The sequence below is a fragment of the Ambystoma mexicanum genome, chromosome 9 (genome assembly GCF_040938575.1).
Source record: "Ambystoma mexicanum isolate Mex_15411 chromosome 9, UKY_AmexF1_1, whole genome shotgun sequence".
In the NCBI taxonomy this organism is placed as follows: domain Eukaryota; kingdom Metazoa; phylum Chordata; class Amphibia; order Caudata; family Ambystomatidae; genus Ambystoma; species Ambystoma mexicanum.
The window spans coordinates 132,751,926-132,822,651 of record NC_090931.1 but is presented as its reverse complement, the minus strand read 5'-3'; positions in this window follow the sequence as shown (position 1 = coordinate 132,822,651).

The window sequence follows — 70,726 nt, the reverse complement described above, 5'->3', positions numbered from 1 at the left end:
ATGAGTAGGTTGGGGAAGAGAGATGCAGGGTCATAGAGATGGGTCTCAGGTTGAGTGATGATGAGAAGGTTGGGGAAGAGACATGCAGGGTCATAGAGATGGGGCTCAGGTTGAGTGATGATGAGTAGGTTGGGGAAGAGAGATGCAGGGTCATAGAGATGGTGCTCAGATGGAGTGATGATGAGAAGGTTGGGGAAGAGAGATGCACGGTCATAGAGATGGGGCACAGGTTGAGTGATGATGAGTAGGTTGTGGAAGAGAGATGCAGGGTCATAGAGATGGGGCTCAGGTTGAGTGATGATGAGAAGGTTGGGGAAGAGAGATGCATGGTCATAGAGATGGGGCTCAGGTTGTGTGATGATGAGTAGGTTGGGGAACAGAGATGCAGGGTTGTAGAGATGGGGCTCAGGTTGAGTGATGATGAGTAGGTTGGGGAGAGAGATGTAGGGTCGTAGAGATGGGGCTCAGGTTGAGTGATGATGAGAAGGTTGGGGGAGAGAGATACAGGGTCATAGAGATGGGGCTCAGGTTGAGTGATGATGAGTCGGTTGGGGAAGAGAGATGCAGGTTCGTAGAGATGGGGTGCTAGGTTGAGTGATGATGAGAAGGTTGTGCAAGAGAGATGCAGGGTCATAGAGATGGGGGTCAAGTTGAGTGATGATGAGTAGGTTGGGGATGAGAGATGCAGGGTCATAGAGATGGGGCTCAGGTTGAGTGATGATGAGTAGGTTGTGGAAGAGAGATGCAGGGTCATAGAGATGGGGCTCAGGTTGAGTGATGATGAGTAGGTTTGGGAAGAGAGATGCAGGGTCATAGAGATGGGGCTCAGGTTGAGTGATGATGAGAAGGTTGGGGGAGAGAGATACAGGGTCATAGAGATGGGGCTCGGGTTGAGTGATGATGAGTCGGTTGGGGAAGAGAGATGCCGGGCCGTAGAGATGGGGTGCTAGGTTGAGTGATGATGAGAAGGTTGGGCAAGAGAGATGCAGGATCATAGAGATGGGGCTCAGGTTGAGCGATGATGAGTAGGTTGGGGAAGAGAGATGCAGGGTCATAGAGATGGGGAACAGGTTGAGTGATGATGAGGAGGTTGGGGAAGAGAGATGCAGGGTCATAGAGATTGGGCTCAGGTTGAGTGGTGATGAGTAGGTTGGGGAAGAGAGATGGAGGGTCATAGAATGGGGCTCAGGTCGAGTGATGATGAGAAGGTTGGGGAAGAGAGATGCAGGGTCATAGAGATGGGGCTCAGGTTGAGTGATGATGAGTAGGTTGAGGAAGAGAGATGCAGGGTCATAGAGATGGGGCTCAGGTTGAGTGATGATAAGAAGGTTGGGGAAGAGAGATGCAGGATCATAGAGATGGGGCTCAGGTTGAGTGATGATGTAGGCTGGGGAAGAGAGATGCAGGGTCATAGAGATGGGGCTCAGGTTGAGTGATGATGAGAAAGTTGGGGCAGAGAGATGCAGGGTCATAGAGATGCGGCACATGTTGAGTGATGGTGAGTAGGTTGGGGAAGAGAGATGCAGGGTCATAGAGATGGGGCTCAGGTTGGGTGATTATGAGAAGGTTGGGGAAGAGAGATGCATGGTCATAAAGATGGGGCTCAGGTTGAGTGATGATGAGTAGGTTGGGGAAGAGAGATGCAGGGTCATAGATATGGGGCTCAGGTTGAGTGATGATGAGACATTTGGGGAAGAGAGATGCAGGGTCATAGAGATGGAGCTCAGGTTGAGTGATGATGAGAAGGTTGGGGAAGAGAGATGCAGGGTCATAGAGATGGGGCTCAGGTTGAGTGATGATGAGTAGGTTGGGGAAAGGAGGTGCAGGGTCATAGAGATGGGGCTCAGGTTGCGGGATGATGAGAAGGTTGGGGAAGAGAGTTGCAGGGTCATAGAGATGGGGATCAGGTTGAGTAATGATAAGTAGGTTGTGGAAGAGAGATGCAGGGTCACAGAGATGGGGCTCAGGTTGAGTGATGATGAGTAGGTTGTGGAAGAGAGATGCAGGGTCATAGAGATGGGGCTCAGGTTGAGTGATGATGGGAAGGTTGGGGAAGAGAGTTGCAGGGTCATAGAGATGGGGATCAGGTTGAGTGATGATAAGTAGGTTGGGGAAGAGAGATGCAGGGTCATAGAGATGGGGCTCAGGTTGAGTGATGATGAGAAAGTTGGGGCAGAGAGATGCAGGGTCATAGAGATGCGGCACATGTTGAGTGATGGTGAATAGGTTGGGGAAGAGAGATGCAGGGTCATAGAGATGGGGCTCAGGTTGAGTGATTATGAGAAGGTTGGGGAAGAGAGATGCATGGTCATAAAGATGGGGGTCAGTTTGAGTGATGATGAGTAGGTTGGGGAAGAGAGATGCAGGGTCATAGAGATGGGGCTCAGGTTGAGTGATGACGAGAAGGTTGGGGGAGAGAGATACAGGATGATAGAGATGGGGCTCGGGTTGAGTGAGGATGAGTCGGTTGGGGAAGAGAGATGCAGGGTCATAGAGATGGGGCTCAGGTTGAGTGATGATGAGTAGGTTGTGGAAGAGAGATGCAGGGTCATAGAGATGGGGCTCAGGTTGAGTGATGATGAGTAGGTTTGGGAAGAGAGATGCAAGGTCATAGAGATGGGGCTCAGGTTGAGTGATGATGAGAAGGTTGGGGGAGAGAGATACAGGGTCATAGAGATGGGGCTCGGGTTGAGTGATGATGAGTCGGTTGGGGAAGAGAGATGCCGGGCCGTAGAGATGGGGTGCTAGGTTGAGTGATGATGAGAAGGTTGGGCAAGAGAGATGCAGGATCATAGAGATGGGGCTCAGGTTGAGCGATGATGAGTAGGTTGGGGAAGAGAGATGCAGGGTCATAGAGATGGGGCTCAGGTTGAGTGATGATGAGAAGGTTGGGGAGAGAGATACAGGATCATAGAGATGGGGCTCGGGTTGAGTGATGATGAGTCGGTTGGGGAAGAGAGATGCAGGGTCATAGAGATGGGGCTCAGGTTGAGTGATGATGAGTAGGTTGGGGAAGAGAGATGCAGGGTCATAGAGATGGGGCTCAGGTTGAGTGATGATGAGAAGGTTAGGGAGGAGAGTTGCAGGGTCATAGAGATGGGGATCAGAATGAGTGATGATGAGTAGGTTGCGGAAGAGAGATGCAGGGTCATAGAGATGGGGCTCAGGTTGAGTGATGATTAGTAGGTTGGGGAAGAGAGATGCAGGGTCATAGAGATGGAGCTCAGGTTGAGTGATGATGAGTAGGTTTGGGAAGAGAGATGCAGGGTCATAGAGATGGGGCTCAGGTTGAGTGATAATGAGAAGGTTGGGAAAGAGAGATGCAGGGTCATAGAGATGGGGCTCAGGTTGAGTGATGATGAGTTGGTTGGGGAAGAGAGATGCAGGGTCATAGAGATGGGGCTCAGGTTGAGTGATGATGATAAAGTTGGGGAAGAGAGATGCAGGGTCATAAAGATGGGGCACAGGTTAAGTGATGATGAGTAGTTTGGGGAAGAGAGATGCAGGGTCATAGAGATGGTGCTCAGGTGGAGTGATGATGAGAAGGTTGGGGAAGAGAGATGCAGGGTCATAGAGATGGGGCTCAGTTTGAGTGATGATGAGAAGGTTGGGGAAGAGAAATGCAGGGTCATAGAGATGGTGCTCAGGTGGAGTGATGATGAGAAATTTGGGGAAGATAGATGAAAGGCTATAGAGATGGGGCTCAGGTTGGGTGATGATGAGTAGGTTGGGGAAGAGAGATGCAGGGTCATAGAGATGGGGTTCAGGTTGAGTTATCATGAGAAGGTTGGGACCGAGAGATGGAGGGTCATAGAGATGGGGCTCAGGCTGAGTGATGATGAGTAGGTTGAGGAAGAGAAATGCAGGGGCATAGAGATTGGGTACAGGTTGAGTGATGATGAGAGGTTTGGGGAAGGCAGATGCAGGGTCATAGAGATGGGGTTCAGGTTGATTGATCATGAGAAGGTTGGAGAAGAGAGATGCAGGGGCATAGAGATGGAGCTCAGATTGAGTGATGATGAGTAGGTTGGGGAAGAGAGATGCAGGGTCATAGAGATGGGGCTCAGGTTGAGTGATGATGAGAAAGTTGGGGAATAGAGATGCAGGGTCATAGAGATGGGGCACAGGTTAAGTGATGATGTGTAGGTAGGGGAAGAGAGATGCAGGGTCATAGAGATGGTGCTCAGGTGGAGTGATGATGAGAAGGTTGGGGAAGAGAGATGCAGGGTCATAGAGATGGGGCTCAGTTTGAGTGATGATGAGTAGGTTGGGGAAGAGAGGTGCAGGGTCATAGAGATGGGGTTCAGGTTGAGTGATCATGAGAAGGTTGGGACCGAGAGATGGAGGGTCATAGAGATGGGGCTCAGGTTGAGTGATGATGAGTAGGTTGAGGAAGAGAAATGCAGGGGCATAGAGATTGGGTACAGGTTGAGTGATGATGAGAGGTTTGGGGAAGGCAGATGCAGGGTCATAGAGATGGGGTTCAGGTTGATTGATCATGAGAAGGTTGGAGAAGAGAGATGCAGGGGCATAGAGATGGAGCTCAGATTGAGTGATGATGAGTAGGTTGGGGAAGAGAGATGCAGGGTCATAGAGATGGGGCTCAGGTTGAGTGATGATGAGAAAGTTGGGGAATAGAGATGCAGGGTCATAGAGATGGGGCACAGGTTAAGTGATGATGTGTAGGTAGGGGAAGAGAGATGCAGGGTCATAGAGATGGTGCTCAGGTGGAGTGATGATGAGAAGGTTGGGGAAGAGAGATGCAGGGTCATAGAGATGGGGCTCAGTTTGAGTGATGATGAGTAGGTTGGGGAAGAGAGGTGCAGGGTCATAGAGATGGGGTTCAGGTTGAGTGATCATGAGAAGGTTGGGACCGAGAGATGGAGGGTCATAGAGATGGGGCTCAGGTTGAGTGATGATGAGTAGGTTGAGGAAGAGAAATGCAGGGGCATAGAGATTGGGTACAGGTTGAGTGATGATGAGAGGTTTGGGGAAGGCAGATGCAGGGTCATAGGGATGGGGTTCAGGTTGATTGATCATGAGAAGGTTGGAGAAGAGAGATGCAGGGGCATAGAGATGGAGCTCAGGTTGAGTGATGATGAGTAGGTTGGGGAAGAGAGATGCAGGGTCATAGAGATGGGGCTCAGGTTGAGTGATGATGAGAAAGTTGGGGAATAGAGATGCAGGGTCATAGAGATGGGGCACAGGTTAAGTGATGATGTGTAGGTAGGGGAAGAGAGATGCAGGGTCATAGAGATGGTGCTCAGGTGGAGTGATGATGAGAAGGTTGGGGAAGAGAGATGCAGGGTCATAGAGATGGGGCTCAGTTTGAGTGATGATGAGTAGGTTGGGGAAGAGAGGTGCAGGGTCATAGAGATGGGGTTCAGGTTGAGTGATCATGAGAAGGTTGGGACCGAGAGATGGAGGGTCATAGAGATGGGGCTCAGGTTGAGTGATGATGAGTAGGTTGAGGAAGAGAAATGCAGGGGCATAGAGATTGGGTACAGGTTGAGTGATGATGAGAGGTTTGGGGAAGGCAGATGCAGGGTCATAGGGATGGGGTTCAGGTTGATTGATCATGAGAAGGTTGGAGAAGAGAGATGCAGGGGCATAGAGATGGAGCTCAGGTTGAGTGATGATGAGTAGGTTGGGGAAGAGAGATGCAGGGTCATAGAGATGGGGTTCAGGTTAAGTGATTACGAGAAGGTTGGGGAAGAGAGATGCAGGGTCATAGAGATGGGGCTCAGGATGAGTGATGATGTGTAGGGTGGGGAAGAGAAATGCAGGGGCATAGAGATGGGGTACAGGTTGAGTGGTGATGAGAGGTTTTGGGAAGGGAGATGAAGGGGCATAGAGATGGGGTACAGGTTGAGTGATGATGAGAAGGTTGGGGACGAAGGATGCAGGGTCATAGAGATGGGGCTCAGGTTGAGTGATTATGAGAAGGTTGAGGAAGAGAGATGCAGGGTCATAGAGATGGGGCTCAAGTTGAGTGATGATGAGTAGGTTGAGGAAGAGAGATGCAGAGTCATAGAGATGGGGCTCAGGTTGAGTGATGATGAGTAGGTTGGGGAAGAGATATGCAGGGTCATAGAGATGGGGCTCAGGTTGCGTGATGATGCGTAGGTTGGGGAGAGAGATGTAGGGTCATAGTGATGAGGGTCAGGTTGAGTGATGATGATTATGTTGGGGACGAGAGATGCAGGGTCATAGAGATGGGGTTCAGGTTGAGTGATTACGAGAAGGTTGGGGAAGAGAGATGCAGGGTCATAGAGATGGGGCTCAGGTTGAGTGATGATGGGAAGGTTGTGGAAGAGAGATACGGGGTCATAGAGATGGGGCTCAGGTTGAGTGATGATGAGTAGGTTGGGGAAGAGAGATGCAGGGTCATAGAGATGGATCTCAGGTTGAGTGATGATGAGTAGGGTGGGGAAGAGAAATGCAGGGGCATAGAGATGGGGTACAGGTTTAGTGGTGATGAGAGGTTTTGGGAAGGGAGATGAAGGGGCATAGAGATGGGGTACAGGTTGAGTGATGATGAGAAGGTTGGGGAAGAGAGATGCAGGGTCATAGAGATGGGGCTCAGGTTGAGTGATTATGAGAAGGTTGGGGAAGAGAGATGCAGGGTCATAGAAATGGGGCTCAGATTGAGTGATGATGAGTAGGTTGAGGAAGAGAGATGCAGGGTCATAGAGATGGGGCTCAGGTTGAGTGATGATGAGTAGGTTGGGGAAGAGAGATGCAGGGTCATAGAGATGGGGCTCAGGTTGAGTGATGATGAGTAGGTTGGGGGAGAGAGATGTAGGGTCATAGAGATGGGGCTCAGGTTGAGTGATGATGAGAAGGTTGGGGGAGAGAGATACAGGGTCATAGAGATGGGGCTCGGGTTGAGTGATGATGAGTCAGTTGGGGAAGAGAGATGCTGGGTCGTAGAGATGGGGTGCTAGGTTGAGTGATGATGAGAAGGTTGGGCAAGAGAGATGCAGGGTAATAGAGATGGTGCTCAGGTTGAGTGATGATGAGTAGGTTGGGGAAGAGAGATGCAGGCTCATAGAGATGGGGCTCAGGTTGAGTGATGATGAGAAGGTTGGGGAAGAGAGATGCAGTGTCATAGAGATGGGGATCAGGTTGAGTGATGATGAGTATGTTGGGGAAGAGAGATGCAGGGTCATAGAGATGGGGCTCAGGTTGTGTGATGATGAGTAGGTTGGGGAAGAGAGATGCAGGGTCATAGAGATTGGGCTCAGGTTGAGTGATGATGAGTAGGTTGGGGAAGAGAGATGCAGGGTCATAGAGATGGGGCTCAGGTTGAGTGATGATGGGAAGGTTGTGGAAGAGAGATACGGGGTCATAGAGATGGGGTTCAGGTTGAGTGATGATGAGTAGGTTGGGGAAGAGAGATGCAGGGTCATAGAGATGGGTCTCAGGTTGAGTGATGATGAGAAGGTTTGGGAAGAGAGATGCAGGGTCATAGAGATGGGGCTCAAGTTGAGTGATGATGAGTAGGTTGGGGAAGAGAGATGCAGGGTCATAGAGATGGTGCTCAGATGGAGTGATGATGAGAAAGTTGGGGAAGAGAGATGCAGGGTCATAGAGATGGGGCTCAGGTTGAGTGATGATGAGTAGGTTGGGGAAGAGAGATGCAGGGTCATAGAGATGGGGCTCAGGTTGAGTGATGATGAGTAGGTTGGGGAAGAGAGATGCAGGGTCATAGAGATGGGGTACAGGTTGAGTGATGATGAGAAGGTTGAGGACGAGGGATGCAGGGTCATAGAGATGGAGCTCAGGTTGCGTGATTATGAGAAGGTTGGGGAAGAGAGATGCAGGGTCATAGAGATGGGGTGCTAGGTTGAGTGATGATGAGAAGGTTGGGCAAGAGAGATGCAGGGTCATAGAGATGGGGTTCAGGTTGAGTGATGATGAGTAGGTTGGGGATGAGAGATGCAGGGTCATAGAGATGGGGCTCAGGTTGAGTGATGATGAGAAGGTTGGGGAAGAGAGTTGCAGGGTCATAGAGATGGGGCTCAGGTTGAGTGATGATGAGTAGGTTGGGGAAGAGAGATGCAGGGTCATAGAGATGGGGCTCAGGTTGAGTGATGATGAGTAGGTAGGGGAGAGGGATGTAGGGTCATAGAGATGGGGCTCAGGTTGAGTGATGATGAGAAGTATGGGGGAGAGAGATACAGGGTCATAGAGATGGGGCTCAGGTTCAGTGATGATGAGTAGGTTGGGGAAGAGAGATGCAGGGTCATAGAGATGGGGCTCAGGTTGAGTGATGATAAGAAGGTTGAGGAAGAGAGATGCAGGGTCATAGAGATGGGAATCAGGTTGAGTGATGACGAGTAGGTTGGGGAAGAGAGATGCAGGGTCATAGAGATGGGGCTCAGGTTGAGTGATGATGAGTAGGTTGGGGAAGAGAGATGCAGGGTCATAGAGATGGGGCTCAGGTTCAGTGATGATGAGTAGGTTGGGGAAGAGAGATGCAGGGTCAAAGATGTGGGGCTCAGGTTGAGTGATGATGAGAAGGTTGGGGAAGAGAGATACGGGGTCATAGAGATGGGGCTCAGGTTGAGTGATGATGAGTAGGTTGGGGAAGAGAGATGCAGGGTCATAGAGATGGGTCTCAGGTTGAGTGATGATGAGAAGGTTGGGGAAGAGACATGCAGGGTCATAGAGATGGGGCTCAGGTTGAGTGATGATGAGTAGGTTGGGGAAAAGAGATGCAGAGTCATAGAGATGGTGCTAGATGGAGTGATGATGAGAAGGTTGGGGAAGAGAGATGCACGGTCATAGAGATGGGGCTCAGGTTGAGTGATGATGAGAACGTTGGGGAAGAGAGATGCAGGGTCATAGAGATGGGGCACAGGTTGTGTGATGATGAGTAGGTTGTGGAGGAGAGATGCAGGGTCATAGAGATGGGGCTCAGGTTGAGTGATGATGAGAAGGTTGGGGAAGAGAGATGCATGGTCATAGAGATGGGGCTCAGGTTGAGTGATGATGAGTAGGTTGGGGAACAGAGATGCAGGGTCGTAGAGATGGGGCTCAGGTTGAGTGATGATGAGTAGGTTGGGGAGAGAGATGTAGGGTCGTAGAGATGGGGCTCAGGTTGAGTGATGATGAGAAGGTTGGGGGAGAGAGATACAGGGTCATAGAGATGGGGCTCAGGTTGAGTGATGATGAGAAGGTTGTGCAAGAGAGATGCAGGGTCATAGAGATGGGGCTCAGGTTGAGTGATGATGAGTAGGTTGGGGATGAGAGATGCAGGGTCATAGAGATGGGGCTCAGGTTGAGTGATGATGAGAAGGTTGGGGAAGAGAGATACGGGGTCATAGAGATGGGGCTCAGGTTGAGTGATGATGAGTAGGTTGGGGAAGAGAGATGCAGGGTCATAGAGATGGGTCTCAGGTTGAGTGATGATGAGAAGGTTGGGGAAGAGACATGCAGGGTCATAGAGATGGGGCTCAGGTTGAGTGATGATGAGTAGGTTGGGGAAGAGAGATGCAGGGTCATAGAGATGGTGCTCAGATGGAGTGATGATGAGAAGGTTGGGGAAGAGAGATGCACGGTCATAGAGATGGGGCACAGGTTGAGTGATGATGAGTAGGTTGTGGAAGAGAGATGCAGGGTCATAGAGATGGGGCTCAGGTTGAGTGATGATGAGAAGGTTGGGGAAGAGAGATGCATGGTCATAGAGATGGGGCTCAGGTTGAGTGATGATGAGTAGGTTGGGGAACAGAGATGCAGGGTTGTAGAGATGGGGCTCAGGTTGAGTGATGATGAGTAGGTTGGGGAGAGAGATGTAGGGTCGTAGAGATGGGGCTCAGGTTGAGTGATGATGAGAAGGTTGGGGGAGAGAGATACAGGGTCATAGAGATGGGGCTCAGGTTGAGTGATGATGAGTCGGTTGGGGAAGAGAGATGCAGGTTCGTAGAGATGGGGTGCTAGGTTGAGTGATGATGAGAAGGTTGTGCAAGAGAGATGCAGGGTCATAGAGATGGGGGTCAAGTTGAGTGATGATGAGTAGGTTGGGGATGAGAGATGCAGGGTCATAGAGATGGGGCTCAGGTTGAGTGATGATGAGTAGGTTGTGGAAGAGAGATGCAGGGTCATAGAGATGGGGCTCAGGTTGAGTGATGATGAGTAGGTTTGGGAAGAGAGATGCAGGGTCATAGAGATGGGGCTCAGGTTGAGTGATGATGAGAAGGTTGGGGGAGAGAGATACAGGGTCATAGAGATGGGGCTCGGGTTGAGTGATGATGAGTCGGTTGGGGAAGAGAGATGCCGGGCCGTAGAGATGGGGTGCTAGGTTGAGTGATGATGAGAAGGTTGGGCAAGAGAGATGCAGGATCATAGAGATGGGGCTCAGGTTGAGCGATGATGAGTAGGTTGGGGAAGAGAGATGCAGGGTCATAGAGATGGGGAACAGGTTGAGTGATGATGAGTAGGTTGGGGAAGAGAGATGCAGGGTCATAGAGATTGGGCTCAGGTTGAGTGGTGATGAGTAGGTTGGGGAAGAGAGATGGAGGGTCATAGAATGGGGCTCAGGTTGAGTGATGATGAGAAGGTTGGGGAAGAGAGATGCAGGGTCATAGAGATGGGGCTCAGGTTGAGTGATGATGAGTAGGTTGAGGAAGAGAGATGCAGGGTCATAGAGATGGGGCTCAGGTTGAGTGATGATAAGAAGGTTGGGGAAGAGAGATGCAGGATCATAGAGATGGGGCTCAGGTTGAGTGATGATGTAGGTTGGGGAAGAGAGATGCAGGGTCATAGAGATGGGGCTCAGGTTGAGTGATGATGAGAAAGTTGGGGCAGAGAGATGCAGGGTCATAGAGATGCGGCACATGTTGAGTGATGGTGAGTAGGTTGGGGAAGAGAGATGCAGGGTTATAGAGATGGGGCTCAGGTTGGGTGATTATGAGAAGGTTGGGGAAGAGAGATGCATGGTCATAAAGATGGGGCTCAGGTTGAGTGATGATGAGTAGGTTGGGGAAGAGAGATGCAGGGTCATAGATATGGGGCTCAGGTTGAGTGATGATGAGACATTTGGGGAAGAGAGATGCAGGGTCATAGAGATGGAGCTCAGGTTGAGTGATGATGAGAAGGTTGGGGAAAGAGATGCAGGGTCATAGAGATGGGGCTCAGGTTGAGTGATGATGAGTAGGTTGGGGAAAGGAGGTGCAGGGTCATAGAGATGGGGCTCAGGTTGCGGGATGATGAGAAGGTTGGGGAAGAGAGTTGCAGGGTCATAGAGATGGGGATCAGGTTGAGTAATGATAAGTAGGTTGCGGAAGAGAGATGCAGGGTCACAGAGATGGGGCTCAGGTTGAGTGATGATGAGTAGGTTGTGGAAGAGAGATGCAGGGTCATAGAGATGGGGCTCAGGTTGAGTGATGATGGGAAGGTTGGGGAAGAGAGTTGCAGGGTCATAGAGATGCGGCACATGTTGAGTGATGGTGAATAGGTTGGGGAAGAGAGATGCAGGGTCATAGAGATGGGGCTCAGGTTGAGTGATTATGAGAAGGTTGGGGAAGAGAGATGCATGGTCATAAAGATGGGGGTCAGGTTGAGTGATGATGAGTAGGTTGGGGAAGAGAGATGCAGGGTCATAGAGATGGGGCTCAGGTTGAGTGATGACGAGAAGGTTGGGGGAGAGAGATACAGGATGATAGAGATGGGGCTCGGGTTGAGTGATGATGAGTCGGTTGGGGAAGAGAGATGCAGGGTCGTAGAGATGGGGTGCTAGGTTGAGTGATGATGAGAAGGTTGGGCAAGAGAGATGCAGGGTCATAGAGATGGGGCTCAGGTTGAGCGATGATGAATAGGATGGGCAAGAGAGATGCAGGGTCATAGAGATGGGGCTCAGGTTGAGCGATGATGAATAGGTTGGGGAAGAGAGATGCAGGGTCATAGAGATGGGGATCAGGTTGAGTGATGATGAGTAGGTTGGGGAAGAGAGATGCAGGGTCATAGAGATGGGGCTCAGGTTGAGTGATGATGAGAAGGTTGGGGAAGAGAGATGCAGGGTCATAGAGATGGGGCTCAGGTTGAGTGATGATGAGTAGGTTGAGGAAGAGAGATGCAGGGTCATAGAGATGGGGCTCAGGTTGAGTGATGATGAGAAGGTTGGGGAAGAGAGATGCAGGGTCATAGAGATGGGGCTCAGGTTGAGTGATGATGAGTAGGTTGAGGAAGAGAGATGCAGGGTCATAGAGATGGGGCTCAGGTTGAGTGATGATAAGAAGGTTGGGGAAGAGAGATGCAGGATCATAGAGATGGGGCTCAGGTTGAGTGATGATGTAGGTTGGGGAAGAGAGATGCAGGGTCATAGAGATGGGGCTCAGGTTGAGTGATGATGAGAAAGTTGGGGCAGAGAGATGCAGGGTCATAGAGATGCGGCACATGTTGAGTGATGGTGAATAGGTTGGGGAAGAGAGATGCAGGGTCATAGAGATGGGGCTCAGGTTGAGTGATGATAAGAAGGTTGGGGAAGAGAGATGCAGGATCATAGAGATGGGGCTCAGGTTGAGTGATGATGTAGGTTGGGGAAGAGAGATGCAGGGTCATAGAGATGCGGCACATGTTGAGTGATGGTGAGTAGGTTGGGGAAGAGAGATGCAGGGTCATAGAGATGGGGCTCAGGTTGAGTGATTATGAGAAGGTTGGGGAAGAGAGATGCATGGTCATAAAGATGGGGGTCAGGTTGAGTGATGATGAGTAGGTTGGGGAAGAGAGATGCAGGGTCATAGATATGGGGCTCAGGTTGAGTGATGATGAGAAATTTGGGGAAGAGAGATGCAGGGTCATAGAGATGGGGCTCAGGTTGAGTGATGATGAGAAGGTTGGGGAAGAGAGATGCAGGGTCATAGAGATGGAGCTCAGGTTGAGTGATGATGAGTAGGTTGGGGAAGAGAGATGCAGGGTCATAGAGATGGGGCTCAGGTTGAGTGATGATGAGTAGGTTGGGGAAGAGAGATGCAGGGTCATAGAGATGGGGCTCAGGTTGTGGGATGATAAGGTTGGGGAAGAGAGATGCAGGGTCATAGAGATGGGGCTCAGGTTGAGTGATTATGAGTAGGTTGGGGAAGAGAGATGCAGGGTCATAGAGATGGAGCTCAGGTTGAGTGATGATGAGTAGGTTGGGGAAGAGAGATGCAGGGTCATAGAGATGGGTCTCAGGTTGAGTGATGATGAGAAGGTTGGGGAAGAGAGATGCATGGTCATAAAGATGGGGGTCAGGTTGAGTGATGATGAGTAGGTTGGGGAAGAGAGATGCAGGGTCATAGATATGGGGCTCAGGTTGAGTGATGATGAGAAATTTGGGGAAGAGAGATGCAGGGTCATAGATATGGGGCTCAGGTTGAGTGATGATGAGAAATTTGGGGAAGAGAGATGCAGGGTCATAGAGATGGGGCTCAGGTTGAGTGATGATGAGAAGGTTGGGGAAGAGAGATGCAGGGTCATAGAGATGGTGCTCAGATGGAGTGATGATGAGAAGGTTGGGGAAGAGAGATGCACGGTCATAGAGATAGGGCACAGGTTGAGTGATGATGAGTAGGTTGTGGAAGAGAGATGCAGGGTCATAGAGATGGGGCTCAGGTTGAGTGATGATGAGAAGGTTGGGGAAGAGAGATGCATGGTCATAGAGATGGGGCTCAGGTTGAGTGATGATGAGTAGGTTGGGGAACAGAGATGCAGGGTTGTAGAGATGGGGCTCAGGTTGAGTGATGATGAGTAGGTTGGGGAGAGAGATGTAGGGTCGTAGAGATGGGGCTCAGGTTGAGTGATGATGAGAAGGTTGGGGGAGAGAGATACAGGGTCATAGAGATGGGGCTCAGGTTGAGTGATGATGAGTCGGTTGGGGAAGAGAGATGCAGGGTCGTAGAGATGGGGTGCTAGGTTGAGTGATGATGAGAAGGTTGTGCAAGAGAGATGCAGGGTCATAGAGATGGGGCTCAGGTTGAGTGATGATGAGTAGGTTGGGGATGAGAGATGCAGGGTCATGGAGATGGGGCTCAGGTTGAGTGATGATGAGTAGGTTGTGGAAGAGAGATGCAGGGTCATAGAGATGGGGCTCAGGTTGAGTGATGATGAGGAGGTTTGGGAAGAGAGATGCAGGGTCATAGAGATGGGGCTCAGGTTGAGTGATGATGAGAAGGTTGGGGGAGAGAGATACAGGGTCATAGAGATGGGGCTCGGGTTGAGTGATGATGAGTCGGTTGGGGAAGAGAGATGCCGGGCCGTAGAGATGGGGTGCTAGGTTGAGTGATGATGAGAAGGTTGGGCAAGAGAGATGCAGGATCATAGAGATGGGGCTCAGGTTGAGCGATGATGAGTAGGTTGGGGAAGAGAGATGCAGGGTCATAGAGATGGGGAACAGGTTGAGTGATGATGAGTAGGTTGGGGAAGAGAGATGCAGGGTCATAGAGATTGGGCTCAGGTTGAGTAGTGATGAGTAGGTTGGGGAAGAGAGATGCAGGGTCATAGAATGGGGCTCAGGTTGAGTGATGATGAGAAGGTTGGGGAAGAGAGATGCAGGGTCATAGAGATGGGGCTCAGGTTGAGTGATGATGAGTAGGTTGAGGAAGAGAGATGCAGGGTCATAGAGATGGGGCTCAGGTTGAGTGATGATAAGAAGGTTGGGGAAGAGAGATGCAGGATCATAGAGATGGGGCTCAGGTTGAGTGATGATGAGAAAGTTGGGGCAGAGAGATGCAGGGTCATAGAGATGCGGCACATGTTGAGTGATGGTGAGTAGGTTGGGGAAGAGAGATGCAGGGTCATAGAGATGGGGCTCAGGTTGGGTGCTTATGAGAAGGTTGGGGAAGAGAGATGCATGGTCATAACGATGGGGCTCAGGTTGAGTGATGATGAGTAGGTGGGGGAAGAGATATGCAGGGTCATAGATATGGGGCTCAGGTTGAGTGATGATGAGACATTTGGGGAAGAGAGATGCAGGGTCATAGAGATGGAGCTCAGGTTGAGTGATGATGAGAAGGTTGGGGAAGAGAGATGCAGGGTCATAGAGATGGGGCTCAGGTTGAGTGATGATGAGTAGGTTGGGGAAAGGAGGTGCAGGGTCATAGAGATGGGGCTCAGGTTGCGGGATGATGAGAAGGTTGGGGAAGAGAGTTGCAGGTTCATAGAGATGGGGATCAGGTTGAGTGATGATAAGTAGGTTGGGGAAGAGAGATGCAGGGTCATAGAGATGGGGCTCAGGTTGAGTGATGATGAGTAGGTTGTGGAAGAGAGATGCAGGGTCATAGAGATGGGGCTCAGGTTAAGTGATGATGAGTAGGTTTGGGAAGAGAGATGCAGGGTCATAGAGATGGGGCTCAGGTTGAGTGATGACGAGAAGGTTGGGGGAGAGAGATACAGGATGATAGAGATGGGGCTCGGGTTGAGTGATGATGAGTCGGTTGGGGAAGAGAGATGCAGGGTCGTAGAGATGGGGTGCTAGGTTGAGTGATGATGAGAAGGTTGGGCAAGAGAGATGCAGGGTCATAGAGATGGGGCTCAGGTTGAGCGATGATAAATAGGTTGGGCAAGAGAGATGCAGGGTCATAGAGATGGGGCTCAGGTTGAGCGATGATGAATAGGTTGGGGAAGAGAGATGCAGGGTCATAGAGATGGGGATCAGGTTGAGTGATGATGAGTAGGTTGGGGAAGAGAGATGCAGGGTCATAGAGATGGGGCTCAGGTTGAGTGATGATGAGAAGGTTGGGGAAGAGAGATGCAGGGTCATAGAGATGGGGCTCAGGTTGAGTGATGATGAGTAGGTTGAGGAAGAGAGATGCAGGGTCATAGAGATGGGGCTCAGGTTGAGTGATGATAAGAAGGTTGGGGAAGAGAGATGCAGGATCATAGAGATGGGGCTCAGGTTGAGTGATGATGTAGGTTGGGGAAGAGAGATGCAGGGTCATAGAGATGGGGCTCAGGTTGAGTGATGATGAGAAAGTTGGGGCAGAGAGATGCAGGGTCATAGAGATGCGGCACATGTTGAGTGATGGTGAGTAGGTTGGGGAAGAGAGATGCAGGGTCATAGAGATGGGGCTCAGGTTGAGTGATGATGAGAAGGTTGGGGGAGAGAGATACAGGATGATAGAGATGGGGCTCGGGTTGAGTGATGATGAGTCGGTTGGGGAAGAGAGATGCAGGGTCGTAGAGATGGGGTGCTAGGTTGAGTGATGATGAGAAGGTTGGGCAAGAGAGATGCAGGGTCATAGAGATGGGGCTCAGGTTGAGCGATGATGAATAGGTTGGGCAAGAGAGATGCAGGGTCATAGAGATGGGGCTCAGGTTGAGCGATGATGAATAGGTTGGGGAAGAGAGATGCAGGGTCATAGAGATGGGGATCAGGTTGAGTGATGATGAGTAGGTTGGGGAAGAGAGATGCAGGGTCATAGAGATGGGGCTCAGGTTGAGTGATGATGAGAAGGTTGGGGAAGAGAGATGCAGGGTCATAGAGATGGGGCTCAGGTTGAGTGATGATGAGTAGGTTGAGGAAGAGAGATGCAGGGTCATAGAGATGGGGCTCAGGTTGAGTGATGATAAGAAGGTTGGGGAAGAGAGATGCAGGATCATAGAGATGGGGCTCAGGTTGAGTGATGATGTAGGTTGGGGAAGAGAGATGCAGGGTCATAGAGATGGGGTTCAGGTTGAGTGATGATGAGAAAGTTGGGGCAGAGAGATGCAGGGTCATAGAGATGCGGCACATGTTGAGTGATGGTGAGTAGGTTGGGGAAGAGAGATGCAGGGTCATAGAGATGGGGCTCAGGTTGAGTGATTATGAGAAGGTTGGGGAAGAGAGATGCATGGTCATAAAGATGGGGGTCAGGTTGAGTGATGATGAGTAGGTTGGGGAAGAGAGATGCAGGGTCATAGATATGGGGCTCAGGTTGAGTGATGATGAGAAATTTGGGGAAGAGAGATGCAGGGTCATAGAGATGGGGCTCAGGTTGAGTGATGATGAGAAGGTTGGGGAAGAGAGATGCAGGGTCATAGAGATGGAGCTCAGGTTGAGTGATGATGAGTAGGTTGGGGAAGAGAGATGCAGGGTCATAGAGATGGGGCTCAGGTTGAGTGATGATGAGTAGGTTGGGGAAGAGAGATGCAGGGTCATAGAGATGGGGCTCAGGTTGTGGGATGATGAGAAGGTTGGGGAAGAGAGATGCAGGGTCATAGAGATGGGGCTCAGGTTGAGTGATTATGAGTAGGTTGGGGAAGAGAGATGCAGGGTCATAGAGATGGAGCTCAGGTTGAGTGATGATGAGTAGGTTGGGGAAGAGAGATGCAGGGTCATAGAGATGGGTCTCAGGTTGAGTGATGATGAGAAGGTTGGGGAAGAGAGATGCAGGGTCATAGAGATGGGGATCAGGTTGAGTGATTACGAGAAGGTTGGGGAAGAGAGATGCAGGGTCATAGAGATGGGGCTCAGGTTGAGTGATGATGAGAAGGTTGGGGAAGAGAAATGCAGGATCATAGAGATGGGGCTCAGGTTGAGTGATGATGAGTAGGTTGGGGAAGAGAGATGCAGGGTCATAGAGATGGGGCTCAGGTTGAGTGATGATGAGTAGGTTGGGGAAGAGAGATGCAGGGTCACAGAGATGGAGCTCAGGTTGAGTGATGACGAGAAGGATGGGGAAGAGAGATGCAGGGTCATGGAGATGGGGCTCAGGTTGAGTGGTGATGAGAAGGTTGGGGAAGAGAGATGCAGGGTCATAGAGATGGGGTTCAGGTTGAGTGATGATGAGTAGGTTGGGGAAGAGAGATGCAGGGTCATATAGATGGGGCTCAGGTTGAGTGATGATGAGAAAGTTGGGGAAGAGAGATGCAGGGTCATAGAGATGGGGCTCAGGTTGAGTGATGATGGGAAGGTTGGGGAAGAGAGATGCAGGGTCATAGAAATGGGGCTCACGTTGAGTGATGATGAGTAGGTTCGGGAAGAGAGATGCAGGGTCATGGAGATGGGGCTCAGGTTGAGTGATGATGAGGAGGTTGGGGAAGAGAGATGCAGGGTCATAGAGATTGGGCTCAGGTTGTGTGATGATTAGAAGGTTGGGGAAGAGAGATGGAGGGTCATAGAGATGGGGCTCAGGTTGAGTGATGATGAGTAGGTTGGGGAAGAGAGATGCAGGGTCATAGAGATGGGGTTCAGGTTGAGTAATTACGAGAAGGTTGGGGAAGACAGATGCAGGGTCATAGAGATGGGGCTCAGGTTGAGTGATGACGAGAAGATTGGGGGAGAGAGATGCAGGGTCATAGAGATGGGGCTCAGGTTGAGTGATGATGAGTAGGTTGGGGAAGAGAGATGCAGGGTCCTAGAGATGGGGCTCAGTTTGAGTGATGAAGAGTAGGTTGGGGAAGAGAGATGCAGGGTCATAGAGATGGGGTGCAGGTTGGATTATGATGAGAGGTTTTGTGAAGAGAGGTGCAGGGTCATAGAGATAGGGCTCAGTTTGAGTGATGACGAGAAGGTTGGGCAAGAGAAATGCAGGATCATAGAGATGGGGCTCAGGTTGAGTGATGATGAGTAGGTTGGGGAAGAGAGATGCAGGGTCATAGAGATGGGGCTCAGGTTGAGTGATGATGAGTAGGTTGGGGAAGAGAGATGCAGGGTCACAGAGATGGGGCTCAGGTTGAGTGATGACGAGAAGGATGGGGAAGAGAGATGCAGGGTCATGGAGATGGGGCTCAGGTTGAGTGATGATGAGAAGGTTGGGGAAGAGAGATGCAGTGTCTTAGAGATGGGGTTCAGGTTGAGTGATGATGAGTAGGTTGGGGAAGAGAGATGCAGGGTCATAGAGATGGGGCTCAGGTTGAGTAATTACGAGAAGGTTGGGGAAGACAGGTGCAGGGTCATAGAGATGGGGCTGAGGTTGAGTGATGACGAGAAGGTTGGGGAGGAGAGATGCAAGGTCAAAGAGATGGGGCTCAGGTTGAGTGATAATGAGAAGGTTGGGGAGATTGGGCTCAGGTTGAGTGATGACGAGAAGGTTGGGGAAGAGAGATGCACGGTCAAAGAGATGGGGCTCAGGTTGAGTGATAATGAGAAGGTTGGGGAGATGGGGCTCAGGTTGAGTGATGATGAGAAGGTTGGGGAAGGGAGATGCAGGGTCATAGAGATGGGGCTCAGGCTGAGTGATGATGAGAAGGTTGGAGAAGGGTCATAGAGATGGGGCTCAGGTTGAGTGATGATGAGAAGGTTGGAGAAGAGAGATGCAGGGTCATAGATATGGGGCTCAGGTTGAGTGATGATGAGAAGTTTGGGGAAGAGAGATGCAGGGTCATAGAGATGGGGCTCAGGTTGAGCGATGATGAGTAGATTGGGGAAGAGAGATGCAGGGTCATAGAGATGGGGACCAGGTTGAGCGATGATGAGTAGGTTGGGGAAGAGAGATGCAGGGTCATAGAGATGGGGAACAGGTTGAGTGATGATGAGTAGGTTGGGGAAGAGAGATGCAGGGTCATAGAGATTGGGCTCAGGTTGAGTGATGATGAGTAGGTTGGGGAAGAGAGATGCAGGGTCATAGAATGGGGCTCAGGTTGAGTGATGGTGAGAAGGTTGGGGAAGAGAGATGCAGGGTCATAGAGATGGGGCTCAGGTTGAGTGATGATGAGTAGGTTGAGGAAGAGAGATGCAGGGTCATAGAGATGGGGCTCAGGTTGAGTGATGATAAGAAGGTTGGGGAAGAGAGATGCAGGATCATAGAGATGGGGCTCAGGTTGAGTGATGATGTAGGTTGGGGAAGAGAGATGCAGGGTCATAGAGATGGGGCTCAGGTTGAGTGATGATGAGAAAGTTGGGGCAGAGAGATGCAGGGTCATAGAGATGCGGCACATGTTGAGTGATGGTGAGTAGGTTGGGGAAGAGAGATGCAGGGTCATAGAGATGGGGCTCAGGTTGGGTGATTATGAGAAGGTTGGGGAAGAGAGATGCATGGTCATAAAGATGGGGCTCAGGTTGAATGATGATGAGTAGGTTGGGGAAGAGAGATGCAGGGTCATAGATATGGGGCTCAGGTTGAGTGATGATGGGAAATTTGGGGAAGAGAGATGCAGGGTCATAGAGATGGGGCTCAGGTTGAGTGATGATGAGAAGGTTGGGGAAGAGAGATGCAGGATCATAGAGATGGGGCTCAGGTTGAGTGATGATGTAGGTTGGGGAAGAGAGATGCAGGGTCATAGAGATGGGGCTCAGGTTGAGTGATGATGAGAAAGTTGGGGCAGAGAGATGCAGGGTCATAGAGATGCGGCACATGTTGAGTGATGGTGAATAGGTTGGGGAAGAGAGATGCAGGGTCATAGAGATGGGGCTCAGGTTGAGTGATGATAAGAAGGTTGGGGAAGAGAGATGCAGGATCATAGAGATGGGGCTCAGGTTGAGTGATGATGTAGGTTGGGGAAGAGAGATGCAGGGTCATAGAGATGCGGCACATGTTGAGTGATGGTGAGTAGGTTGGGGAAGAGAGATGCAGGGTCATAGAGATGGGGCTCAGGTTGAGTGATTATGAGAAGGTTGGGGAAGAGAGATGCATGGTCATAAAGATGGGGGTCAGGTTGAGTGATGATGAGTAGGTTGGGGAAGAGAGATGCAGGGTCATAGATATGGGGCTCAGGTTGAGTGATGATGAGAAATTTGGGGAAGAGAGATGCAGGGTCATAGAGATGGGGCTCAGGTTGAGTGATGATGAGAAGGTTGGGGAAGAGAGATGCAGGGTCATAGAGATGGAGCTCAGGTTGAGTGATGATGAGTAGGTTGGGGAAGAGAGATGCAGGGTCATAGAGATGGGGCTCAGGTTGAGTGATGATGAGTAGGTTGGGGAAGAGAGATGCAGGGTCATAGAGATGGGGCTCAGGTTGTGGGATGATAAGGTTGGGGAAGAGAGATGCAGGGTCATAGAGATGGGGCTCAGGTTGAGTGATTATGAGTAGGTTGGGGAAGAGAGATGCAGGGTCATAGAGATGGAGCTCAGGTTGAGTGATGATGAGTAGGTTGGGGAAGAGAGATGCAGGGTCATAGAGATGGGTCTCAGGTTGAGTGATGATGAGAAGGTTGGGGAAGAGAGATGCAGGGTCATAGATATGGGGCTCAGGTTGAGTGATGATGAGAAATTTGGGGAAGAGAGATGCAGGGTCATAGAGATGGGGCTCAGGTTGAGTGATGATGAGAAGGTTGGGGAAGAGAGATGCAGGGTCATAGAGATGGTGCTCAGATGGAGTGATGATGAGAAGGTTGGGGAAGAGAGATGCACGGTCATAGAGATAGGGCACAGGTTGAGTGATGATGAGTAGGTTGTGGAAGAGAGATGCAGGGTCATAGAGATGGGGCTCAGGTTGAGTGATGATGAGAAGGTTGGGGAAGAGAGATGCATGGTCATAGAGATGGGGCTCAGGTTGAGTGATGATGAGTAGGTTGGGGAACAGAGATGCAGGGTTGTAGAGATGGGGCTCAGGTTGAGTGATGATGAGTAGGTTGGGGAGAGAGATGTAGGGTCGTAGAGATGGGGCTCAGGTTGAGTGATGATGAGAAGGTTGGGGGAGAGAGATACAGGGTCATAGAGATGGGGCTCAGGTTGAGTGATGATGAGTCGGTTGGGGAAGAGAGATGCAGGGTCGTAGAGATGGGGTGCTAGGTTGAGTGATGATGAGAAGGTTGTGCAAGAGAGATGCAGGGTCATAGAGATGGGGCTCAGGTTGAGTGATGATGAGTAGGTTGGGGATGAGAGATGCAGGGTCATGGAGATGGGGCTCAGGTTGAGTGATGATGAGTAGGTTGTGGAAGAGAGATGCAGGGTCATAGAGATGGGGCTCAGGTTGAGTGATGATGAGGAGGTTTGGGAAGAGAGATGCAGGGTCATAGAGATGGGGCTCAGGTTGAGTGATGATGAGAAGGTTGGGGGAGAGAGATACAGGGTCATAGAGATGGGGCTCGGGTTGAGTGATGATGAGTCGGTTGGGGAAGAGAGATGCCGGGCCGTAGAGATGGGGTGCTAGGTTGAGTGATGATGAGAAGGTTGGGCAAGAGAGATGCAGGATCATAGAGATGGGGCTCAGGTTGAGCGATGATGAGTAGGTTGGGGAAGAGAGATGCAGGGTCATAGAGATGGGGAACAGGTTGAGTGATGATGAGTAGGTTGGGGAAGAGAGATGCAGGGTCATAGAGATTGGGCTCAGGTTGAGTGGTGATGAGTAGGTTGGGGAAGAGAGATGCAGGGTCATAGAATGGGGCTCAGGTTGAGTGATGATGAGAAGGTTGGGGAAGAGAGATGCAGGGTCATAGAGATGGGGCTCAGGTTGAGTGATGATGAGTAGGTTGAGGAAGAGAGATGCAGGGTCATAGAGATGGGGCTCAGGTTGAGTGATGATAAGAAGGTTGGGGAAGAGAGATGCAGGATCATAGAGATGGGGCTCAGGTTGAGTGATGATGAGAAAGTTGGGGCAGAGAGATGCAGGGTCATAGAGATGCGGCACATGTTGAGTGATGGTGAGTAGGTTGGGGAAGAGAGATGCAGGGTCATAGAGATGGGGCTCAGGTTGGGTGCTTATGAGAAGGTTGGGGAAGAGAGATGCATGGTCATAACGATGGGGCTCAGGTTGAGTGATGATGAGTAGGTTGGGGAAGAGAGATGCAGGGTCATAGATATGGGGCTCAGGTTGAGTGATGATGAGACATTTGGGGAAGAGAGATGCAGGGTCATAGAGATGGAGCTCAGGTTGAGTGATGATGAGAAGGTTGGGGAAGAGAGATGCAGGGTCATAGAGATGGGGCTCAGGTTGAGTGATGATGAGTAGGTTGGGGAAAGGAGGTGCAGGGTCATAGAGATGGGGCTCAGGTTGCGGGATGATGAGAAGGTTGGGGAAGAGAGTTGCAGGTTCATAGAGATGGGGATCAGGTTGAGTGATGATAAGTAGGTTGGGGAAGAGAGATGCAGGGTCATAGAGATGGGGCTCAGGTTGAGTGATGATGAGTAGGTTGTGGAAGAGAGATGCAGGGTCATAGAGATGGGGCTCAGGTTAAGTGATGATGAGTAGGTTTGGGAAGAGAGATGCAGGGTCATAGAGATGGGGCTCAGGTTGAGTGATGACGAGAAGGTTGGGGGAGAGAGATACAGGATGATAGAGATGGGGCTCGGGTTGAGTGATGATGAGTCGGTTGGGGAAGAGAGATGCAGGGTCGTAGAGATGGGGTGCTAGGTTGAGTGATGATGAGAAGGTTGGGCAAGAGAGATGCAGGGTCATAGAGATGGGGCTCAGGTTGAGCGATGATAAATAGGTTGGGCAAGAGAGATGCAGGGTCATAGAGTTGGGGCTCAGGTTGAGCGGTGATGAATAGGTTGGGGAAGAGAGATGCAGGGTCATAGAGATGGGGATCAGGTTGAGTGATGATGAGTAGGTTGGGGAAGAGAGATGCAGGGTCATAGAGATGGGGCTCAGGTTGAGTGATGATGAGAAGGTTGGGGAAGAGAGATGCAGGGTCATAGAGATGGGGCTCAGGTTGAGTGATGATGAGTAGGTTGAGGAAGAGAGATGCAGGGTCATAGAGATGGGGCTCAGGTTGAGTGATGATAAGAAGGTTGGGGAAGAGAGATGCAGGATCATAGAGACGGGGCTCAGGTTGAGTGATGATGTAGGTTGGGGAAGAGAGATGCAGGGTCATAGAGATGGGGCTCAGGTTGAGTGATGATGAGAAAGTTGGGGCAGAGAGATGCAGGGTCATAGAGATGCGGCACATGTTGAGTGATGGTGAGTAGGTTGGGGAAGAGAGATGCAGGGTCATAGAGATGGGGCTCAGGTTGAGTGATGACGAGAAGGTTGGGGGAGAGAGATACAGGATGATAGAGATGGGGCTCGGGTTGAGTGATGATGAGTCGGTTGGGGAAGAGAGATGCAGGGTCGTAGAGATGGGGTGCTAGGTTGAGTGATGATGAGAAGGTTGGGCAAGAGAGATGCAGGGTCATAGAGATGGGGCTCAGGTTGAGCGATGATGAATAGGTTGGGCAAGAGAGATGCAGGGTCATAGAGATGGGGCTCAGGTTGAGCGATGATGAATAGGTTGGGGAAGAGAGATGCAGGGTCATAGAGATGGGGATCAGGTTGAGTGATGATGAGTAGGTTGGGGAAGAGAGATGCAGGGTCATAGAGATGGGGCTCAGGTTGAGTGATGATGAGAAGGTTGGGGAAGAGAGATGCAGGGTCATAGAGATGGGGCTCAGGTTGAGTGATGATGAGTAGGTTGAGGAAGAGAGATGCAGGGTCATAGAGATGCGGCACATGTTGAGTGATGGTGAGTAGGTTGGGGAAGAGAGATGCAGGGTCATAGAGATGGGGCTCAGGTTGAGTGATTATGAGAAGGTTGGGGAAGAGAGATGCATGGTCATAAAGATGGGGGTCAGGTTGAGTGATGATGAGTAGGTTGGGGAAGAGAGATGCAGGGTCATAGATATGGGGCTCAGGTTGAGTGATGATGAGAAATTTGGGGAAGAGAGATGCAGGGTCATAGAGATGGGGCTCAGGGTGAGTGATGATGAGAAGGTTGGGGAAGAGAGATGCAGGGTCATAGAGATGGAGCTCAGGTTGAGTGATGATGAGTAGGTTGGGGAAGAGAGATGCAGGGTCATAGAGATGGGGCTCAGGTTGAGTGATGATGAGTAGGTTGGGGAAGAGAGATGCAGGGTCATAGAGATGGGGCTCAGGTTGTGGGATGATAAGGTTGGGGAAGAGAGATGCAGGGTCATAGAGATGGGGCTCAGGTTGAGTGATTATGAGTAGGTTGGGGAAGAGAGATGCAGGGTCATAGAGATGGAGCTCAGGTTGAGTGATGATGAGTAGGTTGGGGAAGAGAGATGCAGGGTCATAGAGATGGGTCTCAGGTTGAGTGATGATGAGAAGGTTGGGGAAGAGAGATGCATGGTCATAAAGATGGGGGTCAGGTTGAGTGATGATGAGTAGGTTGGGGAAGAGAGATGCAGGGTCATAGATATGGGGCTCAGGTTGAGTGATGATGAGAAATTTGGGGAAGAGAGATGCAGGGTCATAGATATGGGGCTCAGGTTGAGTGATGATGAGAAATTTGGGGAAGAGAGATGCAGGGTCATAGAGATGGGGCTCAGGTTGAGTGATGATGAGAAGGTTGGGGAAGAGAGATGCAGGGTCATAGAGATGGTGCTCAGATGGAGTGATGATGAGAAGGTTGGGGAAGAGAGATGCACGGTCATAGAGATAGGGCACAGGTTGAGTGATGATGAGTAGGTTGTGGAAGAGAGATGCAGGGTCATAGAGATGGGGCTCAGGTTGAGTGATGATGAGAAGGTTGGGGAAGAGAGATGCATGGTCATAGAGATGGGGCTCAGGTTGAGTGATGATGAGTAGGTTGGGGAACAGAGATGCAGGGTTGTAGAGATGGGGCTCAGGTTGAGTGATGATGAGTAGGTTGGGGAGAGAGATGTAGGGTCGTAGAGATGGGGCTCAGGTTGAGTGATGATGAGAAGGTTGGGGGAGAGAGATACAGGGTCATAGAGATGGGGCTCAGGTTGAGTGATGATGAGTCGGTTGGGGAAGAGAGATGCAGGGTCGTAGAGATGGGGTGCTAGGTTGAGTGATGATGAGAAGGTTGTGCAAGAGAGATGCAGGGTCATAGAGATGGGGCTCAGGTTGAGTGATGATGAGTAGGTTGGGGATGAGAGATGCAGGGTCATGGAGATGGGGCTCAGGTTGAGTGATGATGAGTAGGTTGTGGAAGAGAGATGCAGGGTCATAGAGATGGGGCTCAGGTTGAGTGATGATGAGGAGGTTTGGGAAGAGAGATGCAGGGTCATAGAGATGGGGCTCAGGTTGAGTGATGATGAGAAGGTTGGGGGAGAGAGATACAGGGTCATAGAGATGGGGCTCGGGTTGAGTGATGATGAGTCGGTTGGGGAAGAGAGATGCCGGGCCGTAGAGATGGGGTGCTAGGTTGAGTGATGATGAGAAGGTTGGGCAAGAGAGATGCAGGATCATAGAGATGGGGCTCAGGTTGAGCGATGATGAGTAGGTTGGGGAAGAGAGATGCAGGGTCATAGAGATGGGGAACAGGTTGAGTGATGATGAGTAGGTTGGGGAAGAGAGATGCAGGGTCATAGAGATTGGGCTCAGGTTGAGTGGTGATGAGTAGGTTGGGGAAGAGAGATGCAGGGTCATAGAATGGGGCTCAGGTTGAGTGATGATGAGAAGGTTGGGGAAGAGAGATGCAGGGTCATAGAGATGGGGCTCAGGTTGAGTGATGATGAGTAGGTTGAGGAAGAGAGATGCAGGGTCATAGAGATGGGGCTCAGGTTGAGTGATGATAAGAAGGTTGGGGAAGAGAGATGCAGGATCATAGAGATGGGGCTCAGGTTGAGTGATGATGAGAAAGTTGGGGCAGAGAGATGCAGGGTCATAGAGATGCGGCACATGTTGAGTGATGGTGAGTAGGTTGGGGAAGAGAGATGCAGGGTCATAGAGATGGGGCTCAGGTTGGGTGCTTATGAGAAGGTTGGGGAAGAGAGATGCATGGTCATAACGATGGGGCTCAGGTTGAGTGATGATGAGTAGGTTGGGGAAGAGAGATGCAGGGTCATAGATATGGGGCTCAGGTTGAGTGATGATGAGACATTTGGGGAAGAGAGATGCAGGGTCATAGAGATGGAGCTCAGGTTGAGTGATGATGAGAAGGTTGGGGAAGAGAGATGCAGGGTCATAGAGATGGGGCTCAGGTTGAGTGATGATGAGTAGGTTGGGGAAAGGAGGTGCAGGGTCATAGAGATGGGGCTCAGGTTGCGGGATGATGAGAAGGTTGGGGAAGAGAGTTGCAGGTTCATAGAGATGGGGATCAGGTTGAGTGATGATAAGTAGGTTGGGGAAGAGAGATGCAGGGTCATAGAGATGGGGCTCAGGTTGAGTGATGATGAGTAGGTTGTGGAAGAGAGATGCAGGGTCATAGAGATGGGGCTCAGGTTAAGTGATGATGAGTAGGTTTGGGAAGAGAGATGCAGGGTCATAGAGATGGGGCTCAGGTTGAGTGATGACGAGAAGGTTGGGGGAGAGAGATACAGGATGATAGAGATGGGGCTCGGGTTGAGTGATGATGAGTCGGTTGGGGAAGAGAGATGCAGGGTCGTAGAGATGGGGTGCTAGGTTGAGTGATGATGAGAAGGTTGGGCAAGAGAGATGCAGGGTCATAGAGATGGGGCTCAGGTTGAGCGATGATAAATAGGTTGGGCAAGAGAGATGCAGGGTCATAGAGATGGGGCTCAGGTTGAGCGATGATGAATAGGTTGGGGAAGAGAGATGCAGGGTCATAGAGATGGGGATCAGGTTGAGTGATGATGAGTAGGTTGGGGAAGAGAGATGCAGGGTCATAGAGATGGGGCTCAGGTTGAGTGATGATGAGAAGGTTGGGGAAGAGAGATGCAGGGTCATAGAGATGGGGCTCAGGTTGAGTGATGATGAGTAGGTTGAGGAAGAGAGATGCAGGGTCATAGAGATGGGGCTCAGGTTGAGTGATGATAAGAAGGTTGGGGAAGAGAGATGCAGGATCATAGAGATGGGGCTCAGGTTGAGTGATGATGTAGGTTGGGGAAGAGAGATGCAGGGTCATAGAGATGGGGCTCAGGTTGAGTGATGATGAGAAAGTTGGGGCAGAGAGATGCAGGGTCATAGAGATGCGGCACATGTTGAGTGATGGTGAGTAGGTTGGGGAAGAGAGATGCAGGGTCATAGAGATGGGGCTCAGGTTGAGTGATGACGAGAAGGTTGGGGGAGAGAGATACAGGATGATAGAGATGGGGCTCGGGTTGAGTGATGATGAGTCGGTTGGGGAAGAGAGATGCAGGGTCGTAGAGATGGGGTGCTAGGTTGAGTGATGATGAGAAGGTTGGGCAAGAGAGATGCAGGGTCATAGAGATGGGGCTCAGGTTGAGCGATGATGAATAGGTTGGGCAAGAGAGATGCAGGGTCATAGAGATGGGGCTCAGGTTGAGCGATGATGAATAGGTTGGGGAAGAGAGATGCAGGGTCATAGAGATGGGGATCAGGTTGAGTGATGATGAGTAGGTTGGGGAAGAGAGATGCAGGGTCATAGAGATGGGGCTCAGGTTGAGTGATGATGAGAAGGTTGGGGAAGAGAGATGCAGGGTCATAGAGATGGGGCTCAGGTTGAGTGATGATGAGTAGGTTGAGGAAGAGAGATGCAGGGTCATAGAGATGGGGCTCAGGTTGAGTGATGATAAGAAGGTTGGGGAAGAGAGATGCAGGATCATAGAGATGGGGCTCAGGTTGAGTGATGATGTAGGTTGGGGAAGAGAGATGCAGGGTCATAGAGATGGGGTTCAGGTTGAGTGATGATGAGAAAGTTGGGGCAGAGAGATGCAGGGTCATAGAGATGCGGCACATGTTGAGTGATGGTGAGTAGGTTGGGGAAGAGAGATGCAGGGTCATAGAGATGGGGCTCAGGTTGAGTGATTATGAGAAGGTTGGGGAAGAGAGATGCATGGTCATAAAGATGGGGGTCAGGTTGAGTGATGATGAGTAGGTTGGGGAAGAGAGATGCAGGGTCATAGATATGGGGCTCAGGTTGAGTGATGATGAGAAATTTGGGGAAGAGAGATGCAGGGTCATAGAGATGGGGCTCAGGTTGAGTGATGATGAGAAGGTTGGGGAAGAGAGATGCAGGGTCATAGAGATGGAGCTCAGGTTGAGTGATGATGAGTAGGTTGGGGAAGAGAGATGCAGGGTCATAGAGATGGGGCTCAGGTTGAGTGATGATGAGTAGGTTGGGGAAGAGAGATGCAGGGTCATAGAGATGGGGCTCAGGTTGTGGGATGATGAGAAGGTTGGGGAAGAGAGATGCAGGGTCATAGAGATGGGGCTCAGGTTGAGTGATTATGAGTAGGTTGGGGAAGAGAGATGCAGGGTCATAGAGATGGAGCTCAGGTTGAGTGATGATGAGTAGGTTGGGGAAGAGAGATGCAGGGTCATAGAGATGGGTCTCAGGTTGAGTGATGATGAGAAGGTTGGGGAAGAGAGATGCAGGGTCATAGAGATGGGGATCAGGTTGAGTGATTACGAGAAGGTTGGGGAAGAGAGATGCAGGGTCATAGAGATGGGGCTCAGGTTGAGTGATGATGAGAAGGTTGGGGAAGAGAAATGCAGGATCATAGAGATGGGGCTCAGGTTGAGTGATGATGAGTAGGTTGGGGAAGAGAGATGCAGGGTCATAGAGATGGGGCTCAGGTTGAGTGATGATGAGTAGGTTGGGGAAGAGAGATGCAGGGTCACAGAGATGGAGCTCAGGTTGAGTGATGACGAGAAGGATGGGGAAGAGAGATGCAGGGTCATGGAGATGGGGCTCAGGTTGAGTGGTGATGAGAAGGTTGGGGAAGAGAGATGCAGGGTCATAGAGATGGGGTTCAGGTTGAGTGATGATGAGTAGGTTGGGGAAGAGAGATGCAGGGTCATATAGATGGGGCTCAGGTTGAGTGATGATGAGAAAGTTGGGGAAGAGAGATGCAGGGTCATAGAGATGGGGCTCAGGTTGAGTGATGATGGGAAGGTTGGGGAAGAGAGATGCAGGGTCATAGAAATGGGGCTCACGGTGAGTGATGATGAGTAGGTTCGGGAAGAGAGATGCAGGGTCATGGAGATGGGGCTCAGGTTGAGTGATGATGAGGAGGTTGGGGAAGAGAGATGCAGGGTCATAGAGATTGGGCTCAGGTTGTGTGATGATTAGAAGGTTGGGGAAGAGAGATGGAGGGTCATAGAGATGGGGCTCAGGTTGAGTGATGATGAGTAGGTTGGGGAAGAGAGATGCAGGGTCATAGAGATGGGGTACAGGTTGAGTAATTACGAGAAGGTTGGGGAAGACAGATGCAGGGTCATAGAGATGGGGCTCAGGTTGAGTGATGACGAGAAGATTGGGGAAGAGAGATGCAGGGTCATAGAGATGGGGCTCAGGTTGAGTGATGATGAGTAGGTTGGGGAAGAGAGATGCAGGGTCCTAGAGATGGGGCTCAGTTTGAGTGATGAAGAGTAGGTTGGGGAAGAGAGATGCAGGGTCATAGAGATGGGGTGCAGGTTGGGTTATGATGAGAGGTTTTGTGAAGAGAGGTGCAGGGTCATAGAGATAGGGCTCAGTTTGAGTGATGACGAGAAGGTTGGGCAAGAGAAATGCAGGATCATAGAGATGGGGCTCAGGTTGAGTGATGATGAGTAGGTTGGGGAAGAGAGATGCAGGGTCATAGAGATGGGGCTCAGGTTGAGTGATGATGAGTAGGTTGGGGAAGAGAGATGCAGGGTCACAGAGATGGGGCTCAGGTTGAGTGATGACGAGAAGGATGGGGAAGAGAGATGCAGGGTCATGGAGATGGGGCTCAGGTTGAGTGATGATGAGAAGGTTGGGGAAGAGAGATGCAGTGTCTTAGAGATGGGGTTCAGGTTGAGTGATGATGAGTAGGTTGGGGAAGAGAGATGCAGGGTCATAGAGATGGGGCTCAGGTTGAGTAATTACGAGAAGGTTGGGGAAGACAGGTGCAGGGTCATAGAGATGGGGCTGAGGTTGAGTGATGACGAGAAGGTTGGGGAGGAGAGATGCAAGGTCAAAGAGATGGGGCTCAGGTTGAGTGATAATGAGAAGGTTGGGGAGATTGGGCTCAGGTTGAGTGATGACGAGAAGGTTGGGGAAGAGAGATGCACGGTCAAAGAGATGGGGCTCAGGTTGAGTGATAATGAGAAGGTTGGGGAGATGGGGCTCAGGTTGAGTGATGATGAGAAGGTTGGGGAAGGGAGATGCAGGGTCATAGAGATGGGGCTCAGGCTGAGTGATGATGAGAAGGTTGGAGAAGGGTCATAGAGATGGGGCTCAGGTTGAGTGATGATGAGAAGGTTGGAGAAGAGAGATTCAGGGTCATAGATATGGGGCTCAGGTTGAGTGATGATGAGAAGTTTGGGGAAGAGAGATGCAGGGTCATAGAGATGGGGCTCAGGTTGAGCGATGATGAGTAGATTGGGGAAGAGAGATGCAGGGTCATAGAGATGGGGAACAGGTTGAGCGATGATGAGTAGGTTGGGGAAGAGAGATGCAGGGTCATAGAGATGGGGAACAGGTTGAGTGATGATGAGTAGGTTGGGGAAGAGAGATGCAGGGTCATAGAGATTGGGCTCAGGTTGAGTGATGATGAGTAGGTTGGGGAAGAGAGATGCAGGGTCATAGAATGGGGCTCAGGTTGAGTGATGGTGAGAAGGTTGGGGAAGAGAGATGCAGGGTCATAGAGATGGGGCTCAGGTTGAGTGATGATGAGTAGGTTGAGGAAGAGAGATGCAGGGTCATAGAGATGGGGCTCAGGTTGAGTGATGATAAGAAGGTTGGGGAAGAGAGATGCAGGATCATAGAGATGGGGCTCAGGTTGAGTGATGATGTAGGTTGGGGAAGAGAGATGCAGGGTCATAGAGATGGGGCTCAGGTTGAGTGATGATGAGAAAGTTGGGGCAGAGAGATGCAGGGTCATAGAGATGCGGCACATGTTGAGTGATGGTGAGTAGGTTGGGGAAGAGAGATGCAGGGTCATAGAGATGGGGCTCAGGTTGGGTGATTATGAGAAGGTTGGGGAAGAGAGATGCATGGTCATAAAGATGGGGCTCAGGTTGAATGATGATGAGTAGGTTGGGGAAGAGAGATGCAGGGTCATAGATATGGGGCTCAGGTTGAGTGATGATGGGAAATTTGGGGAAGAGAGATGCAGGGTCATAGAGATGGGGCTCAGGTTGAGTGATGATGAGAAGGTTGGGGAAGAGAGATGCAGGGTCATAGAGATGGGGCTCAGGTTGAGTGATGATGAGTAGGTTGGGGAAGAGAGATGCAGGGTCATAGAGATGGGGCTCAGGTTGAGTGATGATGAGTAGGTTGGGGAAAGGAGGTGCAGGGTCATAGAGATGGGGCTCAGGTTGTGGGATGATGAGAAGGTTGGGGAAGAGAGATGCAGGGTCATAGAGATGGGGCTCAGGTTGAGTGATGATGAGAAGGTTGGGGAAGAGAGATGCAGGGTCATAGAGATGGGGCTCAGGTTGAGTGATGATGAGTAGGTTGGGGAAGAGAGATGCAGGGTCATAGAGATGGGGCTCAGGTTGAGTGATGATGAGTAGGTTGGGGAAAGGAGGTGCAGGGTCATAGAGATGGGGCTCAGGTTGTGGGATGATGAGAAGGTTGGGGAAGAGAGTTGTAGGGTCATAGAGATGGGGCTCAGGTTGAGTGATGATGAGTAGGTTGTGGAAGAGAGATGCAGGGTCATAGAGATGGGGCTCAGGTTGAGTGATGATGGGAAGGTTGGGGAAGAGAGTTGCAGGGTCATAGAGATGGGGATCAGGTTGAGTGATGATAAGTAGGTTGCGGAAGAGAGATGCAGGGTCATAGAGATGGGGCTCAGGTTGAGTGATGATGAGTAGGTTGTGGAAGAGAGATGCAGGGTCATAGAGATGGGGCTCAGGTTAAGTGATGATGAGTAGGTTTGGGAAGAGAGATACAGGGTCATAGAGATGGGGCTCAGGTTGAGTGATGACGAGAAGGTTGGGGGAGAGAGATACAGGATGATAGAGATGGGGCTCGGGTTGAGTGATGATGAGTCGGTTGGGGAAGAGAGATGCAGGGTCGTAGAGATGGGGTGCTAGGTTGAGTGATGATGAGAAGGTTGGGCAAGAGAGATGCAGGGTCATAGAGATGGGGCTCAGGTTGAGCGATGATGAATAGGTTGGGCAAGAGAGATGCAGGGTCATAGAGATAGGGCTCAGGTTGAGCGATGATGAATAGGTTGGGGAAGAGAGATGCAGGGTCATAGAGATGGGGATCAGGTTGAGTGATGATGAGTAGGTTGGGGAAGAGAGATGCAGGGTCATAGAGATGGGGCTCAGGTTGAGTGATGATGAGAAGGTTGGGGAAGAGAGATGCAGGGTCATAGAGATGGGGCTCAGGTTGAGTGATGATGAGTAGGTTGAGGAAGAGAGATGCAGGGTCATAGAGATGGGTTTCAGGTTGAGTGATGAGGCTCAGGTTGAGTGATGATGTAGGTTGGGGAAGAGAGATGCAGGGTCATAGAGATGGGGCTCAGGTTGAGTGATGATGAGAAGGTTGGGGAAGAGAAATGCAGGGGCATAGAGATGGGGTGCAGGTTGGGTTATGATGAGAGGTTTTGTGAAGAGAGGTGCAGGGTCATAGAGAGGGGGCTCAGTTTGAGTGATGACGAGAAGGTTGGGCAAGAGAAATGCAGGATCATAGAGATGGGGCTCAGGTTGAGTGATGATGAGTAGGTTGGGGAAGAGAGATGCAGGGTCATAGAGATGGGGCTCAGGTTGAGTAATTACGAGAAGGTTGGGGAAGACAGGTGCAGGGTCATAGAGATGGGGCTGAGGTTGAGTGATGACGAGAAGGTTGGGGAGGAGAGATGCAAGGTCAAAGAGATGGGGCTCAGGTTGAGTGATAATGAGAAGGTTGGGGAGATTGGGCTCAGGTTGAGTGATGACGAGAAGGTTGGGGAAGAGAGATGCACGGTCAAAGAGATGGGGCTCAGGTTGAGTGATAATGAGAAGGTTGGGGAGATGGGGCTCAGGTTGAGTGATGATGAGAAGGTTGGGGAAGGGAGATGCAGGGTCATAGAGATGGGGCTCAGGCTGAGTGATGATGAGAAGGTTGGAGAAGGGTCATAGAGATGGGGCTCAGGTTGAGTGATGATGAGAAGGTTGGAGAAGAGAGATTCAGGGTCATAGATATGGGGCTCAGGTTGAGTGATGATGAGAAGTTTGGGGAAGAGAGATGCAGGGTCATAGAGATGGGGCTCAGGTTGAGCGATGATGAGTAGATTGGGGAAGAGAGATGCAGGGTCATAGAGATGGGGAACAGGTTGAGCGATGATGAGTAGGTTGGGGAAGAGAGATGCAGGGTCATAGAGATGGGGAACAGGTTGAGTGATGATGAGTAGGTTGGGGAAGAGAGATGCAGGGTCATAGAGATTGGGCTCAGGTTGAGTGATGATGAGTAGGTTGGGGAAGAGAGATGCAGGGTCATAGAATGGGGCTCAGGTTGAGTGATGGTGAGAAGGTTGGGGAAGAGAGATGCAGGGTCATAGAGATGGGGCTCAGGTTGAGTGATGATGAGTAGGTTGAGGAAGAGAGATGCAGGGTCATAGAGATGGGGCTCAGGTTGAGTGATGATAAGAAGGTTGGGGAAGAGAGATGCAGGATCATAGAGATGGGGCTCAGGTTGAGTGATGATGTAGGTTGGGGAAGAGAGATGCAGGGTCATAGAGATGGGGCTCAGGTTGAGTGATGATGAGAAAGTTGGGGCAGAGAGATGCAGGGTCATAGAGATGCGGCACATGTTGAGTGATGGTGAGTAGGTTGGGGAAGAGAGATGCAGGGTCATAGAGATGGGGCTCAGGTTGGGTGATTATGAGAAGGTTGGGGAAGAGAGATGCATGGTCATAAAGATGGGGCTCAGGTTGAATGATGATGAGTAGGTTGGGGAAGAGAGATGCAGGGTCATAGATATGGGGCTCAGGTTGAGTGATGATGGGAAATTTGGGGAAGAGAGATGCAGGGTCATAGAGATGGGGCTCAGGTTGAGTGATGATGAGAAGGTTGGGGAAGAGAGATGCAGGGTCATAGAGATGGGGCTCAGGTTGAGTGATGATGAGTAGGTTGGGGAAGAGAGATGCAGGGTCATAGAGATGGGGCTCAGGTTGAGTGATGATGAGTAGGTTGGGGAAAGGAGGTGCAGGGTCATAGAGATGGGGCTCAGGTTGTGGGATGATGAGAAGGTTGGGGAAGAGAGATGCAGGGTCATAGAGATGGGGCTCAGGTTGAGTGATGATGAGAAGGTTGGGGAAGAGAGATGCAGGGTCATAGAGATGGGGCTCAGGTTGAGTGATGATGAGTAGGTTGGGGAAGAGAGATGCAGGGTCATAGAGATGGGGCTCAGGTTGAGTGATGATGAGTAGGTTGGGGAAAGGAGGTGCAGGGTCATAGAGATGGGGCTCAGGTTGTGGGATGATGAGAAGGTTGGGGAAGAGAGTTGTAGGGTCATAGAGATGGGGCTCAGGTTGAGTGATGATGAGTAGGTTGTGGAAGAGAGATGCAGGGTCATAGAGATGGGGCTCAGGTTGAGTGATGATGGGAAGGTTGGGGAAGAGAGTTGCAGGGTCATAGAGATGGGGATCAGGTTGAGTGATGATAAGTAGGTTGCGGAAGAGAGATGCAGGGTCATAGAGATGGGGCTCAGGTTGAGTGATGATGAGTAGGTTGTGGAAGAGAGATGCAGGGTCATAGAGATGGGGCTCAGGTTAAGTGATGATGAGTAGGTTTGGGAAGAGAGATACAGGGTCATAGAGATGGGGCTCAGGTTGAGTGATGACGAGAAGGTTGGGGGAGAGAGATACAGGATGATAGAGATGGGGCTCGGGTTGAGTGATGATGAGTCGGTTGGGGAAGAGAGATGCAGGGTCGTAGAGATGGGGTGCTAGGTTGAGTGATGATGAGAAGGTTGGGCAAGAGAGATGCAGGGTCATAGAGATGGGGCTCAGGTTGAGCGATGATGAATAGGTTGGGCAAGAGAGATGCAGGGTCATAGAGATAGGGCTCAGGTTGAGCGATGATGAATAGGTTGGGGAAGAGAGATGCAGGGTCATAGAGATGGGGATCAGGTTGAGTGATGATGAGTAGGTTGGGGAAGAGAGATGCAGGGTCATAGAGATGGGGCTCAGGTTGAGTGATGATGAGAAGGTTGGGGAAGAGAGATGCAGGGTCATAGAGATGGGGCTCAGGTTGAGTGATGATGAGTAGGTTGAGGAAGAGAGATGCAGGGTCATAGAGATGGGTTTCAGGTTGAGTGATGAGGCTCAGGTTGAGTGATGATGTAGGTTGGGGAAGAGAGATGCAGGGTCATAGAGATGGGGCTCAGGTTGAGTGATGATGAGAAGGTTGGGGAAGAGAAATGCAGGGGCATAGAGATGGGGTGCAGGTTGGGTTATGATGAGAGGTTTTGTGAAGAGAGGTGCAGGGTCATAGAGAGGGGGCTCAGTTTGAGTGATGACGAGAAGGTTGGGCAAGAGAAATGCAGGATCATAGAGATGGGGCTCAGGTTGAGTGATGATGAGTAGGTTGGGGAAGAGAGATGCAGGGTCATAGAGATGGGGCTCAGGTTGAGTGATGATGAGTAGGTTGGGGAAGAGAGATGCAGGGTCACAGAGATGGGGCTCAGGTTGAGTGATGACGAGAAGGATGGGGAAGAGAGATGCAGGGTCATGGAGATGGGGCTCAGGTTGAGTGATGATGAGAAGGTTGGGGAAGAGAGATGCAGGGTCATAGAGATGGGGTTCAGGTTGAGTGATGATGAGTAGGTCGGGGAAGAGAGATGCAGGGTCATAGAGATGGGGCTCATGTTGAGTGATGATGAGTAGGTTCGGGAAGAGAGATGCAGGGTCATGGAGATGGGGCTCAGGTTGAGTGATGATGAGGAGGTTGGGGAAGAGAGATGCAGGGTCATAGAGATGGGGCTCAGGTTGTGTGATGATTAGAAGGTTGGGGAAGAGAGATGGAGGGTCATAGAGATGGGGCTCAGGTTGAGTGATGATGAGTAGGTTGGGGAAGAGAGATGCAGGGTCATAGAGATGGGGCTCAGGTTGAGTGATGATGGGAAGGTTGGGGAAGAGAGATGCAGGGTCATAGAAATGGGGCTCACGTTGAGTGATGATGAGTAGGTTCGGGAAGAGAGATGCAGGGTCATGGAGATGGGGCTCAGGTTGAGTGATGATGAGGAGGTTGGGGAAGAGAGATGCAGGGTCATAGAGATAGGGCTCAGGTTGTGTGATGATTAGAAGGTTGGGGAAGAGAGATGGAGGGTCATAGAGATGGGGCTCAGGTTGAGTGATGATGAGGAGGTTGGGGAAGAGAGATGCAGGGTCATAGAGATAGGGCTCAGGTTGTGTGATGATTAGAAGGTTGGGGAAGAGAGATGGAGGGTCATAGAGATGGGGCTCAGGTTGAGTGATGATGAGTAGGTTGGGGAAGAGAGATGCAGGGTCATAGAGATGGGGTTCAGGTTGAGTAATTACGAGAAGGTTGGGGAAGACAGATGCAGGGTCATAGAGATGGGGCTCAGGTTGAGTGATGACGAGAAGATTGGGGAAGAGAGATGCAGGGTCATAGAGATGGGGCTCAGGTTTAGTGATGATGAGTAGGTTGGGGAAGAGAGATGCAGGGTCCTAGAGATGGGGCTCAGTTTGAGTGATGAAGAGTAGGTTGGGGAAGAGAGATGCAGGGTCATAGAGATGGGGTTCAGGTTGAGTAATTACGAGAAGGTTGGGGAAGACAGGTGCAGGGCCATAGAGATGGGGCTCAGGTTGAGTGATGACGAGAAGGTTGGGGAGGAGAGATGCAAGTTCAAAGAGATGGGGCTCAGGTTGAGTGATAATGAGAAGGTTGGGAGATGGGGCTCAGGTTGAGTGATGACGAGAAGGTTGGGGAAGAGAGATGCACGGTCAAAGAGATGGGGCTCAGGTTGAGTGATAATGAGAAGGTTGGGGAGATGGGGCTCAGGTTGAGTGATGATGAGAAGGTTGGGGAAGGGAGATGCAGGGTCATAGAGATGGGGCTCAGGTTGAGTGATGATGAGAAGTTTGGGGAAGAGAGATGCAGGGTCATAGAGATGGGGCTCAGGTTGAGCGATGATGAGTAGGTTGGGGAAGAGAGATGCAGGGTCATAGAGATGGGGAACAGGTTGAGTGATGATGAGTAGGTTGGGGAAGGGTCATAGAGATGGGGCTCAGGTTGAGTGATGATGAGATGGTTGGAGAAGAGAGATGCAGGGTCATAGATATGGGGCTCAGGTTGAGTGATGATGAGAAGTTTGGGGAAGAGAGATGCAGGGTCATAGAGATGGGGCTCAGGTTGAGCGATGATGAGTAGGTTGGGGAAGAGAGATGCAGGGTCATAGAGATGGGGAACAGGTTGAGCGATGATGAGTAGGTTGGGGAAGAGAGATGCAGGGTCATAGAGATGGGGAACAGGTTGAGTGATGATGAGTAGGTTGGGGAAGAGAGATGCAGAGTCATAGAGATTGGGCTCAGGTTGAGTGATGATGAGAAGGTTGGGGAAGAGAGATGCAGGGTCATAGAATGGGGCTCAGGTTGAGTGATGGTGAGAAGGTTGGGGAAGAGAGATGAAGGGTCATAGAGATGGGGCTCAGGTTGAGTGATGATGAGTAGGTTGAGGAAGAGAGATGCAGGGTCATAGAGATGGGGCTCAGGTTGAGTGATGATAAGAAGGTTGGGGAAGAGAGATGCAGGATCATAGAGATGGGGCTCAGGTTGAGTGATGATGTAGGTTGGGGAAGAGAGATGCAGGGTCATAGAGATGGGGCTCAGGTTGAGTGATGATGAGAAAGTTGGGGCAGAGAGATGCAGGGTCATAGAGATGCGGCACATGTTGAGTGATGGTGAGTAGGTTGGGAAAGAGAGATGCAGGGTCATAGAGATGGGGCTCAGGTTGGGTGATTATGAGAAGGTTGGGGAAGAGAGATGCATGGTCATAAAGATGGGGCTCAGGTTGAATGATGATGAGTAGGTTGGGGAAGAGAGATGCAGGGTCATAGATATGGGGCTCAGGTTGAGTGATGATGGGAAATTTGGGGAAGAGAGATGCAGGGTCATAGAGATGGGGCTCAGGTTGAGTGATGATGAGACGGTTGGGGAAGAGAGATGCAGGGTCATAGAGATGGGGCTCAGGTTGAGTGATGATGAGTAGGTTGGGGAAGAGAGATGCAGGGTCATAGAGATGGGGCTCAGGTTGAGTGATGATGAGTAGGTTGGGGAAAGGAGGTGCAGGGTCATAGAGATGGGGCTCAGGTTGTGGGATGATGAGAAGGTTGGGGAAGAGAGTTGCAGGGTCATAGAGATGGGGATCAGGTTGAGTAATGATAAGTAGGTTGCGGAAGAGAGATGCAGGGTCATAGAGATGGGGCTCAGGTTGAGTGATGATGAGTAGGTTGTGGAAGAGAGATGCAGGGTCATAGAGATGGGGCTCAGGTTGAGTGATGATGGGAAGGTTGGGGAAGAGAGTTGCAGGGTCATAGAGATGGGGATCAGGTTGAGTGATGATAGGTAGGTTGCGGAAGAGAGATGCAGGGTCATAGAGATGGGGCTCAGGTTGAGTGATGATGAGTAGGTTGTGGAAGAGAGATGCAGGGTCATAGAGATGGGGCTCAGGTTAAGTGATGATGAGTAGGTTGAGGAAGAGAGATGCAGGGTCATAGAGATGGGGCTCAGGTTGAGTGATGATAAGAAGGTTGGGGAAGAGAGATGCAGGATCATAGAGATGGGGCTCAGGTTGAGTGATGATGTAGGTTGGGGAAGAGAGATGCAGGGTCATAGAGATGGGGCTCAGGTTGAGTGATGATGAGAAAGTTGGGGCAGAGAGATGCAGGGTCATAGAGATGCGGCACATGTTGAGTGATGGTGAGTAGGTTGGGGAAGAGAGATGCAGGGTCATAGAGAAGGGGCTCAGGTTGAGTGATTATGAGAAGGTTGGGGAAGAGAGATGCATGGTCATAGAGATGGGGCTCAGGTTGAGTGATGATGAGTAGGTTGAGGAAGAGAGATGCAGGGTCATAGAGATGGGGCTCAGGTTGAGTGATGATAAGAAGGTTGGGGAAGAGAGATGCAGGATCATAGAGATGGGGCTCAGGTTGAGTGATGATGTAGGTTGGGGAAGAGAGATGCAGGGTCATAGAGATGGGGCTCAGGTTGAGTGATGATGAGAAAGTTGGGGCAGAGAGATGCAGGGTCATAGAGATGCAGCACATGTTGTGTGATGGTGAGTAGGTTGGGGAAGAGAGATGCAGGGTCATAGAGATGGGGCTCAGGTTGAGTGATTATGAGAAGGTTGGGGAAGAGAGATGCATGGTCATAAAGATGGGGGTCAGGTTGAGTGATGATGAGTAGGTTGGGGAAGAGAGATGCAGGGTCATAGATATGGGGCTCAGGTTGAGTGATGATGAGAAATTTGGGGAAGAGAGATGCAGGGTCATAGAGATGGGGCTCAGGTTGAGTGATGATGAGAAGGTTGGGAAGAGAGATGCAGGGTCATAGAGATGGGGCTCAGGTTGAGTGATGATGAGTAGGTTGGGGAAGAGAGATGCAGGGTCATAGAGATGGGGCTCAGGTCGTGGGATGATGAGAAGGTTGGGGAAGAGAGATGCAGGGTCATAGAGATGGGGCTCAGGTTGAGTGATGATGAGTAGGTTGGGGAAGAGAGATGCAGGGTCATAGAGATGGAGCTCAGGTTGAGTGATGATGAGTAGGTTGGGGAAGAGAGATGCAGGGTCATAGAGATGGGTCTCAGGTTGAGTGATGATGAGAAGGTTGGGGAAGAGAGATGCAGGGTCATAGAGATGGGGCTCAGGTTGAGTGATTACGAGAAGGTTGGGGAAGAGAGATGCAGGGTCATAGAGATGGGGCTCAGGTTGAGTGATGATGAGAAGGTTGGGGAAGAGAAATGCAGGGGCATAGAGATGGGGTGCAGGTTGGGTTATGATGAGAGGTTTTGGGAAGAGAGGTGCAGGGTCATAGAGATGGGGCTCAGTTTGAGTGATGACGAGAAGGTTGGGCAAGAGAAATGCAGGATCATAGAGATGGGGCTCAGGTTGAGTGATGATGAGTAGGTTGGGGAAGAGAGATGCAGAGTCATAGAGATGGGGCTCAGGTTGAGTGATGATGAGTAGGTTGGGGAAGAGAGATGCAGGGTCACAGAGATGGGGCTCAGGTTGAGTGATGACGAGAAGGATGGGGAAGAGAGATGCAGGGTCATGGAGATGGGGCTCAGGTTGAGTGATGATGAGAAGGTTGGGGAAGAGAGATACAGGGTCATAAAGATGGGGTTCAGGTTGAGTGATGATGAGTAGGTTGAGGAAGAGAGATGCAGGGTCATAGAGATGGGGCTCAGGTTGAGTGATGATAAGAAGGATGGGGAAGAGAGATGCAGGATCATAGAGATGGGGCTCAGGTTGAGTGATGATGTAGGTTGGGGAAGAGAGATGCAGGGTCATAGAGATGGGGCTCAGGTTGAGTGATGATGAGAAAGTTGGGGCAGAGAGATGCAGGGACATAGAGATGCGGCACATGTTGAGTGATGGTGAGTAGGTTGGGAAAGAGAGATGCAGGGTCATAGAGATGGGGCTCAGGTTGGGTGATTATGAGAAGGTTGGGGAAGAGAGATGCATGGTCATAAAGATGGGGCTCAGGTTGAATGATGATGAGTAGGTTGGGGAAGAGAGATGCAGGGTCATAGATATGGGGCTCAGGTTGAGTGATGATGGGAAATTTGGGGAAGAGAGATGCAGGGTCATAGAGATGGGGCTCAGGTTGAGTGATGATGAGACGGTTGGGGAAGAGAGATGCAGGGTCATAGAGATGGGGCTCAGGTTGAGTGATGATGAGTAGGTTGGGGAAGAGAGATGCAGGGTCATAGAGATGGGGCTCGGGTTGAGTGATGATGAGTAGGTTGGGGAAAGGAGGTGCAGGGTCATAGAGATGGGGCTCAGGTTGTGGGATGATGAGAAGGTTGGGCAAGAGAGTTGCAGGGTCATAGAGATGGGGATCAGGTTGAGTAATGATAAGTAGGTTGCGGAAGAGAGATGCAGGGTCATAGAGATGGGGCTCAGGTTGAGTGATGATGAGTAGGTTGTGGAAGAGAGATGCAGGGTCATAGAGATGGGGCTCAGGTTGAGTGATGATGGGAAGGTTGGGGAAGAGAGTTGCAGGGTCATAGAGATGGGGATCAGGTTGAGTGATGATAAGTAGGTTGCGGAAGAGAGATGCAGGGTCATAGAGATGGGGCTCAGGTTGAGTGATGATGAGTAGGTTGTGGAAGAGAGATGCAGGGTCATAGAGATGGGGCTCAGGTTAAGTGATGATGAGTAGGTTGAGGAAGAGAGATGCAGGGTCATAGAGATGGGGCTCAGGTTGAGTGATGATAAGAAGGTTGGGGAAGAGAGATGCAGGATCATAGAGATGGGGCTCAGGTTGAGTGATGATGTAGGTTGGGGAAGAGAGATGCAGGGTCATAGAGATGGGGCTCAGGTTGAGTGATGATGAGAAAGTTGGGGCAGAGAGATGCAGGGTCATAGAGATGCGGCACATGTTGAGTGATGGTGAGTAGGTTGGGGAAGAGAGATGCAGGGCCATAGAGATGGGGCTCAGGTTGAGTGATTATGAGAAGGTTGGGGAAGAGAGATGCATGGTCATAGAGATGGGGCTCAGGTTGAGTGATGATGAGTAGGTTGAGGAAGAGAGATGCAGGGTCATAGAGATGGGGCTCAGGTTGAGTGATGATAAGAAGGTTGGGGAAGAGAGATGCAGGATCATAGAGATGGGGCTCAGGTTGAGTGATGATGTAGGTTGGGGAAGAGAGATGCAGGGTCATAGAGATGGGGCTCAGGTTGAGTGATGATGAGAAAGTTGGGGCAGAGAGATGCAGGGTCATAGAGATGCGGCACATGTTGAGTGATGGTGAGTAGGTTGGGGAAGAGAGATGCAGGGTCATAGAGATGGGGCTCAGGTTGAGTGATTATGAGAAGGTTGGGGAAGAGAGATGCATGGTCATAAAGATGGGGGTCAGGTTGAGTGATGATGAGTAGGTTGGGGAAGAGAGATGCAGGGTCATAGATATGGGGCTCAGGTTGAGTGATGATGAGAAATTTGGGGAAGAGAGATGCAGGGTCATAGAGATGGGGCTCAGGTTGGGTGATGATGAGAAGGTTGGGGAAGAGAGATGCAGGGTCATAGAGATGGAGCTCAGGTTGAGTGATGATGAGTAGGTTGGGGAAGAGAGATGCAGGGTCATAGAGATCGGGCTCAGGTTGAGTGATGATGAGTAGGTTGGGGAAGAGAGATGCAGGGTCATAGAGATGGGGCTCGGGTTGAGTGATGATGAGTCGGTTGGGGAAGAGAGATGCAGGGTCGTAGAGATGGGGTGCTAGGTTGAGTGATGATGAGAAGGTTGGGCAAGAGAGATGCAGGGTCATAGAGATGGGGCTCAGGTTGAGCGATGATGAATAGGTTGGGCAAGAGAGATGCAGGGTCATAGAGATGGGGCTCAGGTTGAGCGATGATGAATAGGTTGGGGAAGAGAGATGCAGGGTCATAGAGATGGGGATCAGGTTGAGTGATGATGAGTAGGTTGGGGAAGAGAGATGCAGGGTCATAGAGATGGGGCTCAGGTTGAGTGATGATGAGAAGGTTGGGGAAGAGAGATGCAGGGTCATAGAGATGGGGCTCAGGTTGAGTGATGATGAGTAGGTTGAGGAAGAGAGATGCAGGGTCATAGAGATGGGGCTCAGGTTGAGTGATGATAAGAAGGTTGGGGAAGAGAGATGCAGGATCATAGAGATGGGGCTCAGGTTGAGTGATGATGTAGGTTGGGGAAGAGAGATGCAGGGTCATAGAGATGGGGTTCAGGTTGAGTGATGATGAGAAAGTTGGGGCAGAGAGATGCAGGGTCATAGAGATGCGGCACATGTTGAGTGATGGTGAGTAGGTTGGGGAAGAGAGATGCAGGGTCATAGAGATGGGGCTCAGGTTGAGTGATTATGAGAAGGTTGGGGAACAGAGATGCATGGTCATAAAGATGGGGGTCAGGTTGAGTGATGATGAGTAGGTTGGGGAAGAGAGATGCAGGGTCATAGATATGGGGCTCAGGTTGAGTGATGATGAGAAATTTGGGGAAGAGAGATGCAGGGTCATAGAGATGGGGCTCAGGTTGAGTGATGATGAGAAGGTTGGGGAAGAGAGATGCAGGGTCATAGAGATGGAGCTCAGGTTGAGTGATGATGAGTAGGTTGGGGAAGAGAGATGCAGGGTCATAGAGATGGGGCTCAGGTTGAGTGATGATGAGTAGGTTGGGGAAGAGAGATGCAGGGTCATAGAGATGGGGCTCAGGTTGTGGGATGATGAGAAGGTTGGGGAAGAGAGATGCAGGGTCATAGAGATGGGGCTCAGGTTGAGTTATTATGTGTAGGTTGGGGAAGAGAGATGCAGGGTCATAGAGATGGAGCTCAGGTTGAGTGATGATGAGTAGGTTGGGGAAGAGAGATGCAGGGTCATAGAGATGGGTCTCAGGTTGAGTGATGATGAGAAGGTTGGGGAAGAGAGATGCAGGGTCATAGAGATGGGGATCAGGTTGAGTGATTACGAGAAGGTTGGGGAAGAGAGATGCAGGGTCATAGAGATGGGGCTCAGGTTGAGTGATGATGAGAAGGTTGGGGAAGAGAAATGCAGGATCATAGAGATGGGGCTCAGGTTGAGTGATGATGAGTAGGTTGGGGAAGAGAGATGCAGGGTCATAGAGATGGGGCTCAGGTTGAGTGATGATGAGTAGGTTGGGGAAGAGAGATGCAGGGTCACAGAGATGGAGCTCAGGTTGAGTGATGACGAGAAGGATGGGGAAGAGAGATGCAGGGTCATGGAGATGGGGCTCAGGTTGAGTGGTGATGAGAAGGTTGGGGAAGAGAGATGCAGGGTCATAGAGATGGGGTTCAGGTTGAGTGATGATGAGTAGGTTGGGGAAGAGAGATGCAGGGTCATATAGATGGGGCTCAGGTTGAGTGATGATGAGAAAGTTGGGGAAGAGAGATGCAGGGTCATAGAGATGGGGCTCAGGTTGAGTGATGATGGGAAGGTTGGGGAAGAGAGATGCAGGGTCATAGAAATGGGGCTCACATTGAGTGATGATGAGTAGGTTCGGGAAGAGAGATGCAGGGTCATGGAGATGGGGCTCAGGTTGAGTGATGATGAGGAGGTTGGGGAAGAGAGATGCAGGGTCATAGAGATTGGGCTCAGGTTGTGTGATGATTAGAAGGTTGGGGAAGAGAGATGGAGGGTCATAGAGATGGGGCTCAGGTTGAGTGATGATGAGTAGGTTGGGGAAGAGAGATGCAGGGTCATAGAGATGGGGTTCAGGTTGAGTAATTACGAGAAGGTTGGGGAAGACAGATGCAGGGTCATAGAGATGGGGCTCAGGTTGAGTGATGACGAGAAGATTGGGGAAGAGAGATGCAGGGTCATAGAGATGGGGCTCAGGTTGAGTGATGATGAGTAGGTTGGGGAAGAGAGATGCAGGGTCCTAGAGATGGGGCTCAGTTTGAGTGATGAAGAGTAGGTTGGGGAAGAGAGATGCAGGGTCATAGAGATGGGGTGCAGGTTGGGTTATGATGAGAGGTTTTGTGAAGAGAGGTGCAGGGTCATAGAGATAGGGCTCAGTTTGAGTGATGACGAGAAGGTTGGGCAAGAGAAATGCAGGATCATAGAGATGGGGCTCAGGTTGAGTGATGATGAGTAGGTTGGGGAAGAGAGATGCAGGGTCATAGAGATGGGGCTCAGGTTGAGTGATGATGAGTAGGTTGGGGAAGAGAGATGCAGGGTCACAGAGATGGGGCTCAGGTTGAGTGATGACGAGAAGGATGGGGAAGAGAGATGCAGGGTCATGGAGATGGGGCTCAGGTTGAGTGATGATGAGAAGGTTGGGGAAGAGAGATGCAGTGTCTTAGAGATGGGGTTCAGGTTGAGTGATGATGAGTAGGTTGGGGAAGAGAGATGCAGGGTCATAGAGATGGGGCTCAGGTTGAGTAATTACGAGAAGGTTGGGGAAGACAGGTGCAGGGTCATAGAGATGGGGCTGAGGTTGAGTGATGACGAGAAGGTTGGGGAGGAGAGATGCAAGGTCAAAGAGATGGGGCTCAGGTTGAGTGATAATGAGAAGGTTGGGGAGATTGGGCTCAGGTTGAGTGATGACGAGAAGGTTGGGGAAGAGAGATGCACGGTCAAAGAGATGGGGCTCAGGTTGAGTGATAATGAGAAGGTTGGGGAGATGGGGCTCAGGTTGAGTGATGATGAGAAGGTTGGGGAAGGGAGATGCAGGGTCATAGAGATGGGGCTCAGGCTGAGTGATGATGAGAAGGTTGGAGAAGGGTCATAGAGATGGGGCTCAGGTTGAGTGATGATGAGAAGGTTGGAGAAGAGAGATTCAGGGTCATAGATATGGGGCTCAGGTTGAGTGATGATGAGAAGTTTGGGGAAGAGAGATGCAGGGTCATAGAGATGGGGCTCAGGTTGAGCGATGATGAGTAGATTGGGGAAGAGAGATGCAGGGTCATAGAGATGGGGAACAGGTTGAGCGATGATGAGTAGGTTGGGGAAGAGAGATGCAGGGTCATAGAGATGGGGAACAGGTTGAGTGATGATGAGTAGGTTGGGGAAGAGAGATGCAGGGTCATAGAGATTGGGCTCAGGTTGAGTGATGATGAGTAGGTTGGGGAAGAGAGATGCAGGGTCATAGAATGGGGCTCAGGTTGAGTGATGGTGAGAAGGTTGGGGAAGAGAGATGCAGGGTCATAGAGATGGGGCTCAGGTTGAGTGATGATGAGTAGGTTGAGGAAGAGAGATGCAGGGTCATAGAGATGGGGCTCAGGTTGAGTGATGATAAGAAGGTTGGGGAAGAGAGATGCAGGATCATAGAGATGGGGCTCAGGTTGAGTGATGATGTAGGTTGGGGAAGAGAGATGCAGGGTCATAGAGATGGGGCTCAGGTTGAGTGATGATGAGAAAGTTGGGGCAGAGAGATGCAGGGTCATAGAGATGCGGCACATGTTGAGTGATGGTGAGTAGGTTGGGGAAGAGAGATGCAGGGTCATAGAGATGGGGCTCAGGTTGGGTGATTATGAGAAGGTTGGGGAAGAGAGATGCATGGTCATAAAGATGGGGCTCAGGTTGAATGATGATGAGTAGGTTGGGGAAGAGAGATGCAGGGTCATAGATATGGGGCTCAGGTTGAGTGATGATGGGAAATTTGGGGAAGAGAGATGCAGGGTCATAGAGATGGGGCTCAGGTTGAGTGATGATGAGAAGGTTGGGGAAGAGAGATGCAGGGTCATAGAGATGGGGCTCAGGTTGAGTGATGATGAGTAGGTTGGGGAAGAGAGATGCAGGGTCATAGAGATGGGGCTCAGGTTGAGTGATGATGAGTAGGTTGGGGAAAGGAGGTGCAGGGTCATAGAGATGGGGCTCAGGTTGTGGGATGATGAGAAGGTTGGGGAAGAGAGATGCAGGGTCATAGAGATGGGGCTCAGGTTGAGTGATGATGAGAAGGTTGGGGAAGAGAGATGCAGGGTCATAGAGATGGGGCTCAGGTTGAGTGATGATGAGTAGGTTGGGGAAGAGAGATGCAGGGTCATAGAGATGGGGCTCAGGTTGAGTGATGATGAGTAGGTTGGGGAAAGGAGGTGCAGGGTCATAGAGATGGGGCTCAGGTTGTGGGATGATGAGAAGGTTGGGGAAGAGAGTTGTAGGGTCATAGAGATGGGGCTCAGGTTGAGTGATGATGAGTAGGTTGTGGAAGAGAGATGCAGGGTCATAGAGATGGGGCTCAGGTTGAGTGATGATGGGAAGGTTGGGGAAGAGAGTTGCAGGGTCATAGAGATGGGGATCAGGTTGAGTGATGATAAGTAGGTTGCGGAAGAGAGATGCAGGGTCATAGAGATGGGGCTCAGGTTGAGTGATGATGAGTAGGTTGTGGAAGAGAGATGCAGGGTCATAGAGATGGGGCTCAGGTTAAGTGATGATGAGTAGGTTTGGGAAGAGAGATACAGGGTCATAGAGATGGGGCTCAGGTTGAGTGATGACGAGAAGGTTGGGGGAGAGAGATACAGGATGATAGAGATGGGGCTCGGGTTGAGTGATGATGAGTCGGTTGGGGAAGAGAGATGCAGGGTCGTAGAGATGGGGTGCTAGGTTGAGTGATGATGAGAAGGTTGGGCAAGAGAGATGCAGGGTCATAGAGATGGGGCTCAGGTTGAGCGATGATGAATAGGTTGGGCAAGAGAGATGCAGGGTCATAGAGATAGGGCTCAGGTTGAGCGATGATGAATAGGTTGGGGAAGAGAGATGCAGGGTCATAGAGATGGGGATCAGGTTGAGTGATGATGAGTAGGTTGGGGAAGAGAGATGCAGGGTCATAGAGATGGGGCTCAGGTTGAGTGATGATGAGAAGGTTGGGGAAGAGAGATGCAGGGTCATAGAGATGGGGCTCAGGTTGAGTGATGATGAGTAGGTTGAGGAAGAGAGATGCAGGGTCATAGAGATGGGTTTCAGGTTGAGTGATGAGGCTCAGGTTGAGTGATGATGTAGGTTGGGGAAGAGAGATGCAGGGTCATAGAGATGGGGCTCAGGTTGAGTGATGATGAGAAGGTTGGGGAAGAGAAATGCAGGGGCATAGAGATGGGGTGCAGGTTGGGTTATGATGAGAGGTTTTGTGAAGAGAGGTGCAGGGTCATAGAGAGGGGGCTCAGTTTGAGTGATGACGAGAAGGTTGGGCAAGAGAAATGCAGGATCATAGAGATGGGGCTCAGGTTGAGTGATGATGAGTAGGTTGGGGAAGAGAGATGCAGGGTCATAGAGATGGGGCTCAGGTTGAGTGATGATGAGTAGGTTGGGGAAGAGAGATGCAGGGTCACAGAGATGGGGCTCAGGTTGAGTGATGACGAGAAGGATGGGGAAGAGAGATGCAGGGTCATGGAGATGGGGCTCAGGTTGAGTGATGATGAGAAGGTTGGGGAAGAGAGATGCAGGGTCATAGAGATGGGGTTCAGGTTGAGTGATGATGAGTAGGTCGGGGAAGAGAGATGCAGGGTCATAGAGATGGGGCTCATGTTGAGTGATGATGAGTAGGTTCGGGAAGAGAGATGCAGGGTCATGGAGATGGGGCTCAGGTTGAGTGATGATGAGGAGGTTGGGGAAGAGAGATGCAGGGTCATAGAGATGGGGCTCAGGTTGTGTGATGATTAGAAGGTTGGGGAAGAGAGATGGAGGGTCATAGAGATGGGGCTCAGGTTGAGTGATGATGAGTAGGTTGGGGAAGAGAGATGCAGGGTCATAGAGATGGGGCTCAGGTTGAGTGATGATGGGAAGGTTGGGGAAGAGAGATGCAGGGTCATAGAAATGGGGCTCACGTTGAGTGATGATGAGTAGGTTCGGGAAGAGAGATGCAGGGTCATGGAGATGGGGCTCAGGTTGAGTGATGATGAGGAGGTTGGGGAAGAGAGATGCAGGGTCATAGAGATAGGGCTCAGGTTGTGTGATGATTAGAAGGTTGGGGAAGAGAGATGGAGGGTCATAGAGATGGGGCTCAGGTTGAGTGATGATGAGGAGGTTGGGGAAGAGAGATGCAGGGTCATAGAGATAGGGCTCAGGTTGTGTGATGATTAGAAGGTTGGGGAAGAGAGATGGAGGGTCATAGAGATGGGGCTCAGGTTGAGTGATGATGAGTAGGTTGGGGAAGAGAGATGCAGGGTCATAGAGATGGGGTTCAGGTTGAGTAATTACGAGAAGGTTGGGGAAGACAGATGCAGGGTCATAGAGATGGGGCTCAGGTTGAGTGATGACGAGAAGATTGGGGAAGAGAGATGCAGGGTCATAGAGATGGGGCTCAGGTTTAGTGATGATGAGTAGGTTGGGGAAGAGAGATGCAGGGTCCTAGAGATGGGGCTCAGTTTGAGTGATGAAGAGTAGGTTGGGGAAGAGAGATGCAGGGTCATAGAGATGGGGTTCAGGTTGAGTAATTACGAGAAGGTTGGGGAAGACAGGTGCAGGGCCATAGAGATGGGGCTCAGGTTGAGTGATGACGAGAAGGTTGGGGAGGAGAGATGCAAGTTCAAAGAGATGGGGCTCAGGTTGAGTGATAATGAGAAGGTTGGGAGATGGGGCTCAGGTTGAGTGATGACGAGAAGGTTGGGGAAGAGAGATGCACGGTCAAAGAGATGGGGCTCAGGTTGAGTGATAATGAGAAGGTTGGGGAGATGGGGCTCAGGTTGAGTGATGATGAGAAGGTTGGGGAAGGGAGATGCAGGGTCATAGAGATGGGGCTCAGGTTGAGTGATGATGAGAAGTTTGGGGAAGAGAGATGCAGGGTCATAGAGATGGGGCTCAGGTTGAGCGATGATGAGTAGGTTGGGGAAGAGAGATGCAGGGTCATAGAGATGGGGAACAGGTTGAGTGATGATGAGTAGGTTGGGGAAGGGTCATAGAGATGGGGCTCAGGTTGAGTGATGATGAGATGGTTGGAGAAGAGAGATGCAGGGTCATAGATATGGGGCTCAGGTTGAGTGATGATGAGAAGTTTGGGGAAGAGAGATGCAGGGTCATAGAGATGGGGCTCAGGTTGAGCGATGATGAGTAGGTTGGGGAAGAGAGATGCAGGGTCATAGAGATGGGGAACAGGTTGAGCGATGATGAGTAGGTTGGGGAAGAGAGATGCAGGGTCATAGAGATGGGGAACAGGTTGAGTGATGATGAGTAGGTTGGGGAAGAGAGATGCAGAGTCATAGAGATTGGGCTCAGGTTGAGTGATGATGAGTAGGTTGGGGAAGAGAGATGCAGGGTCATAGAATGGGGCTCAGGTTGAGTGATGGTGAGAAGGTTGGGGAAGAGAGATGAAGGGTCATAGAGATGGGGCTCAGGTTGAGTGATGATGAGTAGGTTGAGGAAGAGAGATGCAGGGTCATAGAGATGGGGCTCAGGTTGAGTGATGATAAGAAGGTTGGGGAAGAGAGATGCAGGATCATAGAGATGGGGCTCAGGTTGAGTGATGATGTAGGTTGGGGAAGAGAGATGCAGGGTCATAGAGATGGGGCTCAGGTTGAGTGATGATGAGAAAGTTGGGGCAGAGAGATGCAGGGTCATAGAGATGCGGCACATGTTGAGTGATGGTGAGTAGGTTGGGAAAGAGAGATGCAGGGTCATAGAGATGGGGCTCAGGTTGGGTGATTATGAGAAGGTTGGGGAAGAGAGATGCATGGTCATAAAGATGGGGCTCAGGTTGAATGATGATGAGTAGGTTGGGGAAGAGAGATGCAGGGTCATAGATATGGGGCTCAGGTTGAGTGATGATGGGAAATTTGGGGAAGAGAGATGCAGGGTCATAGAGATGGGGCTCAGGTTGAGTGATGATGAGACGGTTGGGGAAGAGAGATGCAGGGTCATAGAGATGGGGCTCAGGTTGAGTGATGATGAGTAGGTTGGGGAAGAGAGATGCAGGGTCATAGAGATGGGGCTCAGGTTGAGTGATGATGAGTAGGTTGGGGAAAGGAGGTGCAGGGTCATAGAGATGGGGCTCAGGTTGTGGGATGATGAGAAGGTTGGGGAAGAGAGTTGCAGGGTCATAGAGATGGGGATCAGGTTGAGTAATGATAAGTAGGTTGCGGAAGAGAGATGCAGGGTCATAGAGATGGGGCTCAGGTTGAGTGATGATGAGTAGGTTGTGGAAGAGAGATGCAGGGTCATAGAGATGGGGCTCAGGTTGAGTGATGATGGGAAGGTTGGGGAAGAGAGTTGCAGGGTCATAGAGATGGGGATCAGGTTGAGTGATGATAAGTAGGTTGCGGAAGAGAGATGCAGGGTCATAGAGATGGGGCTCAGGTTGAGTGATGATGAGTAGGTTGTGGAAGAGAGATGCAGGGTCATAGAGATGGGGCTCAGGTTAAGTGATGATGAGTAGGTTGAGGAAGAGAGATGCAGGGTCATAGAGATGGGGCTCAGGTTGAGTGATGATAAGAAGGTTGGGGAAGAGAGATGCAGGATCATAGAGATGGGGCTCAGGTTGAGTGATGATGTAGGTTGGGGAAGAGAGATGCAGGGTCATAGAGATGGGGCTCAGGTTGAGTGATGATGAGAAAGTTGGGGCAGAGAGATGCAGGGTCATAGAGATGCGGCACATGTTGAGTGATGGTGAGTAGGTTGGGGAAGAGAGATGCAGGGTCATAGAGAAGGGGCTCAGGTTGAGTGATTATGAGAAGGTTGGGGAAGAGAGATGCATGGTCATAGAGATGGGGCTCAGGTTGAGTGATGATGAGTAGGTTGAGGAAGAGAGATGCAGGGTCATAGAGATGGGGCTCAGGTTGAGTGATGATGTAGGTTGGGGAAGAGAGATGCAGGGTCATAGAGATGGGGCTCAGGTTGAGTGATGATGAGAAAGTTGGGGCAGAGAGATGCAGGGTCATAGAGATGCAGCACATGTTGTGTGATGGTGAGTAGGTTGGGGAAGAGAGATGCAGGGTCATAGAGATGGGGCTCAGGTTGAGTGATTATGAGAAGGTTGGGGAAGAGAGATGCATGGTCATAAAGATGGGGGTCAGGTTGAGTGATGATGAGTAGGTTGGGGAAGAGAGATGCAGGGTCATAGATATGGGGCTCAGGTTGAGTGATGATGAGAAATTTGGGGAAGAGAGATGCAGGGTCATAGAGATGGGGCTCAGGTTGAGTGATGATGAGAAGGTTGGGAAGAGAGATGCAGGGTCATAGAGATGGGGCTCAGGTTGAGTGATGATGAGTAGGTTGGGGAAGAGAGATGCAGGGTCATAGAGATGGGGCTCAGGTCGTGGGATGATGAGAAGGTTGGGGAAGAGAGATGCAGGGTCATAGAGATGGGGCTCAGGTTGAGTGATGATGAGTAGGTTGGGGAAGAGAGATGCAGGGTCATAGAGATGGAGCTCAGGTTGAGTGATGATGAGTAGGTTGGGGAAGAGAGATGCAGGGTCATAGAGATGGGTCTCAGGTTGAGTGATGATGAGAAGGTTGGGGAAGAGAGATGCAGGGTCATAGAGATGGGGCTCAGGTTGAGTGATTACGAGAAGGTTGGGGAAGAGAGATGCAGGGTCATAGAGATGGGGCTCAGGTTGAGTGATGATGAGAAGGTTGGGGAAGAGAAATGCAGGGGCATAGAGATGGGGTGCAGGTTGGGTTATGATGAGAGGTTTTGGGAAGAGAGGTGCAGGGTCATAGAGATGGGGCTCAGTTTGAGTGATGACGAGAAGGTTGGGCAAGAGAAATGCAGGATCATAGAGATGGGGCTCAGGTTGAGTGATGATGAGTAGGTTGGGGAAGAGAGATGCAGAGTCATAGAGATGGGGCTCAGGTTGAGTGATGATGAGTAGGTTGGGGAAGAGAGATGCAGGGTCACAGAGATGGGGCTCAGGTTGAGTGATGACGAGAAGGATGGGGAAGAGAGATGCAGGGTCATGGAGATGGGGCTCAGGTTGAGTGATGATGAGAAGGTTGGGGAAGAGAGATACAGGGTCATAAAGATGGGGTTCAGGTTGAGTGATGATGAGTAGGTTGAGGAAGAGAGATGCAGGGTCATAGAGATGGGGCTCAGGTTGAGTGATGATAAGAAGGATGGGGAAGAGAGATGCAGGATCATAGAGATGGGGCTCAGGTTGAGTGATGATGTAGGTTGGGGAAGAGAGATGCAGGGTCATAGAGATGGGGCTCAGGTTGAGTGATGATGAGAAAGTTGGGGCAGAGAGATGCAGGGACATAGAGATGCGGCACATGTTGAGTGATGGTGAGTAGGTTGGGAAAGAGAGATGCAGGGTCATAGAGATGGGGCTCAGGTTGGGTGATTATGAGAAGGTTGGGGAAGAGAGATGCATGGTCATAAAGATGGGGCTCAGGTTGAATGATGATGAGTAGGTTGGGGAAGAGAGATGCAGGGTCATAGATATGGGGCTCAGGTTGAGTGATGATGGGAAATTTGGGGAAGAGAGATGCAGGGTCATAGAGATGGGGCTCAGGTTGAGTGATGATGAGACGGTTGGGGAAGAGAGATGCAGGGTCATAGAGATGGGGCTCAGGTTGAGTGATGATGAGTAGGTTGGGGAAGAGAGATGCAGGGTCATAGAGATGGGGCTCGGGTTGAGTGATGATGAGTAGGTTGGGGAAAGGAGGTGCAGGGTCATAGAGATGGGGCTCAGGTTGTGGGATGATGAGAAGGTTGGGCAAGAGAGTTGCAGGGTCATAGAGATGGGGATCAGGTTGAGTAATGATAAGTAGGTTGCGGAAGAGAGATGCAGGGTCATAGAGATGGGGCTCAGGTTGAGTGATGATGAGTAGGTTGTGGAAGAGAGATGCAGGGTCATAGAGATGGGGCTCAGGTTGAGTGATGATGGGAAGGTTGGGGAAGAGAGTTGCAGGGTCATAGAGATGGGGATCAGGTTGAGTGATGATAAGTAGGTTGCGGAAGAGAGATGCAGGGTCATAGAGATGGGGCTCAGGTTGAGTGATGATGAGTAGGTTGTGGAAGAGAGATGCAGGGTCATAGAGATGGGGCTCAGGTTAAGTGATGATGAGTAGGTTGAGGAAGAGAGATGCAGGGTCATAGAGATGGGGCTCAGGTTGAGTGATGATAAGAAGGTTGGGGAAGAGAGATGCAGGATCATAGAGATGGGGCTCAGGTTGAGTGATGATGTAGGTTGGGGAAGAGAGATGCAGGGTCATAGAGATGGGGCTCAGGTTGAGTGATGATGAGAAAGTTGGGGCAGAGAGATGCAGGGTCATAGAGATGCGGCACATGTTGAGTGATGGTGAGTAGGTTGGGGAAGAGAGATGCAGGGCCATAGAGATGGGGCTCAGGTTGACTGATTATGAGAAGGTTGGGGAAGAGAGATGCATGGTCATAGAGATGGGGCTCAGGTTGAGTGATGATGAGTAGGTTGAGGAAGAGAGATGCAGGGTCATAGAGATGGGGCTCAGGTTGAGTGATGATAAGAAGGTTGGGGAAGAGAGATGCAGGATCATAGAGATGGGGCTCAGGTTGAGTGATGATGTAGGTTGGGGAAGAGAGATGCAGGGTCATAGAGATGGGGCTCAGGTTGAGTGATGATGAGAAAGTTGGGGCAGAGAGATGCAGGGTCATAGAGATGCGGCACATGTTGAGTGATGGTGAGTAGGTTGGGGAAGAGAGATGCAGGGTCATAGAGATGGGGCTCAGGTTGAGTGATTATGAGAAGGTTGGGGAAGAGAGATGCATGGTCATAAAGATGGGGGTCAGGTTGAGTGATGATGAGTAGGTTGGGGAAGAGAGATGCAGGGTCATAGATATGGGGCTCAGGTTGAGTGATGATGAGAAATTTGGGGAAGAGAGATGCAGGGTCATAGAGATGGGGCTCAGGTTGGGTGATGATGAGAAGGTTGGGGAAGAGAGATGCAGGGTCATAGAGATGGAGCTCAGGTTGAGTGATGATGAGTAGGTTGGGGAAGAGAGATGCAGGGTCATAGAGATCGGGCTCAGGTTGAGTGATGATGAGTAGGTTGGGGAAGAGAGATGCAGGGTCATAGAGATGGGGCTCAGGTTGTGGGATGATGAGAAGGTTGGGGAAGAGAGATGCAGGGTCATAGAGATGGGGCTCAGGTTGAGTGATGATGAGTAGGTTGGGGAAGAGAGATGCAGGGTCATAGAGATGGAGCTCAGGTTGAGTGATGATGAGTAGGTTGAGGAAGAGAGATGCAGGGTCATAGAGATGGGTCTCAGGTTGAGTGATGATGAGAAGGTTGGGGAAGAGAGATGCAGGGTCATAGAGATGGGGCTCAGGTTGAGTGATTACGAGAAGGTTGGGGAAGAGAGATGCAGGGTCATAGAGATGGGGCTCAGGTTGAGTGATGATGAGAAGGTTGGGGAAGAGAAATGCAGGGGCATAGAGATGGGGTGCAGGTTGGGTTATGATGAGAGGTTTTGGGAAGAGAGGTGCAGGGTCATAGACATGGGGCTCAGTTTGAGTGATGACGAGAAGGTTGGGCAAGAGAAATGCAGGATCATAGAGATGGGGCTCAGGTTGAGTGATGATGAGTAGGTTGGGGAAGAGAGATGCAGAGTCATAGAGATGGGGCTCAGGTTGAGTGATGATGAGTAGGTTGGGGAAGAGAGATGCAGGGTCACAGAGATGGGGCTCAGGTTGAGTGATGACGAGAAGGATGGGGAAGAGAGATGCAGGGTCATGGAGATGGGGCTCAGGTTGAGTGATGATGAGAAGGTTGGGGAAGAGAGATACAGGGTCATAGAGATGGGGTTCAGGTTGAGTGATGATGAGTAGGTTGGGGAAGAGAGATGCAGGGTCATAGAGATGGGGCTCAGGTTTAGTGATGATGAGGAGGTTGGGGAAGAGAGATGCAGGGTCATAGAGATGGGGCTCAGGTTGTGTGATGATTAGAAGGTTGGGGAAGAGAGATGGAGGGTCATAGAGATGGGGCTCAGGTTGAGTGATGATGAGTAGGTTGGGGAAGAGAGATGCAGGGTCATAGAGATGGGGTTCAGGTTGAGTAATTACGAGAAGGTTGGGGAAGAGAGATGCAGGGTCATAGAGATGGGGTTCAGGTTGAGTGATGATGAGAAGGTTGGGGAAGAGAGATGCATGGTCATAAAGATGGGGGTCAGGTTGAGTGATGATGAGTAGGTTGGGGAAGAGAGATGCAGGGTCATAGATATGGGGCTCAAGTTGAGTGATGATGAGAAATTTGGGGAAGAGAGATGCAGGGTCATAGATATGGGGCTCAGGTTGAGTGATGATGAGAAATTTGGGGAAGAGAGATGCAGGGTCATAGAGATGGGTTCTCAGGTTGAGTGATGATGAGAAGGGTGGGGAAGAGAGATGCAGGGTCATAGAGATGCGGCACATGTTGAGTGATGGTGAGTAGGTTGGGAAAGAGAGATGCAGGGTCATAGAGATGGGGCTCAGGTTGGGTGATTATGAGAAGGTTGGGGAAGAGAGATGCATGGTCATAAAGATGGGGCTCAGGTTGAATGATGATGAGTAGGTTGGGGAAGAGAGATGCAGGGTCATAGATATGGGGCTCAGGTTGAGTGATGATGGGAAATTTGGGGAAGAGAGATGCAGGGTCATAGAGATGGGGCTCAGGTTGAGTGATGATGAGTAGGTTGGGGAAGAGAGATGCAGGGTCATAGAGATGGGGCTCAGGTTGAGTGATGATGAGTAGGTTGGGGAAAGGAGGTGCAGGGTCATAGAGATGGGGCTCAGGTTGTGGGATGATGAGAAGGTTGGGGAAGAGAGTTGCAGGGTCATAGAGATGGGGATCAGGTTGAGTAATGATAAGTAGGTTGCGGAAGAGAGATGCAGGGTCATAGAGATGGGGCTCAGGTTGAGTGATGATGAGTAGGTTGTGGAAGAGAGATGCAGGGTCATAGAGATGGGGCTCAGGTTGAGTGATGATGGGAAGGTTGGGGAAGAGAGTTGCAGGGTCATAGAGATGGGGATCAGGTTGAGTGATGATAAGTAGGTTGCGGAAGAGAGATGCAGGGTCATAGAGATGGGGCTCAGGTTGAGTGATGATGAGTAGGTTGTGGAAGAGAGATGCAGGGTCATAGAGATGGGGCTCAGGTTAAGTGATGATGAGTAGGTTGAGGAAGAGAGATGCAGGGTCATAGAGATGGGGCTCAGGTTGAGTGATGATAAGAAGGTTGGGGAAGAGAGATGCAGGATCATAGAGATGGGGCTCAGGTTGAGTGATGATGTAGGTTGGGGAAGAGAGATGCAGGGTCATAGAGATGGGGCTCAGGTTGAGTGATGATGAGAAAGTTGGGGCAGAGAGATGCAGGGTCAGAGAGATGCGGCACATGTTGAGTGATGGTGAGTAGGTTGGGGAAGAGAGATGCAGGGCCATAGAGATGGGGCTCAGGTTGAGTGATTATGAGAAGGTTGGGGAAGAGAGATGCATGGTCATAGAGATGGGGCTCAGGTTGAGTGATGATGAGTAGGTTGAGGAAGAGAGATGCAGGGTCATAGAGATGGGGCTCAGGTTGAGTGATGATAAGAAGGTTGGGGAAGAGAGATGCAGGATCATAGAGATGGGGCTCAGGTTGAGTGATGATGTAGGTTGGGGAAGAGAGATGCAGGGTCATAGAGATGGGGCTCAGGTTGAGTGATGATGAGAAAGTTGGGGCAGAGAGATGCAGGGTCATAGAGATGCGGCACATGTTGAGTGATGGTGAGTAGGTTGGGGAGGAGAGATGCAGGGTCATAGAGATGGGGCTCAGGTTGAGTGATTATGAGGAGGTTGGGGAAGAGAGATGCATGGTCATAAAGATGGGGGTCAGGTTGAGTGATGATGAGTAGGTTGGGGAAGAGAGATGCAGGGTCATAGATATGGGGCTCAGGTTGAGTGATGATGAGAAATTTGGGGAAGAGAGATGCAGGGTCATAGAGATGGGGCTCAGGTTGAGTGATGATGAGAAGGTTGGGGAAGAGAGATGCAGGGTCATAGAGATGGAGCTCAGGTTGAGTGATGATGAGTAGGTTGGGGAAGAGAGATGCAGGGTCATAGAGATGGGGCTCAGGTTGAGTGATGATGAGTAGGTTGGGGAAGAGAGATGCAGGGTCATAGAGATGGGGCTCAGGTTGTGGGATGATGAGAAGGTTGGGGAAGAGAGATGCAGGGTCATAGAGATGGGGCTCAGGTTGAGTGATGATGAGTAGGTTGGGGAAGAGAGATGCAGGGTCATAGAGATGGAGCTCAGGTTGAGTGATGATGAGTAGGTTGGGGAAGAGAGATGCAGGGTCATAGAGATGGGTCTCAGGTTGAGTGATGATGAGAAGGTTGGGGAAGAGAGATGCAGGGTCATAGAGATGGGGCTCAGGTTGAGTGATTACGAGAAGGTTGGGGAAGAGAGATGCAGGGTCATAGAGATGGGGCTCAGGTTGAGTGATGATGAGAAGGTTGGGGAAGAGAAATGCAGGGGCATAGAGATGGGGTGCAGGTTGGGTTATGATGAGAGGTTTTGGGAAGAGAGGTGCAGGGTCATAGACATGGGGCTCAGTTTGAGTGATGACGAGAAGGTTGGGCAAGAGAAACGCAGGATCATAGAGATGGGGCTCAGGTTGAGTGATGATGAGTAGGTTGGGGAAGAGAGATGCAGAGTCATAGAGATGGGGCTCAGGTTGAGTGATGATGAGTAGGTTGGGGAAGAGAGATGCAGGGTCACAGAGATGGGGCTCAGGTTGAGTGATGACGAGAAGGATGGGGAAGAGAGATGCAGGGTCATGGAGATGGGGCTCAGGTTGAGTGATGATGAGAAGGTTGGGGAAGAGAGATACAGGGTCATAGAGATGGGGTTCAGGTTGAGTGATGATGAGTAGGTTGGGGAAGAGAGATGCAGGGTCATAGAGATGGGGCTCAGGTTGAGTGATGATGAGGAGGTTGGGGAAGAGAGATGCAGGGTCATAGAGATGGGGCTCAGGTTGTGTGATGATTAGAAGGTTGGGGAAGAGAGATGGAGGGTCATAGAGATGGGGCTCAGGTTGAGTGATGATGAGTAGGTTGGGGAAGAGAGATGCAGGGTCATAGAGATGGGGTTCAGGTTGAGTAATTACGAGAAGGTTGGGGAAGAGAGATGCAGGGTCATAGAGATGGGGTTCAGGTTGAGTGATGATGAGAAGGTTGGGGAAGAGAGATGCATGGTCATAAAGATGGGGGTCAGGTTGAGTGATGATGAGTAGGTTGGGGAAGAGAGATGCAGGGTCATAGATATGGGGCTCAGGTTGAGTGATGATGAGAAATTTGGGGAAGAGAGATGCAGGGTCATAGATATGGGGCTCAGGTTGAGTGATGATGAGAAATTTGGGGAAGAGAGATGCAGGTTCATAGAGATGGGGCTCAGGTTGAGTGATGATGAGAAGGTTGGGGAAGAGAGATGCAGGGTCATAGAGATGGAGCTCAGGTTGAGTGATGATGAGTAGGTTGGGGAAGAGAGATGCAGGGTCATAGAGATGGGGCTCAGGTTGAGTGATGATGAGAAGGTTGGGGAAGAGACATGCAGGGTCATAGAGATGGGGCTCAGGTTGAGTGATGATGAGTAGGTTGGGGAAGAGAGATGCAGGGTCATAGAGATGGTGCTCAGATGGAGTGATGATGAGAAGGTTGGGGAAGAGAGATGCACGGTCATAGAGATGGGGCACAGGTTGAGTGATGATGAGTAGGTTGTGGAAGAGAGATGCAGGGTCATAGAGATGGGGCTCAGGTTGAGTGATGATGAGAAGGTTGGGGAAGAGAGATGCATGGTCATAGAGATGGGGCTCAGGTTGAGTGATGATGAGTAGGTTGGGGAACAGAGATGCAGGGTTGTAGAGATGGGGCTCAGGTTGAGTGATGATGAGTAGGTTGGGGAGAGAGATGTAGGGTCGTAGAGATGGGGCTCAGGTTGAGTGATGATGAGAAGGTTGGGGGAGAGAGATACAGGGTCATAGAGATGGGGCTCAGGTTGAGTGATGATGAGTCAGTTGGGGAAGAGAGATGCAGGGTCGTAGAGATGGGGTGCTAGGTTGAGTGATGATGAGAAGGTTGTGCAAGAGAGATGCAGGGTCATAGAGATGGGGCTCAGGTTGAGTGATGATGAGTAGGTTGGGGATGAGAGATGCAGGGTCATAGAGATGGGGCTCAGATTGAGTGATGATGAGTAGGTTGTGGAAGAGAGATGCAGGGTCATAGAGATGGGGCTCAGGTTGAGTGATGATGAGGAGGTTTGGGAAGAGAGATGCAGGGTCATAGAGATGGGGCTCAGGTTGAGTGATGATGAGAAGGTTGGGGGAGAGAGATACAGGGTCATAGAGATGGGGCTCGGGTTGAGTGATGATGAGTCGGTTGGGGAAGAGAGATGCCGGGCCGTAGAGATGGGGTGCTAGGTTGAGTGATGATGAGAAGGTTGGGCAAGAGAGATGCAGGATCATAGAGATGGGGCTCAGGTTGAGCGATGATGAGTAGGTTGGGGAAGAGAGATGCAGGGTCATAGAGATGGGGAACAGGTTGAGTGATGATGAGTAGGTTGGGGAAGAGAGATGCAGGGTCATAGAAATTGGGCTCAGGTTGAGTGGTGATGAGTAGGTTGGGGAAGAGAGATGCAGGGTCATAGAATGGGGCTCAGGTTGAGTGATGATGAGAAGGTTGGGGAAGAGAGATGCAGGGTCATAGAGATGGGGCTCAGGTTGAGTGATGATGAGTAGGTTGAGGAAGAGAGATGCAGGGTCATAGAGATGGGGCTCAGGTTCAGTGATGATAAGAAGGTTGGGGAAGAGAGATGCAGGATCATAGAGATGGGGCTCAGGTTGAGTGATGATGAGAAAGTTGGGGCAGAGAGATGCAGGGTCATAGAGATGCGGCACATGTTGAGTGATGGTGAGTAGGTTGGGGAAGAGAGATGCAGGGTCATAGAGATGGGGCTCAGGTTGGGTGATTATGAGAAGGTTGGGGAAGAGAGATGCATGGTCATAAAGATGGGGCTCAGGTTGAGTGATGATGAGTAGGTTGGGGAAGAGAGATGCAGGGTCATAGATATGGGGCTCAGGTTGAGTGATGATGAGACATTTGGGGAAGAGAGATGCAGGGTCATAGAGATGGAGCTCAGGTTGAGTGATGATGAGAAGGTTGGGGAAGAGAGATGCAGGGTCATAGAGATGGGGCTCAGGTTGAGTGATGATGAGTAGGTTGGGGAAAGGAGGTGCAGGGTCATAGAGATGGGGCTCAGGTTGCGGGATGATGAGAAGGTTGGGGAAGAGAGTTGCAGGGTCATAGAGATGGGGATCAGGTTGAGTAATGATAAGTAGGTTGCGGAAGAGAGATGCAGGGTCATAGAGATGGGGCTCAGGTTGAGTGATGATGAGTAGGTTGTGGAAGAGAGATGCAGGGTCATAGAGATGGGGCTCAGGTTGAGTGATGATGGGAAGGTTGGGGAAGAGAATTGCAGGTTCATAGAGATGGGGATCAGGTTGAGTGATGATAAGTAGGTTGGGGAAGAGAGATGCAGGGTCATAGAGATGGGGCTCAGGTTGAGTGATGATGAGTAGGTTGTGGAAGAGAGATGCAGGGTCATAGAGATGGGGCTCAGGTTAAGTGATGATGAGTAGGTTTGGGAAGAGAGATGCAGGGTCATAGAGATGGGGCTCAGGTTGAGTGATGACGAGAAGGTTGGGGGAGAGAGATACAGGATGATAGAGATGGGGCTCGGGTTGAGTGATGATGAGTCGGTTGGGGAAGAGAGATGCAGGGTCGTAGAGATGGGGTGCTAGGTTGAGTGATGATGAGAAGGTTGGGCAAGGGAGATGCAGGGTCATAGAGATGGGGCTCAGGTTGAGCGATGATGAATAGGTTGGGCAAGAGAGATGCAGGGTCACAGAGATGGGGCTCAGGTTGAGCGATGATGAATAGGTTGGGGAAGAGAGATGCAGGGTCATAGAGATGGGGATCAGGTTGAGTGATGATGAGTATGTTGGGGAAGAGAGATGCAGGGTCATAGAGATGGGGCTCAGGTTGAGTGATGATGAGAAGGTTGGGGAAGAGAGATGCAGGGTCATAGAGATGGGGCTCAGGTTGAGTGATGATGAGTAGGTTGAGGAAGAGAGATGCAGGGTCATAGAGATGGGGCTCAGGTTGAGTGATGATAAGAAGGTTGGGGAAGAGAGATGCAGGATCATAGAGATGGGGCTCAGGTTGAGTGATGATGTAGGTTGGGGAAGAGAGATGCAGGGTCATAGAGATGGGGCTCAGGTTGAGTGATGATGAGAAAGTTGGGGCAGAGAGATGCAGGGTCATAGAGATGCGGCACATGTTGAGTGATGGTGAGTAGGTTGGGGAAGAGAGATGCAGGGTCATAGAGATGGGGCTCAGGTTGAGTGATGACGAGAAGGTTGGGGGAGAGAGATACAGGATGATAGAGATGGGGCTCGGGTTGAGTGATGATGAGTCGGTTGGGGAAGAGAGATGCAGGGTCGTAGAGATGGGGTGCTAGGTTGAGTGATGATGAGAAGGTTGGGCAAGAGAGATGCAGGGTCATAGAGATGGGGCTCAGGTTGAGCGATGATGAATAGGTTGGGCAAGAGAGATGCAGGGTCATAGAGATGGGGCTCAGGTTGAGCGATGATGAATAGGTTGGGGAAGAGAGATGCAGGGTCATAGAGATGGGGATCAGGTTGAGTGATGATGAGTAGGTTGGGGAAGAGAGATGCAGGGTCATAGAGATGGGGCTCAGGTTGAGTGATGATGAGAAGGTTGGGGAAGAGAGATGCAGGGTCATAGAGATGGGGCTCAGGTTGAGTGATGATGAGTAGGTTGAGGAAGAGAGATGCAGGGTCATAGAGATGGGGCTCAGGTTGAGTGATGATAAGAAGGTTGGGGAAGAGAGATGCAGGATCATAGAGATGGGGCTCAGGTTGAGTGATGATGTAGGTTGGGGAAGAGAGATGCAGGGTCATAGAGATGGGGCTCAGGTTGAGTGATGATGAGAAAGTTGGGGCAGAGAGATGCAGGGTCATAGAGATGCGGCACATGTTGAGTGATGGTGAGTAGGTTGGGGAAGAGAGATGCAGGGTCATAGAGATGGGGCTCAGGTTGAGTGATTATGAGAAGGTTGGGGAAGAGAGATGCATGGTCATAAAGATGGGGGTCAGGTTGAGTGATGATGAGTAGGTTGGGGAAGAGAGATGCAGGGTCATAGATATGGGGCTCAGGTTGAGTGATGATGAGAAATTTGGGGAAGAGAGATGCAGGGTCATAGAGATGGGGCTCAGGTTGAGTGATGATGAGAAGGTTGGGGAAGAGAGATGCAGGGTCATAGAGATGGAGCTCAGGTTGAGTGATGATGAGTAGGTTGGGGAAGAGAGATGCAGGGTCATAGAGATGGGGCTCAGGTTGAGTGATGATGAGTAGGATGGGGAAGAGAGATGCAGGGTCATAGAGATGGGGCTCAGGTTGTGGGATGATGAGAAGGTTGGGGAAGAGAGATGCAGGGTCATAGAGATGGGGCTCAGGTTGAGTGATTATGAGTAGGTTGGGGAAGAGAGATGCAGGGTCATAGAGATGGAGCTCAGGTTGAGTGATGATGAGTAGGTTGGGGAAGAGAGATGCAGGGTCATAGAGATGGGTATCAGGTTGAGTGATGATGAGAAGGTTGGGGAAGAGAGATGCAGGGTCATAGAGATGGGGATCAGGTTGAGTGATTACGAGAAGGTTGGGGAAGAGAGATGCAGGGTCATAGAGATGGGGCTCAGGTTGAGTGATGATGAGAAGGTTGGGGAAGAGAAATGCAGGGGCATAGAGATGGGGTGCAGGTTGGGTTATGATGAGAGGTTTTGTGAAGAGAGGTGCAGGGTCATAGAGATGGGGCTCAGTTTGAGTGATGACGAGAAGGTTGGGCAAGAGAAATGCAGGATCATAGAGATGGGGCTCAGGTTGAGTGATGATGAGTAGGTTGGGGAAGAGAGATGCAGGGTCATAGAGATGGGGCTCAGGTTGAGTGATGATGAGTAGGTTGGGGAAGAGAGATGCAGGGTCACAGAGATGGGGCTCAGGTTGAGTGATGACGAGAAGGATGGGGAAGAGAGATGCAGGGTCATGGAGATGGGGCTCAGGTTGAGTGATGATGAGAAGGTTGGGGAAGAGAGATGCAGGGTCATAGAGATGGGGTTCAGGTTGAGTGATGATGAGTAGGTTGGGGAAGAGAGATGCAGGGTCATAGAGATGGGGCTCAAGTTGAGTGATGATGAGAAAGTTGGGGAAGAGAGATGCAGGGTCATAGAGATGGGGCTCAGGTTGAGTGATGATGGGAAGGTTGGGGAAGAGAGATGCAGGGTCATAGAAATGGGGCTCACGTTGAGTGATGATGAGTAGGTTCGGGAAGAGAGATGCAGGGTCATGGAGATGGGGCTCAGGTTGAGTGATGATGAGGAGGTTGGGGAAGAGAGATGCAGGGTCATAGAGATGGGGCTCAGGTTGTGTGATGATTAGAAGGTTGGGGAAGAGAGATGGAGGGTCATAGAGATGGGGCTCAGGTTGAGTGATGATGAGTAGGTTGGGGAAGAGAGATGCAGGGTCATAGAGATGGGGTTCAGGTTGAGTAATTACGAGAAGGTTGGGGAAGACAGACGCAGGGTCATAGAGATGGGGCTCAGGTTGAGTGATGACGAGAAGATTAGGGAAGAGAGATGCAGGGTCATAGAGATGGGGCTCAGGTTGAGTGATGATGAGTAGGTTGGGGAAGAGAGATGCAGGGTCCTAGAGATGGGGCTCAGTTTGAGTGATGAAGAGTAGGTTGGGAAACAGAGATGCAGGGTCATAGAGATGGGGTGCAGGTTGGGTTATGATGAGAGGTTTTGTGAAGAGAGGTGCAGGGTCATAGAGTTGGGGCTCAGTTTGAGTGATGACGAGAAGGTTGGGCAAGAGAAATGCAGGATCATAGAGATGGGGCTCAGGTTGAGTGATGATGAGTAGGTTGGGGAAGAGAGATGCAGGGTCATAGAGATGGGGCTCAGGTTGAGTGATGATGAGTAGGTTGGGGAAGAGAGATGCAGGGTCACAGAGATGGGGCTCAGGTTGAGTGATGACGAGAAGGATGGGGAAGAGAGATGCAGGGTCATGGAGATGGGGCTCAGGTTGAGTGATGATGAGAAGGTTGGGGAAGAGAGATGCAGGGTCCTAGAGATGGGGTTCAGGTTGAGTGATGATGAGTAGGTTGGGGAAGAGAGATGCAGGGTCATAGAGATGGGGCTCAGGTTGAGTGATGACGAGAAGGTTGGGGAGGAGAGATGCAAGGTCAAAGAGATGGGGCTCAGGTTGAGTGATAATGAGAAGGTTGGGGAGATGGGGCTCAGGTTGAGTGATGACGAGAAGGTTGGGGAAGAGAGATGCACGGTCAAAGAGATGGGGCTCAGGTTGAGTGATAATGAGAAGGTTGGGGAGATGGGGCTCAGGTTGAGTGATGATGAGAAGGTTGGGGAAGGGAGATGCAGGGTCATAGAGATGGGGCTCAGGCTGAGTGATGATGAGAAGGTTGGAGAAGGGTCATAGAGATGGGGCTCAGGTTGAGTGATGATGAGAAGGTTGGAGAAGAGAGATGCAGGGTCATAGATATGGGGCTCAGGTTGAGTGATGATGAGAAGTTTGGGGAAGAGAGATGCAGGGTCATAGAGATGGGGCTCAGGTTGAGCGATGATGAGTAGGTTGGGGAAGAGAGATGCAGGGTCATAGAGATGGGGAACAGGTTGAGCGATGATGAGTAGGTTGGGGAAGAGAGATGCAGGGTCATAGAGATGGGGAACAGGTTGAGTGATGATGAGTAGGTTGGGGAAGAGAGATGCAGGGTCATAGAGATTGGGCTCAGGTTGAGTGATGATGAGTAGGTTGGGGAAGAGAGATGCAGGGTCATAGAATGGGGCTCAGGTTGAGTGATGGTGAGAAGGTTGGGGAAGAGAGATGCAGGGTCATAGAGATGGGGCTCAGGTTGAGTGATGATGAGTAGGTTGAGGAAGAGAGATGCAGGGTCATAGAGATGGGGCTCAGGTTGAGTGATGATAAGAAGGTTGGGGAAGAGAGATGCAGGATCATAGAGATGGGGCTCAGGTTGAGTGATGATGTAGGTTGGGGAAGAGAGATGCAGGGTCATAGAGATGGGGCTCAGGTTGAGTGATGATGAGAAAGTTGGGGCAGAGAGATGCAGGGTCATAGAGATGCGGCACATGTTGAGTGATGGTGAGTAGGTTGGGGAAGAGAGATGCAGGGTCATAGAGATGGGGCTCAGGTTGGGTGATTATGAGAAGGTTGGGGAAGAGAGATGCATGGTCATAAAGATGGGGCTCAGGTTGAATGATGATGAGTAGGTTGGGGAAGAGAGATGCAGGGTCATAGATATGGGGCTCAGGTTGAGTGATGATGGGAAATTTGGGGAAGAGAGATGCAGGGTCATAGAGATGGGGCTCAGGTTGAGTGATGATGAGAAGGTTGGGGAAGAGAGATGCAGGGTCATAGAGATGGGGCTCAGGTTGAGTGATGATGAGTAGGTTGGGGAAGAGAGATGCAGGGTCATAGAGATGGGGCTCAGGTTGAGTGATGATGAGTAGGTTGGGGAAAGGAGGTGCAGGGTCATAGAGATGGGGCTCAGGTTGTGGGATGATGAGAAGGTTAGGGAAGAGAGTTGTAGGGTCATAGAGATGGGGATCAGGTTGAGTAATGATAAGTAGGTTGCGGAAGAGAGATGCAGGGTCATAGAGATGGGGCTCAGGTTGAGTGATGATGAGTAAGTTGTGGAAGAGAGATGCAGGGTCATAGAGATGGGGCTCAGGTTGAGTGATGATGGGAAGGTTGGGGAAGAGAGTTGCAGGGTCATAGAGATGGGGATCAGGTTGAGTGATGATAAGTAGGTTGCGGAAGAGAGATGCAGGGTCATAGAGATGGGGCTCAGGTTGAGTGATGATGAGTAGGTTGTGGAAGAGAGATGCAGGGTCATAGAGATGGGGCTCAGGTTAAGTGATGATGAGTAGGTTTGGGAAGAGAGATACAGGGTCATAGAGATGGGGCTCAGGTTGAGTGATGACGAGAAGGTTGGGGGAGAGAGATACAGGATAATAGAGATGGGGCTCGGGTTGAGTGATGATGAGTCGGTTGGGGAAGAGAGATGCAGGGTCATAGAGATGGGGCTCAGGTTGAGCGATGATGAATAGGTTGGGGAAGAGAGATGCAGGGTCATAGAGATGGGGATCAGGTTGAGTGATGATGAGTAGGTTGGGGAAGAGAGATGCAGGGTCATAGAGATGGGGCTCAGGTTGAGTGATGATGAGAAGGTTGGGGAAGAGAGATGCAGGGTCATAGAGATGGGGCTCAGGTTGAGTGATGATGAGTAGGTTGAGGAAGAGAGATGCAGGGTCATAGAGATGGGTTTCAGGTTGATTGATGAGGCTCAGGTTGAGTGATGTTGTAGGTTGGGGAAGAGAGATGCAGGGTCATAGAGATGGGGCTCAGGTTGAGTGATGATGAGAAGGTTGGGGAAGAGAAATGCAGGGGCATAGAGATGGGGTGCAGGTTGGGTTATGATGAGAGGTTTTGTGAAGAGAGGTGCAGGGTCATAGAGAGGGGGCCCAGTTTGAGTGATGACGAGAAGGTTGGGCAAGAGAAATGCAGGATCATAGAGATGGGGCTCAGGTTGAGTGATGATGAGTAGGTTGGGGAAGAGAGATGCAGGGTCATAGAGATGGGGCTCAGGTTGAGTGATGATGAGTAGGTTGGGGAAGAGAGATGCAGGGTCACAGAGATGGGGCTCAGGTTGAGTGATGACGAGAAGGATGGGGAAGAGAGATGCAGGGTCATGGAGATGGGGCTCAGGTTGAGTGATGATGAGAAGGTTGGGGAAGAGAGATGCAGGGTCATAGAGATGGGGTTCAGGTTGAGTGATGATGAGTAGGTTGGGGAAGAGAGATGCAGGGTCATAGAGATGGGGCTCAGGTTGAGTGATGATGAGAAAGTTGGGGAAGAGAGATGCAGGGTCATAGAGATGGGGCTCAGGTTGAGTGATGATGGGAAGGTTGGGGAAGAGAGATGCAGGGTCATAGAAATGGGGCTCACGTTGAGTGATGATGAGTAGGTTCGGGAAGATAGATGCAGGGTCATGGAGATGGGGCTCAGGTTGATTGATGATGAGGAGGTTGGGGAAGAGAGATGCAGGGTCATAGAGATGGGGCTCAGGTTGTGTGATGATTAGAAGGTTGGGGAAGAGAGATGGAGGGTCATAGAGATGGGGCTCAGGTTGAGTGATGATGAGTAGATTGGGGAAGAGAGATGCAGGGTCATAGAGATGGGGTTCAGGTTGAGTAATTACGAGAAGGTTGGGGAAGACAGATGCAGGGTCATAGAGATGGGGCTCAGGTTGAGTGATGACGAGAAGATTGGGGAAGAGAGATGCAGGGTCATAGAGATGGGGCTCAGGTTGAGTGATGATGAGTAGGTTGGGGAAGAGAGATGCAGGGTCCTAGAGATGGGGCTCAGTTTGAGTGATGAAGAGTAGGTTGGGGAAGAGAGATGCAGGGTCATAGAGATGGGGTTCAGGATGAGTAATTACAAGAAGGTTGGGGAAGACAGGTGCAGGGTCATAGAGATGGGGCTCAGGTTGAGTGATGACGAGAAGGTTGGGGAGGAGAGATGCAAGGTCAAAGAGATGGGGCTCAGGTTGAGTGATAATGAGAAGGTTGGGAGATGGGGCTCAGGTTGAGTGATGACGAGAAGGTTGGGGAAGAGAGATGCACGGTCAAAGAGATGGGGCTCAGGTTGAGTGATAATGAGAAGGTTGGGGAGATGGGGCTCAGGTTGAGTGATGATGAGAAGGTTGGGGAAGGGAGATGCAGGGTCATAGAGATGGGGCTCAGGCTGAGTGATGATGAGAAGGTTGGAGAAGGGTCATAGAGATGGGGCTCAGGTTGAGTGATGATGAGAAGGTTGGAGAAGAGAGATGCAGGGTCATAGATATGGGGCTCAGGTTGAGTGATGATGAGAAGGTTGGGGAAGAGATATGCAGGGTCATAGAGATGGGGCTCAGGTTGAGTGATGATGAGTAGGTTGAGGAAGAGAGATGCAGGGTCATAGAGATGGGGCTCAGGTTGAGTGATGATAAGAAGGTTGGGGAAGAGAGATGCAGGATCATAGAGATGGGGCTCAGGTTGAGTGATGATGTAGGTTGGGGAAGAGAGATGCAGGGTCATAGAGATGGGGCTCAGGTTGAGTGATGATGAGAAAGTTGGGGCAGAGAGATGCAGGGTCATAGAGATGCGGCACATGTTGAGTGATGGTGAGTAGGTTGGGAAAGAGAGATGCAGGGTCATAGAGATGGGGCTCAGGTTGGGTGATTATGAGAAGGTTGGGGAAGAGAGATGCATGGTCATAAAGATGGGGCTCAGGTTGAATGATGATGAGTAGGTTGGGGAAGAGAGATGCAGGGTCATAGATATGGGGCTCAGGTTGAGTGATGATGGGAAATTTGGGGAAGAGAGATGCAGGGTCATAGAGATGGGGCTCAGGTTGAGTGATGATGAGACGGTTGGGGAAGAGAGATGCAGGGTCATAGAGATGGGGCTCAGGTTGAGTGATGATGAGTAGGTTGGGGAAGAGAGATGCAGGGTCATAGAGATGGGGCTCAGGTTGAGTGATGATGAGTAGGTTGGGGAAAGGAGGTGCAGGGTCATAGAGATGGGGCTCAGGTTGTGGGATGATGAGAAGGTTGGGGAAGAGAGTTGCAGGGTCATAGAGATGGGGATCAGGTTGAGTAATGATAAGTAGGTTGCGGAAGAGAGATGCAGGGTCATAGAGATGGGGCTCAGGTTGAGTGATGATGAGTAGGTTGTGGAAGAGAGATGCAGGGTCATAGAGATGGGGCTCAGGTTGAGTGATGATGGGAAGGTTGGGGAAGAGAGTTGCAGGGTCATAGAGATGGGGATCAGGTTGAGTGATGATAAGTAGGTTGCGGAAGAGAGATGCAGGGTCATAGAGATGGGGCTCAGGTTGAGTGATGATGAGTAGGTTGTGGAAGAGAGATGCAGGGTCATAGAGATGGGGCTCAGGTTAAGTGATGATGAGTAGGTTGAGGAAGAGAGATGCAGGGTCATAGAGATGGGGCTCAAGTTGAGTGATGATAAGAAGGTTGGGGAAGAGAGATGCAGGATCATAGAGATGGGGCTCAGGTTGAGTGATGATGTAGGTTGGGGAAGAGAGATGCAGAGTCATAGAGATGGGGCTCAGGTTGAGTGATGATGAGTAGGTTGGGGAAGAGAGATGCAGGGTCACAGAGATGGGCTCAGGTTGAGTGATGACGAGAAGGATGGGGAAGAGAGATGCAGGGTCATGGAGATGGGGCTCAGGTTGAGTGATGATGAGAAGGTTGGGGAAGAGAGATACAGGGTCATAAAGATGGGGTTCAGGTTGAGTGATGATGAGTAGGTTGAGGAAGAGAGATGCAGGGTCATAGAGATGGGGCTCAGGTTGAGTGATGATAAGAAGGTTGGGGAAGAGAGATGCAGGATCATAGAGATGGGGCTCAGGTTGAG